This window comes from Punica granatum, chromosome 2, assembly GCF_007655135.1.
Source record: "Punica granatum isolate Tunisia-2019 chromosome 2, ASM765513v2, whole genome shotgun sequence".
Taxonomy (NCBI): Eukaryota; Viridiplantae; Streptophyta; class Magnoliopsida; order Myrtales; family Lythraceae; genus Punica; species Punica granatum.
In genome coordinates this window covers 12744575-12802066 of record NC_045128.1, presented here as the reverse complement: position 1 = coordinate 12802066, position 57492 = coordinate 12744575, and the positions used below count along the sequence as shown (strand labels likewise).

Sequence of the window (57492 nt, the reverse complement as noted above, 5' to 3'; positions counted from 1 at the left end):
AAGGCCAATGTTGTTGCGGATGTGCTGAGTAGGAAGTCATATGGTTCACTTGCTGCTATGAGGATAAGAATTCAAGCAATGAGAAAATTTATATCATCATATGGTTTGCATGCCAAGACTACAGAGAAATCAGTATATCAAAGAGTAATAGACGTTTAGAAGGAAGATCGTAAGCTGAAAATGATCATCACAAGACTTGTTGGTGGTCGCTACCTGATTGCGAGGGCCGATGCCCCTTTGACAATGCATTTCACTAACGTAATATCTTCAGCGAACTTGCTCACGAACGAATTCACTTTGAACTTCCAGAAAATCTGGTCCTCAACATCCTCAGCCGATGCATCGACTCTGTTGAACTCGCCCTTTCCTGCCTCGTCTACCGCTCCTTTAATTCCCTCTCCTGCCACTTCAAGTCGTCAAACTCTTCTACTCCTCCGGCCACTCCCCAGCCCTCTTTATGTCCACCATCACATCTTACATTTTGGGCCAATGTGGGGTCGGAGCCCACCTCAAGTTTTTCTTCATTGGGATTGAGAAGGACCTTGATCTGTTAGACATCGACCTTGAGGATGAAACATACCCGTGGGTTTCCTCAGGAGTGGCTCCCTCAAGTCTACGAGGGCCTAAGAAAGATCTTAATCTCAAATTTTTTGGTTTAGTAATGGACGAGGCGGTTTGACATATTGGGTTTTCTCTTTTCATACTGCGAGTCCCCTAGCTATCTACTCATTTCTTTAAATTTGATTAATTTCTTCGCTTGCCATCTGACATACTAATCAAAGGGTGGTGATATATGTAATGTTGAACATTTTGAGCTAAAAGGACTTATTATAAGAAACGGTGGAAAATGACTGAATGGATAATACCATTGAAAACTTGCCAATTGATTTAATGGGCTAGAATGTCTTTCACTACGATTAAGAATTTGTCAATTGCGTATGGTACCTTAAAGCTCGTGGAAAAAAAGCATGATGGGATATTGTGTTTCTAGGTTTTTGGGTTCTTATTCAATTTGATAATCAGTTTACTATTGTTGCCTGGTTTTTTACTTCTATTTGGGATAGGGAATAATATGTAAGCTAATGGCGACCATTGAACACTTCCCAACTGATTAAATCGGTTAGAATGTCTTCAGTTCAATTTTGAGACCCAATATTTACTTTTTCCAAATATGTATACATACACGTATACATACATATGCTTTTATATGTATAATACATTATATATAGAATGCTCAAAAAAAAAGATTAGAAAGGGCCCCACGTGGCCACTCTTCCCCTCACCCATTCCACTACCATTTCCTTCTTTCTTTTTCTTTTTCTTTCTTTCTTTTCTTCTTTGTTCTGTTGGTGGGCTGGGGAAGACACGAGAAGAAGCAGAGCACAAGTGAGAGAGAGAGAGAAAGGAAATGAAAACGACAGAGAAGGCTCGGTGGAGCTTATGGAGGAGAAAGAGAACCGAGCTGAGTGAACTCAGTGGAGAAGAAGAAGAGGAAGGATAGGTTGAAGGGAAGATTGATTTCACTCAAATAGGCTGCATGTGTTGGGTGTGTAGCTAATTAACTTTTTCATGTACTTGATTTTGATTGCTAGAATTCAGATTCAAATTATGGACTGAGTTACATGCCCATTACTTGTTTGATTTAGGAAGAATTTGACTGGTTTTGATGATAGGAAGTCGTATGGGAAAAAATAGCTGAGTTGCAAGATGGTTCTTGGATTGGTTTAGGGAGGTTTGGCTTAATTTAGATGACTCACTACTGCGTTTAAGTATGTGGCTAAGTTGTATGGTGATTCCTTGACCGGTTTTATGAGTTTTTGTTTGTGTACGATGATAGGAGACGTGCTTAGGATATGAAATGAGTTAAATGGTCTTTTCATACTCGATTTAGGATGCTTTAACGAGGTTTTGATGGCTTGAGGCTAAGCTTGGGATGTTAAAGTACTTTAACATGATTTTTTTTTCAATGGCTGGATAGGGTGAAGATTATTTGATCAATTCGAGTATGCTTAGCCTAGTTTAGATGATTTGGAGATGAGTTCATGTTGTGGACTAAATTTGCCTGGTGATTTTTGTTCTATTTGGGATGTTTGAACCCGATCTTGATGACTTGTATACATGCCTGAATATGTGGCTGAATTGACTGATAGAGAAAGAATGATATTTGCTTAGTCTCAGGTTGAGTTTTGGGTGCTTGTTTAGTTGATTGATCTTTTGTTTGGTTAATCTCGATTTGGAGCATAGACTAAAATAAATTGTAGATGTTTTTGGATGTTTGATTACTTATATTTGGGTCTCCGTAAGATCGATTTAAATAACTTTGCATGCTGTCCAGTCATGAGTGAGGCTCATAGAGGCTCGTTTCGGTCACCTTCATGGCATATGGTAAGTTGTCTTCATTCCCATATGCTTTGAGGTCATTTTCCCTAGTTGTTCATGTCATTTTGGGTATTCCATAGTCGAAATAAGGGGCATTTGAATTGGGATTAGAGTTGATTTGAGGATCTTGGAACTCATTTTTGTTGAGTTTAGCTTAAACTCGTTCCGTTGTTCTTATATTTATATTGCTCGATTCTTTTGTTTCTCTTTCTTTGTTTTGCATGTCTCTTGAGCAAGAGGAGAAGAAATGAGAAGAGACAAAAGTTGTATAGTTTTGATGAAGGGATTGAGTTTATATATTTAATTGTATTCTTCCTTATATGATTTGGATTAGTTGGTTGAAGTAAGTGGGGTTTTTTTTTTCGTTTAAGCACGGGTGTCTAATGAGTTTAGCGAAGCTAGAGTTTCTCTTGTTAGATAGAATTCAGTCGTGTCTTGAGTTGAAGGAATTCGATTAGAAGAATTTGATGGAGTTTATGGGGTTCTGACAAATTATTCGAATTTATGTGCATAATTTATACTTAACAATTTCTATTGATCGTGATTGTTTAGGTGAAAGTTTGATCATGGGGGTAGAGGAAGTTTTATTTTCAATGTTCTCATTAGTAGATTAATGAAGGACTTGTTCATTAAAGTATTACTCTGTTTTATGTAAAGTGGGAACAGTAGTTTGACAGAATTAACATGTATATTGTGACATTATTTTGCATATTATGTGATATTTTATGATTGTAATGAATAGGGATCGAGGAGATCTAATATTTGGATTCCGAAGGCTCGAGCCAATGAACTATTCTTTTGGGAATTGTCAGTGAGTACCTTATTCCATTGTGAAATGATATATATATTGATATATATATATATATATATATAGTACGCTATTCCATTGTACCTTATTCCATTGTGATTAATAGGATTGATTATAATAAAAGGATTTGAGAGACGTTTTCTGTTTGTGTTGGAGTTGTCTGTTTGAGGTTATGTAATTATTGTGATTATTACAAGAGTTTTAGCTGGTAATAATTATATGGAGTGTATAAATTGATTTATGCGGATATAAGATAAGTGATGGATTCTGACATCATTATATGGGACATGAATTGTATGGATGTTATTATTAAATGAAATATTATGATAATTTGGGAATAAGAATTTGATGTGGGTATATGATATGAGATGGCATGGTTGTAGTTAATTGTGCTTGTGATAGTTGTTTAACTATAGCCATGGGATCGCTGGACCCGACGGATTACAAAATGGGCCAAATCGGCCGCTGGACCCAGCGGAACATAAATGGGGGCATGATCGGCAGCTGGACCCAACAGAATAGAAAAAGGGGCCCGATTGGTCGCTAGACCCGGCAGAATATAAACTGAGGTTAACTCTTACCGCCAGAGGTTAATAAGCGGCTCCCGCTTATGAGATATGATTATGAGGATATGTGAATAATTTATTTGAGATGTGCGGGGTCACGGTACCGTCATAACTCTGTTGCGAGGAAATGCAATCCTATGACTATATTGATTGGTTGTGTTGTGTATTATTTGTCTGTGATGATTGTTGTGATTGCTATAGATGTGATGATTGTTGAGGCTGTCTGAAGTTGTTTTGTGAAAGCCGTATTGTTGCTAGAGTTTGATATGTTAAGTGATTGTGTTGTGACTTGCTATAAAACGCTAATTAATGGATATTTGATGTTTATGTGATAATGGATATTAGAGGAATGGTTGGAAGAGAGTTGTATGTATTTGTTAGTATGACTTAAATTTAGTTACTATATTCGATAAAATTTATTTTTTAAATAGGTATATATATATATATAATGTATACCACGTATGTGTGCGAGTGAGCAAATAGTTGGATTGGATGTGATTGTAGTGTTTATTTGCATAATTGGTTGTTAAAAATTAAATATTTATTTAATAATAATTCATTTTGTTTTGGAATATAGTACTCATTGAAATGCAGCTCATACTCTACATATATTTTTCGGATGAGCTAGGAACTAGACTAGCAGCACATGAGAACTCTTTTGATATTGAGGAAATATGGGAAAAATTCAACTGAAATTTTGGGTCGTCACATCAATCGAGAATTTGTCAATTGGCATGGAATATTGTGTTGCTAGGTTTGAAGGTTCTTATCACATATGATAACTAGTTTATTGTTGTTGCCTAGTTCTTGACTTCCTCTATCTGGGAAAGGGAATGACCTGCACTACTTTTTGTTTCCAAGGGAGAAATGGAACATTTTGGTGCACTTATGGAGAACTAATGAGAAGGCATGTACATTGCACGTGAAGCATATCTCATAAGAGTGCATGTATTCTAATTAAATACTAATAATTATATAGAAATTTGTTATTATGTTGTATACATTTTATATGATTAATTAGTTGTCTTATAAATTTATTAATTATATGACATTGTTTAAAAAAAGTACAATGAAAGATTAAATAATAATAACATATTGCTAAAAAAGTAAAGACAGAAAAAAAGATTATGGGATTGATAATAACTCAAGATATGACAAGGAATAACACTCTAATAGCAATCGCTTCATGTTTTCATTCTTCACTAATTTAATATAGGCTAAGGTTGCGTATGATGTCATTTGTATATATATATATATATATATATAAACTTGACGAGAAGATAATAAATAGGGTTATAAATAAATGTTTAAATAATGTAGAGTTAGCAAGGTCGATGCCTTAATAAATACAATTTGTAAGGAAAATATAAATTCTATATTTTACAATGCATTAAATGCAAAACTTTAATAGAATATTGAAAGAAAATAAATATAGGGTAAATTACAAAAAAAAATTAAGTTTTGTAAAATGTCTCAATTTTGTCCTAAATTTTGTTTTGTAACAGAAAAAACCATAAATTTTCTAAAATGTCTCAAAAATGACCTCCGTTATAACTTCCGTCAATTTTTGCTGCTGATGGTGGGTCCCTTTAACAGTCCACGTAGGTCACACGTAGGCAAAAATTGACGGAAGTTATAATGGATGTCATTTTTGAGACATTTTAGAAAACTTATAGTTTTTTTGTCACAAAACAAAATTTATGACAAAACTGAGACTTTTTACAAAATTTGGGTTTTTTTTTGTAATTTGCCCATAAATATATGAAAATCCATTTTAATATAATCGTAATTTTATTATAAAATATTGGGCAAATTACACAAAAAAACTTAAATTTTGTAAAACGTCTCAGTTTAGTAAAAATCTATTTAATTGCAATTTGATATCAATTGCACAATTGTTTGTAGACATGGATTGTCGTGTGATGTGACTTTTTGAGCAATCCAGGAAGGTTCCACGGATTTATGGCATTGCAGACTCAGTTATCCATCTCGGAATATAAGGGCCCGTTTGGTTAGCGAGTTAAAATCACCATGATTTTAACTTTAACTTTAACTCTACACTACACAACAAAATACACATTTAAAAAGTCAAACTGGTGGGGCCCATATCTTATTCAAACACACAATCTCATTATACACAATTATCTACTACATCCATTCATTTTATTTATTACCGACTTCATCTTGTTTCCGCTTGCCATATTGCATCTGCAATACGGTTACGTAGTGCATCCATTTCCCTGCTTCTCATGTTTACGTCAACCCGATCTCCAATTAGATGAGGAGGATTTCGGAATTCATCGTAATATTGCCATGCATTTCCATGCTCTGCGAATAATCTGTCGTGATAATTATTAAGCCGAATGAAATTATGCAATACGAAGCATGCAAGAGTAATTTGTCCTTGGCAAACCAGGCCGTAATTTGGCATTGACCGCAGTATGGCAAATCTGCTCTTCAGCACCCCAAAACACCGCTCGATAACATTACGAACGGATGCGTGCCGCTGATTGAATAACTCTTTCTCCGTCGTTGGTGGTGTGTCGTCATTAAAGTCACTGCGATGGTACCTCTGCCCTTTGTAAGGAGCCATATAACCGGGAATATTGGGGTATCCAGCATCAACAACATAATATTGTTCTGTAATATTATAAATATTGATCTAATATATAAGAGTTGTAAAATGTAATTATGGAAATACATACGCGATTGACAACAAAACATGCGATATGAGTAAGAACTTACCACCATATGGAGCGGGGAATGTTTGCAATGTAGCAGAATCGGACAAAATTCTCGAGTCATGAGCCGAACCCTCCCATCCAGTCACGACATGTGTGAACATCATGTCATGCGAACAAGCGGCGAGAACATTTTGCGTAATCTCGTTATTTCGATCGCGATACGCGCCTCTCACCGATGAAGGAACAGTAGCCGACACGTGTGTTCCATCGATTGCTCCAATGCAATTCTACGAGAATAATGGAAAGAATACGAATTACAAATTAATTGGAAAACTTAACTGCCAAATTAATATCTCATTCTACTGCTCATACCTTAAAGAATGGGTACCATTTTCGGCATCTCTGAATTTCAGGCTGCACGTCAACGTTCCTCCGTCTTATGTATGTTGGTGACAATGAATGAATTCCTCTAACTATTACCTTGATGAGCCGTGACACCGTCTCCTTAGAATGCTGAAAGCGTTCGGCAACCACAGACAATCGCGTACTATGTCCAACAACCATTAAGAACATGCCGACCATTTCCTCGACGGTTGTACCTTTCCTGGTATTTCTGATTCCACAGTTTGCCCTTAACGTATCGCACAAGTTATGAAATACGTGAGGGTGCATCCTGAAATTCTCGAAACACCTTGTGTCATTGGCAAGAACTTCCTCTATGTAATGTCTACCTTGTAGCGTTGAGGTTCTACAAGGAATGTTGCGTGGGACATGTTGTTCGGCCGCTGCATTCTCAAGCGCAAGATAAATCCACATAAGCTCATTGTCGTAATCTTCTTCATCACTTGGTTGAGTTTCATTTCGTCGTGAATTACCATGTCTTGGCATCGTGCCTTCCTTTTTGCTCAGCAGACTATAGTGAGAAACAAAATGGCATCAACTACGTAAGTTGGATTTTTACGGTGAAACGAATCAAGTTTCAACCACTGTATACGAATGCAAGAAATTATGCACAAACAAAATAGACAAATAGCACAGCATTCACATATAACCAAGGTAAACAATCAAAGCAACGTACTTGCACACACAACAAATATAAAAGGGAAGTGTTTATTTAATGTCATAGCATTTAAACGATACGAAATTACGATAGAGTTGAGGATGCATCATGCCCACTCAAGGGGCAACAAGGCGACGAACCCATGGAAGCCTTGTATCATCGAGCAAGCACATGAACATACGCCTTGTCTGCTCATCCTTTGCTAGACAATCACTGGCCACGAGGTACTCTTCAATGGACAGTTGTGGACGCAAAACATTCAGTACAGCCATCGACTCTTCGATAGAACCCGGAGCTGGTTTTGGAGGGCTCGTCACAGATTTACTTCTCTTCGATGTCGGAGGGGTACAAATTCTCTCCTTCTCCCTCCTGCTCATATTGCACTTCAACATGTCGAGGCACTCTTGCAATCGGGAGTCAGCGTTGGAACTCCTTCTACGCACTTGCCGACGGGACGCTGTAACAACAGGTTCGGCAACCTCATGGACCGGGTCATCACTATCGCCGGAGCCCTCTTCAAGATTGACTGGTTCTTTTCCCCGATTTGCCGCTGCTGCTAGGAATTCTTCTTCCATGCGTGCATAAGTTTCTGGGCTCTTTGGTGGTTCAGCAGACGACATTCGTAACGCACCTGTTGCTGTCTTAGATCTGAACAACTCATTTAATGAGTTGTAATGCTTGAAGCCTTTTGCTTGGAAACTCTTGTACCCACTGTTCTTCTGCATGTAAATAAAAATGAACAGTTGCACAGTAACGACTTACAGTAAAAACATACAAATTGGAAATCATCAGTAAGGCAGGTTATTATTACTATACCTTAATAAATTTGTCCCACACATGAGCACTTGCCTTCACCGTGTTGGTTGTCTCATCCCAACCGACACCAGTGTGCGAAACAAGCTCAGTGAACTGCGTGTATTGGGTCCGCAGCCTTCGAAGCTTCTGCTGCAACTTCTTGATGCCGAGAGTGGTGCCTGGAAATTGCTCTTCCAGCTCCTTATTCATTTGTTGCCAATCCTTTCCTTTCCAAGATGTAGTATGCGTCCTTGTGAACTTCTCGAGCAACACGTCAATGAAAGCACTCTCCAATGCATCTGTCCACTCAAGTATTCCATCACCCTTGGGGGCCATCTCATGCTAAATGCTGCAGCAAAAACTTACAAAGCCACGCACGTAACTACCATTATGAAACACAGGTCAGACTATACTGCTCATACAACACGCGAACTGAAATTGGAATACTCCAAAATACAAGCTAATAACTATTTATGTAGTCCTCGCGTTGTGCGGGCTTTTGTAATTTTCTATTTTTTGTAAATATTTGCTGTAAAACATATAAAATATTACTTGGAAAAAAGATTCCATATTAATGAAGAGATTAATATCGTACAGCTATATGCATAGCAATCACTGAATGAAAAAGCCCGCCTAATGCAGCCCATGCAGCAAAGATTGACCCAAGAAAAAACCTAGGATGCAAACATGAGGGGTTTGTGGATTTGGCCACATGAATGGGATGACTATGTTTTGTTGTCTATTTTACAAGTGTATATGCTGGTTATTCAAAATTTATCTAAGTATTTAATTTTTCTTTTTGCGGTGCATATCATAAGTTGTCAAAACTTTAAGAGGTACGGAATGATAGAATCAAGTGGAAGAGGATTCAATTTCAGTAATTAGCTAATTGCGTTTTTTTTTATAAGTTAATTACCTAATTGTTACTGAGATTGGCGATGATACTTAGCAAGAATACACAAGCTAGTATGGCGCAGATGACCCGGAAAAAAAAGAATAAAACAAATAAAAAAGCTAGTATGGAGCACAACCAAAATTGACAATCCAATCCATGACACTGAACAACATAAACATTGCATTATTCTTACTAAAATAATTTCGCAGTCTTGTGTTTGGACATTATTAACACTGAATTTCTGTAATGCATCAGTCAGTCAGTCACAGCAACAATCGATCAGATCAATTTCATCGAACGCTTTCTCACATACATTTCATCGAACAGCTAATGTACATATCAGAAACCCAGTTGCTGTTAAGCAACCAACGCAGCTCATAAACACAAAGTTACATTAATTTGGTCCAAAAAATTCACCAAACAAATGCAATACATATCAGAATCCAACGGAAATTAACAAAATAAACGAAGGGAGTCAACGACCACTCAGTAACAGTATTGAAATTACCGACACCGTAACCCGCAAATCAACGATACAATTGAAATTGGACATGAAATAGGTCGGAGAAATTACCTAGAATGTCGATATGGAAGTTCAAAGTGAGCTGAGGCACTTCTTAAGAAGAGAACGCACTGGTAGGGGACCGGCTTTGTTCGTAATCCTGGAATTGCTTCGCTTCCGACACGACGCTGTCTCACCGGTGTAGGGGCTACTCTTTGTCGTAGAGGAAAAGCACGGTAGATGATAGAAATCGACTCCTTAAGCTTGAGATGTCTAGCAGAGGAAGAAGGAGGATGGGGGGCCAACTAATTGGAAATTGCAGGGGAAGAACACGGATGAAAAAGGGGTTTGGGGGGGGGGCAGCATTCGTTTGCCAAACGATAATTGAAAGTCAAGGGGATTTATGAAATGGGGCCCACAACGGTCATTAACCCATTTTGTCTTCTACCTCAGTTAAAATCAAAGTTAAAGTTTTCGTGACTTTAACTCCGAATCCAAACGGCCCGTAAAGTTTCATGGTATTGGCTTGAATTTAGAAGGGAAGGGTAATAAGGAGTGTGATATATGCTTTAGAACTAATCAAACATGCTCTAAGTTTGATTAGAGTTCAAATAAAATTGATTTTCTGTTGCATTTGGTGCACTGTGACTTGTGGGGGCCATACATCGTGAAATTGAATTTTGGAGCTAGTTATTTTTTACGATTGTTGATGACTATAGTCAAGGTGTGCAGCTACACTTGTTGCATGAAGCCCGTATTATCAGTTTATGCAATCTTATCAAAAATCAATTTGACCCTACATTCTAGATAGTGTGAAGTGACAATGGGGTCCGAGTTCATGTCGAGGGAATTGCGGGAATTATTTTCTATGCAAGGAATAATTCATCAAACATCGTGTATGGACTCGCCTCAATAGAATGATCTAATCAAACGAAAACATCGGCACATCCTGAATATAGCTTGGGCTCTCTTATTTCAAGCATCACTTCTAACGAAGTTTCAGGAAGAATCCGTGTTCCCTACTGTCCATTTGATTAATATCACTCCCATACCTCTCTTAAATGGTAAAAGTCCATGCGAGGTACTTTTTAGCAAGTTACCTAATTATTCCAATTTGCGGGCTTCCGATTCATTGTGTTACGTGTAGAATCAACCCCAAATAAAAGATAAATTCCATAAACGAGCGAGGAAATGCGTGCTTATTGGATATAAGCACGGAAAGAAAGGTTGGAGGCTCTATAATCTTAAAAAGCGAGAGAGCTTCATCTCACGAGACGTGATATTTTGCGAGACTGTTTTTGCCGTCTCTACAGAGGATATCGTGGTAGATAAATCGAGAAAGGGGTCTCCACTACTTCTTGATCTTGCAGTTAATCCGGGTTAGTCGATCAGGGGGAGATGGTCGATACATAGGGGGAGCATTAGCCAGTGACAGAAATGGGCCAAGAAGATAGACAGCCACTGGGTAGAACAAATGGGCCGACATTGGACGGAGAATGAAGAGGCGAGGCAGGTCAATTGCCAAAGAGCGGGTCGTGAGTCGGATCACCGCAACATTGATCACAAGACCTGATCGGACCTAATAACCCAAGTCGGACGCTGCCCGAGACAGAGAGTGAAGGGCTGAAACATATTAAGTCATGTCTAGAATCCGGACAATCTAGCCCAGATTCGGCAGAAACAGAGCAAATCCTATCCTGGGAATTTAGTGATTCAAATCGGGGTACCGATTCATAGTCAGAGGATTCGGATGATTCTTGCTTAGTAAATAAGTATGGACAAAAGACAAAATTGCGTCGATCAAAAAGGAATATAGAGCAACCTGGGTACTTGAAGGATTTTGTTGTCCATGCAGCTCAATGTACGATGCCCTCCTTCAACCACTCCCAAACCTACTCCATTGGACTCCTCAAGTACGTGTCATTCTATCGGGCGTTTCATTAATTATTCTGATATTACTGACCGTCACAAGGCATTTTTAGCTGCAATTGATTCAAACAGAGAGTCAAGATCCCATAAGGACGCAATTCATGATCGTCGTGGAGGGAGGCAATGGCTGAAGAAATACAAGGTCTAGAGTCCAATAAAACCTTGAAAATCAAGAAAGTTCCTCCTCGTAAACGTCTGATCAGTTGCAAATGGGTGTATAAAATAAAGCGTTGTGCAGATTGAAGTATCGCATTGCAAGGCTCAAGTAGTAGCCAAACGTTTTACTTTGATAGAGGGAGTTGATTATCATGTGGCGTTCGTACCCATAGCTAAACTGGTGACTGTCTGATGCTTATTGGCAGCTGCGGTCGCTAAAGGATAGGAGATGCACCGGATGGATGTTAATAATGCATATTTGCATAGTGTATTTGCAGTTGCCTCCTGGATTGTCTTTCTCGAGGTCGAGTGTAGCTTGCCGCCTTTGCAAGTCATTGTACGGGCTTCGACGGGTGTCACACAATTGGTTCTCTAAATTCATGGATGCACTTTGACGATATGGTTTTCGGCAGTCAGGTGTTAATCATTCCCTTTTCACTCTTACATGAGATACTATGTTCCTTGGAGTATTAGTTTATGTGGATGATTTGATTATCGTTGGGAATAGCTCCAGTCTTTGCACATTGTTTAAGGGATACCTGTATCTTTGCTTCTGCATTAACGATGTGGGCCCTCTGAAGTATTTTATGGGAATAGAAGTCACCAGGACAGATTCGGACTCTTCCTCAGCCATCGCAAATATGCAATGGATATTTTGTCAGAATGCGGGATGCTCAGGTCGTGACCATCTCAGTTCCCCTATGGAAGAACACCATGGTCTAACTTCTAGTACGAGTGTTATGCTATCGGATCAGGCTAGTTATAGATGGTTGATTGGTTGAATTATATATTTGACGATCACTAGTTCGGACCTCAATTATATGTTGCAAGTTTTTATGCAAGAGCCTGGTCAGGACCTTAGGGATGCAACAACGAGAGTGTTGTGGTATATGAAGCAGTCTCCTAGTCAATGGATCTTTTTGCGAACCAACTCTTTAGATCTTGAAGCGTACTGTTATTCAAATTGGGCAAGTTGCCCTTCAATGCGACGTTTCGTGAAATGTTATTTCGTTACGCTGGGCAGTTGTCCAGTCTCATGGAAGATCAAGAAGGAGGCTACGGTATCGCGTTCCTCGGCTGAAGCTTAGTATAGAGCCATGGCAGCTGCTGTTAGCAAGATCATATGGCTGAGGAGCTTGCTATCTTGTTTGGGAGCTCATTTTTCATGGCCCACTCGATTGTTTTGCGACAACCAAGCGATACTTCATATCGCAACTTATCTAGTATTTCACGATCAAGCGAAACATATTGAGATAGATTGTCACTTCGTTCGTGATTGCATCAAGCCTGGCGTGATAGCTTCTTCTCATGTGCTTACTAAGCTTAAGCTTGCCGACACTTTCACCAAGGCACTTGGACGAAACTGATTATGTTTTCTTTTCAACAAGTTGGGCATTCCGAGCCCAGCTCCAACTTGAGGGGGGAATTACAGTATATTGATATCTTGTATATTTGGATAGTTAAGGATAGATTAGGTAGATAGCATACTAGAATCCCGGAGATCCCGTGTAGATTTTGTTAATTCCTTTCATGTAAAGGCAAGTCTCCCTTCATATATACGCTCACCTATTGCAATGAAGTTTTGAGCTTCCCTGTTCCAAAATTATCAGTTTGAGAGAATTTGTAACTAATAAACACAAATCAAATCGTGAAGGTCCATTTCTTCAAGAGCTAATTAAATGATACTGTCAAGGTAAAATTAAGATTGACAATTGTGGAGGTGAAAGGAGCACACAACAGAAGCAGAACAACAGACTCAGTTTATCATCTTCTCTTTTTTTCCCTGGATAATTTATCGTCTTCTCTGGTGCGAAAGAAATATAAGTAGTAGTGTAATTAGGGGTAATATGAACCGGTTTAGATAATTCAGACTCAATTTGGTTCAAATGGAGATATAAAGTGCCATGTGACAATTTATTTTGGCTTGAGCCCCATAATCTCTTACAAGTCAGCCCAAATTAACGAAAAAGATAACAGAAGGAGCAAAAGAAAAAAAAAATCGTCAAAGCTACAGGACTAAAATAGAAAAAGGAGTCAAAGGTATTGAGTAAAAATAGAAAAAAATAAGTAAAGTAGATAAAAATAGAAAAATTGCTAAAAGTAGTGGACTAAAAGTATTTTTTTCCCCTAACAATGAATATGCAAAACCAAGTTAAATTTATCCAAATGCACTAAAAGGGTAAAATAGACATTTTAAATATGTCTATGTACATTGAAGGGCAAAATTGAATTTTCAAAAATCAAGAAACACTTCTTTGAAGTTCACACTTTTATTAATTATTATTGTCATCGTTATCGTTACTGTTATCGTTATCATTATTGTTATAATTATTGTTGTTGTTGTTGTTTTTGTTGTTGTTATTATTATTATTATTATTAGTATTATTACTACTATTATTATTATTACTATTATTGTAGAATAAATTTTTCGTTATCAAATAACAATTAAAAGAAAGTAGAATTGTAAAAAGGAAAATAGTTGAGAGTCTTAAATAGATTAGGTATTTTGGTACTAAATTAAAATTTATGCAGTACGATAGACAGATTTTGAACGTTATATAAATTTATAGCTACAAAAATCCATATTAAGATAATCTTTCCTAGCCTGATGAAATCATATATCATGTATTATTATTATATATAATAAAATAGAGTACTCCCATAATAAATGTTTCCATATTGTAAAAAAACTAAAATTTTTAAATTAAATATTACAATAAATGTTTCCAATATTATAAAAAATGAAATTTAGTAAATTAAATATTACATTAAAAAATGTTATACTAAATAATAGTAAAACAAACTATCATGTAATAAGTGCCCGTAATAAATGTTTCCAATATGGTAAAAAAAAGTCTAAATTTCATAAACTAAATTTTATAGTAAATAAAATGTCCTTCTACATAAACTAAATATAATAATAATATAATAATTTTTAAGATAAAGCAAACAAATCTTATACAAAACGAAGAAAATATATTTGTGTTAATATATATGATAATAATTTTTAAGATACAATGAACAAGTCAAACTAATTACAGTATCCATTAAATAAGGGTATATTAAATAGGATTATAATAATTGATTTGCGGCTGAATAAGAAAATATAAATAATTGGCAAAAAAGAATATACAAAGAAAGTAATGCAATTAACCATTAGCCCGTATGAACGTTCTTTCTCTGACGGTTTGAGCATCAACATAATTAGGTCAGTCCTCAAGTGCGAGTGCGAGATGTAGGACTTTTCTGGTTGAACCGAATAGGATTCGCCCTTGTGGGACCCGACCCGACTTGATTAACCACATGAGATATTATCTCATGACTGTGATTACCTGGAGATATCTAGATATATTTGTGGGATTCGATATCGGATCTATAACCACCGAATATAAGTAGATAATTCCAATGAATATAGGTGAAAGAGACCGACAAGAGAGTTCCCGAAAAGTGAGAGAGTGCAAGAGAGGGTTTTTTTTTGTGCCGTGGAATAAGTGGTCTTTGCTCCACCTAGTAGCAAGACCCACTATCGGAGTTTATTTGTCTTGTAGGACGTGATCATTGCTCGACCATGGAGGCTCTAATCGTGAGACTTGACCAAGTAAGCCTGAAACTTTATTGGTTCGGGTCAATTCTGTAAATTCCAACAGTTAGAATGCGGGATGCTCTGGTCGTGACCATCTCAGTTCCCCTATGGAAGAACATTATGGTCTAACTTCTAGTACAAGTGTTGTGCTTTCGGATCCGACTTGATTAATTTGTTTTCCCATGTTTTGACCAATTATGTGCACAAACCTACGTTAGGATTATGGCAGGACAAGAACCGGTAATCATGCCCTTGAATCGATAAATATGTGCGTGCATGAAAATCAAGATTACGTTGTACGCATCTCGGTGCTTTTGAAATTGTGAATTTTGAAAAGGGCATGACTAACAGTTCTTGAACTGTTGACGCGATTACAAATTATTAATCAATTCGTGCAATCCAATTAAAGAAATCAAGTGATTTAATTTAGCCAAATTTAACGTCCCGATTATCTCGTATGTAGAATTTTAGGTTAATTAAAAACTTGCCGAATGCTTTAGTCTATGGATTTCGAGCCGTCGAGATAACCATTAGTTGACCGCCCGATAAACTCTAATTTCCGACATGGTTACATTATATATAATTACAAAAATGAAATATTTAAATGGGGCACATACATTGTCGGTGGGTGATCCAAGTAGAAAAGGGTCGGATATTTTTAGAAAATGTCTAGGGGACTGAATTGGACGATTTTAAAAAAGCAGGGACTGATTTAAAAATTCTGAGAAAATTGGGGACTGATTTGAAAATTCTAAAAATTGGGGACTGATCTGAAAATTCTAAAAAAATGGGGACTGTGTAAAAAAATACTGAAAATGTCCTGGGACTTATTTGAAATGAATTTGAAAATCGGGACTGATCTGAAAACAAAAAAAATTGCCCCAGGACTAAACTGAAACAACTTGAAAAGTTCCTAGGGACTCTTGAAAAATTCTAGGAATTCCAGGGCTGATTGGAAAATAGTAAAATGACTGGGACTTTATTGAAAAGAATTTTTGAAATTCGGGGCAGATCTGAAAATGGTGAAAAATGGTCCCGGGACTAAACTGAAACAATCTGAAAAGTTCTTTGGGATTCTTGGAAAAATTCTGAAAAATCCAAGGACTGATTGGAAAATAGTAAAAATGACCGGGGCTTGATTGAAAATGATTTTGAAATTCGGGGCAGATCTTAAAAAAATAAAATATGTCATCTGGACTGAAATGTGACAAAACAGAAAGTTCGTAAAATCGAGTTCGGGACAAATCCGATCACCCACGCGACCCAAGAACACTCATTTCACATTATATCCATCAAGCAAGCAATAATATTCAGGAAAGGAACCCTAATCATGCCACTAAGTCGAGAATTTACCTAATCCGAAAAGTTGAAGGGCTTCTCTGTAAATAAAAAACAATCGCCGGACAATTGGGTCGGATCGGATCGGATCGGATTGTCCGCCCGAAGGAGAAACCCCCCCGGAAGAGAAGCTGGGCCGGATTGGAGCGCGTTGGGCCTGAATGGGCCAAGCCTGCAAAGAAAGGGAAATGGGCCGAGGCCCGTTAGCCGAAGGGCGGCCGGGATCAGGGGGAGCGGCGGCGACGAGGCTGGGGGCGGCGGTTCTCACCCCTGGAAGCCGCGACGACGGCCGGAATGGACGCGGGAGATAGCTCTGAGCGCCGCCGATACTCCGCCGTGGTCGATCGGAACCTCACCGGCGCTTAATCAGTCGGAATCGGGGGAGTTTTTGCGGTTTTCCGGCGACGGTTCCCCGAGTTCTCCGATCTCAAAATTCCCCAAAACGAGAGCCAATTTTTTGATTTCGTTTGCTGGGTCGTGTTCCTCCCCCGCCGAATTGCCGTTCTGTTCAATTAATTTCGATTCCTTCCCCTTTTCGTTAGGATTTCGGCCGATCTTCGGGGAAAATCGCGGATACCCGCGATTTGGGCGTTCTGGGCCGGCGGGGATCGCGGGAAGCCGGCGAGCGCTGCCCAGCCCTGCCCGAATCTTTTTTTTTTTAAAAAGGGCCGGCAGGTCACGGGCAGCCGGTCAACACTGCCCAGCCCTGCCCGGTCCTGTCCGAAGTTTTTTTCCTCTTTTTTTTTGATTTATTTATTTATTTATTTTTTTTTTTTTAGAAAAGATAATAAATTGAAAAAAAATGACGATTTTGCCCCCTCCCAGAGCTGATGGACCGAAATTGGGTGCTGACAAGGTCAGTCCTCAAGTGCGAGTGAGAGAAGTAGGACTTTTCTGGTTGAACCGAATAGGATTCGCCCTTGTGGGACCCGACCCGACTTGATTAACCACATGAGATATTATCTCATGATTGTGATTACCTGGAGATATCTAGATATATTTGTGGGATTCGATATCGAATCTATAACCATCGAATATAAGTAGATAATTCCAATGAACATAGGTGAAAGAGACCGACAAGAGAGTTCCCGAAAAGTGAGAGAGTGCAAGAGAGGGTTTTTTTTTGTGCCGTGGAATAAGTGGTCTTTGCTCCACCGAGTAGCAAGACCCACTATCGGAGTTTATTTGTCTTGTAGGACGTGATCATTGCTCGACCATGGAGGCTCTAATCGCGAGACTTGACTAAGTAAGCCTGAAACTTTATTGGTTCGGGTCAATTCTGTAAATTCCAATAGTCAGAATGTGGGATGCTCTGGTTGTGACCATCTCAGTTCCCCTATGGAAGAACATTATGGTCTAACTTCTAGTACAAGTGTTGTGCTTTCGGATCCGACTAGTTATAGATGGTTGATTGGTCGAATTATATATTTGACGATCACTAGTTCGGAGCTCAGTTATCCGTTGCATTTTTTGGCACAATTTATGCAAGAGCCTGGTCAAGACCACAGGGATGCAACAACAAGAGTGTTGTGGTATCTGAAGCAGTCTCCTAGTCAGTGGATCTTTTTGCGAACCAACTCTTTGGATCTTGAAGCGTACTGTTATTAAAGTTGGGCAAGTTGCCCTTCAATGCGGCATTTCGTGAAATGCTATTTCATTACATTGGGCAGCTGTTTAGTCTCATGGAAGACCAAGAACCAGGCTACGGTATCGCGTTCCTCGGTTGAAGCTTAGTATAGAGCCATGGAAACTACTGTTAGCGAGATCATATGGCTGAAGAGCTTGCTATCTTGTTTGGGAGTTCATTTTTTATAGCCCACTCGATTGTTTTGCAACAACCAGGTGATACTTCATGCCGCAGCTTATCCAGTGTTTCACGATCAAGCGAAGCATATTAAGATAGATTGTCACTTTGTTGGTGACTGCATCAAGCTTGGCGTGAGAGCTTCTTCTCAAGTGCTTTACTAGGCTTCAGCTTGCCGACACTTTCACCAAAGCACTTGGACGAGACTGATTCTGTTTTCTTTTCAGCAAGTTAGTCATTATGAACCCATATGTTCCAACTTGAGGGGAGTACTACAACATATTGATATCTTGTATATTTGGATAGTTAAGGATAGATTAGGTAGATATCATACTAGAATCCCGGAGATCCCGTGTAGATTTTGTTAATTTCTTTCATGCAAAGGCAAGTCTCCCTTCACATATACGCTCACCTATTGCAATGAAGTTTTGAGCTTCCATGTTCCAAAATTATCAATTTGAAAGAATTTGTAACTAATAAACATAAATCAAATCGTATTGTCCATCTCTTCACGAGCTAATTAAATGATACTGTCAAGGTAAAATTAAGAATGACAACTGGGGCGATGAAAGGAGCACACAACATAAGCAGAATAACGGACTCAGTTTATCATCTTCTCTCTTTTTTTTTTCCTAGATTCTCTAGTGCCAAAGAAATATAAGGAGTAGTGTAATTAAGGGTAGTATGAACCTATTTAGATAATTTCCATTCAATTTGGTTCAAATGGAGATATAAAGTGCCATGCGAAAATTTATTTTGGCTTGGACCCCATAATCTTTTACAAGTCAACCCGAATTAATAGAAGGAGCGCAAGAAAAAAATCATCAAAGCTATAGGACTAAAATAGAAAAAGGAGTCAAAGATACTGGGTAAAAATAGAAAAAAAATAAAGAAAGTAGATGAAAATAGAAAAATTACTAAAAGTAATGGACCAAAAGTATAATTGTTCCTAGCAATGAATATGCAAAACCAAGTAAAATTTATCCAAATGCACCGAAGCGGTAAAATAGATATTTTAACTATGTCTATGTAAATTGAATGGCAGAATTAAAATTTCAAAAATCGAGAAACACTTCTTTGAGGTTCACACTTTTATTAATTATTATCGTTATCGTTATCGTTATCGTTACCGTTACCGTTGCCGTTATCGTTAGTGTTGTTATCATCATCATCATCTCATCATCATCATTATCGTTACCGTTACCATTATTGTTAGTGTTATCATCATCATCATCATTACAATTATTATTACTATTATTATAGAATAAATTTTTCATTACCAATGACAATTAAAAGAAAGTAGAATTGTAAAAGGGAAAATAGTTGAGAGTCTTAAATAGATTAGGTATTTTGGGACTACATTAAAATTTATGTAGTATGATAGACGGATTTTGAATGTTATATAAATTTATAGCTACAAAAATCCATAATAAGATAATCTTTCCTAGCCTGATGAAAATCAGATATCATGTATTATTATTATATATAATAAAATAGAGTACTCCCATAATAAATGTTTTCATATTGTAAAAAAACTAAATTTTTTAATTTAAATATTACAATAAATGTTTCCAATATTATAAAAAATGAAATTTCATAAATTAAATATTACATTAAAAAATGTTATACTAAAAAATAGTAAAACAAACTATCATGTAATAAATGGCCGTAATAAATGTTTTCAACATGGTAAAAAAAAAGTCTAAATTTCATAAACTAAATTTTATAGTAAATAAAATGTCCTTCTACATAAACTAAATATAATAATAATATAATAATTTTTAAGATAAAGCAAACAAATCATATGCAAAATGAAGAAAGTATATTTGTGTTAAGGTATATGATAATAATTTTTAAGATACAACGAACAAGTCAAACTAATTACAGTATCCATTAAATAATGGTATATTAAATAGGATTATAATAATCGATTTGCGGCTGAATAAGAAAATATAAATAATTGGAAAAAAAGAATATATAAAGAAAGTAATGCAATTAATCATTTGACAAATAATAAAAATAAAAATTTTGTTTAAGAACTACAAATGCAAAATTATTGTTGTACTATTTAACTTGCTCTAATTTTTAATAAAAAATATAATTTTTTTTTGAAACTTGAAATTAATAATAATTATGAAATATTTATGGTCTTATAGAGAAATTGGTCCTGCAAAGTAAAAATATATATATATATATATATATATATTAAAACAAACACGTGCAATGTCTTGAATGAACGAAAATAATTAAACCGAAAAGAAAAACGTAATTAATGTTGGACCTTGATGAACGAGGGGAAAATAAGGAGTGGGGGCCGCAAAAAGAAAAAATAATAATAAAAATAAAAAGCACCTGACCGCCTTTACACCTTATATATATATATATATATATATATATAATATAACGCGGATCTTTCTCGGCACTCGTAAAAGCCACGCTAAAACACTCAAACGCTCAGATCTCTGTTTTCTCTTCGCCCGTTTTGATTTTCTCTCCTCTCCCGATTCTGAGTACCGCCATGGATGCAGTAAATTCCCGTAGAGAGAACTTCGATCGATTCATCCCGAATCGATCGGCTTCCCTGCTGACCCTGCCCATGGGGTGGACGGCGGACCCTCCTCCGGTGACTGTGCGTCAACTGGAGTACCGGATGCAACTTGCCGAGGCCCTTGGCTTGAACCGCGCCCGGCTATTCGCATACAGGGACAATCCCTCCCCGGACCCCGTCCTGTCGTTCGCCAGTTACTATTGGCTGTCCAAACCCCGCCGCCGTTGCGTCCCTAAGGCTCCTGAGATGTCGCTGTATGCTCCGGGGATGGTAGACGACTACTGCCTTAGCAACCTATTGGATTGGGGAAGCAGCAATGTGCTCTCCATCGCCCTTGGGAACACCGTATGCTTGTGGGATGCCTCTAGTGGCTCCACCTTAGAGCTTGTCACCGTTGATGACAAGATCGGCGGCCCTGTTACCAGCGTTTGTTGGGCTCCCGACGGCCGCCGCATAGCTATTGGGTTGAACAACTCTGAGGTGCAGCTGTGGGATGCTACTGCCGCTACGCTGGTAAGAACTTTGACTGGAGTTCATAGTGGTCGTCGAATCGGGTCCTTGTGCTGGAACGACGACAACACCCTAACGTCCGGAGGGAAGGACGGCCGCGTAGTTAACAGCGATGTGAGGGAAACATCCCACATCGTTGAGACCCTCAGAGGGCACAGGCGGGAGGTATGCGCGCTTAAATGGTCTGCTTCAGGCCGACTACTGGCCAGTGGAGGGGACGATAACCTCCTCAACATATGGGACCGCTCCATGGCCAGCTCCTCGAGGTCGAATAATCCATCGACCCGATGGCTCCACAGGCTTAGGAAGCACGCTGCCGCCATCAAAGCCCTCGCTTGGTGCCCTTTCCGGGGGAACCTGCTGGCCTCTGGTGGAGGTGTTGGAGACCACTCCATCAAGCTCTGGGACACGTGCACCGGGGCTTGCTTGGACTCAGTCGATACAGGGTCTGAGGTGTGTGCCCTGCTGTGGAACAAGAACGAGGACGAGCGCTTCGAACTGCTTAGCTCTCAGTCTGACGGATTTACCAGGATGATCCTTTGGGAGTACCCGTCGATGCTGAAGATGGCAGAACTGACTGATCACCAGTGCAGGGTTCTTGCCATGGCTCAAAGCCCGGACGGTTGCTCCGTAGCATCAGCAGCACCAGCACCAGACGAATCTATTAACATCTGGAATGTTTTCGGGGACCCTAAAGAAGCTGCTGCTGCTGCTGCTGCTGCTGCTCGGAAAGCTAACCAAGAGCCTTTTCCTCACTTTAGTCGCATCCGCTGAAGAAGTTCCTTGAACTCGAAGAGAGCTGCCAGAACTCCACCGCCCACTGCCTCTACTTCTCTTTTCATATCTGATCATTTTCATAAGATATCTCTGTTGACTATCCAGATATTTATTTCCTGATGTGTCTGCTTTCAATTTTGCTTGCAGGACCACTAAGTAAGAGCTCCAAAATGGTTGGAAATGTCCGGGTTGGTGAATCTTTCCGGTTTTGGAGGCGAGCTCATCTCATTCCTTCTGTTTCCTTTTCCCCTGCGGTACGCTCTATCTGTTTGATTGCTCACGGATATTTTCATTTATTCTAACTCTCTTCTTTTGCTCTGTGTTCTCCTTTATCTAGATACTGATCCTTGTACATGATACAAGCCAATTATTGTGTCAACCATGTTTGCTGGAAACTTTATTGGTGCTGTAATTTTGTATGTGCTCAGTGACTACGTTACCAGTTTTACTAGTGGTAATTAATCTCGCTTTCTGCTATACCTTTACCAGTTAAACAGAATCTGTGGAAAGTTTGTAGTAATGGAAGTCTTTTGATTGTATATAGGGCGTCGGCTGATAATGATTATGCTCTTTTGGTATAAACTCATACTTTCAATTATATGGCAACTTTTCGCAGAATGTAGAAAGCCGATGTTAATGATTCTGCACATGTGAATACGTTTATTTCCAACTCATATCTGCTGCAAATTAATATAATTACATTCTTCAACTGCATTTAACTGTATGTGATATCCAGTGTTATATATGTAGACTGATCATCATCCGTCTCATGAAGAAAAAGTCAAGAGATAATATATGTCACTGATGTTGGTCCGACCAAATACTTCGAAATGGTGTTTAAGGTAACTAATAAGATCCACATGTGGTTTTCTACTCTACTGATCTACGGTTTGTCTCTTTCGCTTCTTTGTTTGTAGCTTGCATCACTGATAAAATGCGTGAATTTGCTGTTTATGCACTGTAATGTCCTCGTTCCGAGTTAATAGCCATCTCTGAAATGTTCCTTTGTTCACCTTCTCCAGGCGGCTAAACAAGCCAGTTGGCTTCCTGCTGAAAGTAATACATATCCCAGGGCAACCCATGTTGGATTTGGTCTACTCCTTGGCGAAGATGGCAAAAGATTTCGAACCTGAAGCACTGAAGTGGTCAGATGTGCTTGATGAAGCCTAGACTCGCAATAAAGCTGCTCTTGTTGAACGTGGTAAAGTAGTGATTTCTGATCTTTATTCTGTGCATGTTATAAGCACTTCTTGGTCTGGATTTGATTTGAAAATCTGAAGATCTTTCATATTATGATGATGTATTCTTGTCGATTATGATCAGATACGGATAAGAAGTGGACGGAGGATGAGCTTGCACAAACTGCTGAGGCTGTTGGTTATGGTTCTGTTAGGTAAGTTTCACTTTGATAAGAGGTTTCTAGTTTGATATAATTGCTATTGTCATTCCTCTTGATAACCTTATGAACAATATATGATTAGCAAGTTCTCACTATGTCAAACCACTCCCCCCCCCCCCTGATATTAACTTCATAGATCTTAAAGATTCTAGCTTTTATGGGTATATCCTTGGAAAAGCTTGCCTTTATCTTGCTCCTGCACAGCCATTTTCAGCAGCCTCAAAGGTTAGTTCACTGCGAAATTGGTGTTCTTAAGCATTATTTCCTTGTGGGTTGTGATGGTTTCTGGTCAAAATCAGAACTTTTCAATGTTCAGTTTCAAAAGTAAAAGATCTTTCAACTGGGATTCATAATTCTAGGTGATATGTATGTATATTTAGGCCTATAACATATGGTTAAACAAGGCCCATGAGGGCCTGTGGGTCCACCAATAAGTCCCTATTGATTTTCACATGCTCTATCATCGCCATTTCCATTTTAGGGATATATGACCCAAGAGCCCTTTCTTGCAGGTCACTGAGTGGCGGTCAGACTCAGAGGACCTGAGGATCCTTAGTGATAGGGAGAGGACCCCGATCCGAACTTTTCTATCCCATCACTAGGTACTGTTTGTTACAAGGAAAGAATAAACCCTTTGAAGTTTCATGATCATGATTTGACTGTAATAGCAAGAATATATGCTTGACGCTGAAGGGATAATCATCATGTTGTTGATATTTGGTCAAAATGGAAACTTTTCATTCACCTGATTGAAAACTCAGTCTTTTCAACGGTAGTAATCGTCTGGAGACTTGATCTGCACAGCAAGTCAGGGCATGATTATGCAATGATTATATTGTTTTTTTGTTTAATTTTCTCACTGCAATATTATTTATTCTATTAATTTTTCTAGGGAAACTAGACTATTCCAAGCCTGTTGAGCATCTATCTGAGATTCGGAAGTGGAACTATGATGGGTTGAGACAAGCTCTGCGAGACTTAGACTATATCCGGGAGACAGGGCATTTGTATTACTGACTGTGCTTCAGCCACTTGCAACCAGCAAACAAATATTAAGAACTCCGAGATGGCCGTATCCTTTTAGTTTGTTATATTCTCAATCACATGCTCTCAACATCTCTCCACAGCCAATTGAACTTTGCTGAATGCCAGTTATTGCTATTTGCCCAATCGCAAGACTCATGTAGTTGCATACTCAGATTTGACATATGAGGCATCAAACTTAAATCACCTTGTGATATAGAAGTTGCTTATATGTAGATCCTACTACGATGGATGGATGGTCTTAAAAACCTACGAGATGAAGAGTCACGATTAGGTGGGCCTCCATCCTATAATGAAAGGTAAGCATTATACCTGATTGATGAGATGTATGCTTGAATTTGTTTCTGCTATTGATTTTGATTATTGATTGCTGCTATATTCTGCTTAAGCATATTCATGTATTGGGATCCACATTACATTTTCGTTAAGGGGGCATATAGCTGTGGTGCCTTTCAATTACTCTTTATATATTCTTGCAATAATAGTATTCTGTGGCAATACTGGTTGTTATGGCAGAGTTCGCAGTGAAAATATAGGATGCTCTTGTATTTCATAAATTTCTCACATAACTCCCATAACTCTTATTGAGGGCAGTAACTTAACTAAGAATTTGCAGACATTAGCTCGTGGCAAGATATAGGCTAGGACAGTGATCAGCGAATGCTTGGGCAGAGCCTGAAAGGACAAGAGGGCATGGCTTTGGGAGGAGGCAGTTACCGGCTTAATGGATGAGAGAAGTCTTCAGAACTTGGCATCATCTGCTTGTGTAGTACTCAATGTTTTAGCATTAATTGTAATTTTAGTCCGTAAAATTGTATTGATGCTGAGTATGGCGTTAAATAAATTACTTCATCCCTTGAATCATTGAATCATATTGATAGGATATCATCGAATAGTGATTGCGCAACATTTTAATGTGTAATTGATTGTTCTTTTATATATGGAATTCTTGAATTGTGTAAGATTATATGAGTGAATGTTGTTAAAAGAAGAAAACAGAAAAAATAAAAAAGGGAGGAGGTGAAGTGGATGATAGACAGAAGAAGAAAGAGGAGGATGAGAATTTATCGAACAAAAAAAAAGTGAGGTGGGAGGAATATAGAAAGATAAATAATGCAGTTAATTTTGATAACTTAACCAAAATAATAATAATTTCGATCTAATGCTTACAATTTTCTGAAGACATTCGAGGGAGGATAATATTTGAAGAAAAAGATAGATAAATTAACATTCTTTTTTTAAAAAATAATAATAAATAACGGATATTAATATAGTATATGGAACATTTATTTCTCTTATTATAAGAGGAATACATATAAAAAAAATGTATGATTTCTATAATTAAAAATAAGTCGAAGGTTCTTTCGTCTCATTTTTGTTTCCCAATACGCCCAAGCTAAATATATTTGAATTTACTAGAACCATCAAAATTAGATCATAATAATAAATTTCTTAACAATAACTGCCCACTAATTCCTTTACTACTCTCACGTTGCTATTTTTTCTCTCTGCCCCATCCTTCCCGACTTCTCCAACCGCTTCGTGTTTTATTTATTTTTTAATTTTAAAGCGTTAATTAAAGGTAATTTCATTAAAAAAATACGGAATGCTCTAATACCGATTTCAATGTTTAGTATTTTTTCTTCATGTACAATTCCCGCGCTAGCTTAGGTAAGTCATCTCTGGTTCTTTTTAATATGCGATTTCCATGACAAGGAATGGTCTAATACATATATATACATGCATCACATAGAATTATTTATTTATATATTTTGATATAAGGTTTGTTGACCCCGCACTAGAGAGAAATAATGGCATGCGATAGTTTTTCACGTGTGCACGTGAAATTTCTTTATTATTTTACTGTACTTGAAGTAGAGGTGTAAACGAGTTGAGTCAAGCCGAAATATACAAGATTCAAGCATGGGCTCGGCTCGTCAAACTTTTCCTAAACTCAAGCTTGGGCTTGAGCTTGATCGAGCTTGAGAGTTCGAGCTCGAGCTTGCCTTGTTAGACAAATCAAAGACTTGAGCTCGGCCAGAGGCCCAAGTTCAATAGAAAAGTGGGGCTCGAGCTCGGGCTTGGTTCGGGCTCAGGGTTGAGTTTAGGCTCGTTAGGCTGGAGAAAATAAAAAGATTATAAACTAAATTATAAAACGACAATGTCATGCAAAATATAACTCAAAAATACCAATTACAACTTGATAGTACTCAAATTCAAATCACAAGGAGTTCAATTAAAATACTATGTTTGACAATATGAAAAAACTATTAGAGTTTTGATAATAAAAGGATTAAAATCAATATCTTAAATCAATAATAATAATAACAATGATAATATAATAGAAGCTCGTTTAGATTCGCGAGTTTCGTGAGCCGAATACTATTAAGCTCTCGGCTCGTTTAAATTAGCGAGCTCGAGCCTGAGGCGAGCTCGAACTGAATAAGAGCGAGTCGAACTCAAGTTTTCGTTGAGCCGAGCCCGAACAATTCGCGGATAGTCTTGTATCATTTACATTCCTAACTTGAACTTGAAAATATTGAATTAATCTTAATAGACAGGGATAAAGATTAAACCTAATCTCTATATGACCTTTAGATTTTATGTAAAGAATTGTATCATATTGAAAATTTTTCCTTCAAATATAAGTATCTGATAGAAGATCCAAGTAATCATAATATTTTTTATAAAAGATATTTATCATGATGGTACGGCAACGGTAAGAAGCCAAAAAGTGAAATTTATGAAGTAAGATGCATGAAAGATATCATCAAAAACTATCGGAGCAATTATTCAAATTTGTTAAATGAATAGTCTATTAATTGCTATTCAACATGAGAAATGAATAAGTTAGGATTGGACCTAATCATATCATTTGAAGTTAATCAAGTTATAATTACTTCATAACTCTGGGATTTCCAGTAAAAAACAGTTTGTAGGGAAAATCGTTGTCCGATATAATTTCTGTCAACCCAATTTATTCATTCATTCGCAAGGAGGTTTTAAAATTGCCAATCTATTCGAAAGGCCGACGCTTTAACCAGTCTATTGTAATTTATGACGATGTTTACTTTAAATAAATAATTATTTTTAATTTTGTTTTTAAGTATAATTTTAGATCAAATTTCTATACAAAAATATTTTAAACAATATCATTTCTTAATGTTTTCAATGGAACTTGGCTTTTCTTTTCTTTTCTTTTCTTTTCTTTTCTTTTTTGTACGTTTAAAGATTCCAAAGGTTATGTTCGAAAGAGTTCCGAAAGGAATTTCTGTCGAAATTTTTTTGATGCATTCTCCTAAAAAGCTTTTATACATATCGAGGATGGAACTTAGGTCGGTAGTTTATTCAAAACTTTTGATAAGTTTTTTTTTTCAAAAATTCTGTTGAAAATATCAAGATTTTTTGTGGTGTAAATTTTTTATAAATAGATGTTACGTCGTTGCGACGTTTTCAAGAAAATTTTGAATGATCTGTTACGATAAAAACGTATCAAGGCAAGTACACGCTATTAATAAACTAAGAGTAAGAGAACTAAAATTATTTCAGTCTACTATTATCCAAACAATCAAATTTCAAATGGTTTTTCTAAACTAATTAAACTATTTAAAAGCAGGCAAATTAACTGAGATTTAAAATCAATGATAATGGACCGAGGGTATATAATTTCTCTAAACAATTAATCTCAAGTCGATTCCTCTCTCCTAGCAATATTGGAGGAACAAGTTGTTAATCTAGGATTCTAATGTCTTCCTATCCCTCTCCCAAGTATTATAGGGACGTATTCTCTTGTGAATAATTGCTCACCTATTCCTAGACAAGACAATTAGCTAGAACCCTTTACGAATCAATCCTAATTTGACTACCTAAGGCAATCAGGTATTTCCTATCCTTTTCGCTAATAATCCCATCTTCCGACCAAGACTAGCTTAGGCTATTCCTATCACGGATAAACCTAGAATTCCCCTCCCAAGTTCATCTAGAGTACCAAATCATCTCAATCGGTGACCAATCAATTGAAACGCATAAAGCGTGAATAAGAACAAAAAACTAAAACTTCATTTGATAAAAAAACAAGAGAAAGTTCATAACTCTCAATCAATTGTCAAGATCCATCGTAACCCTAGGAAAAATAATTTAGTTTATGCTAGAAATATCAAAAGACATCGTTCTAGATCGAGAAGATAACATGAACAAGTCAACAAGAGTTGAGAAAAAGATTCAAGCTCCGCTGTAAGTCGATGCTCCGTCTTCGTCCTCGATCTCTTTTTCTCTCCTCGTGTGTATTATTCTGTCTCTAGGCATCTCATTTTTATAGCTCGATTCTCCTCCCATTTTTATTTAATTTGTTATGCACCCATTTTATATACCAAGTGAATTTGAGTAATATATAGATTATGAAGTGCCCTAAAAATTATAGTTTTAAAGAGTATCAATCGAAGAGGCAAGAGAAACCACTTGAAGAGGTAGTTAGGTTGTCACAATGAGATACCACTCGAAGAGGCATCTCGGTTATAACTAAAAAAAAGTACATTTTAACTCACTACTTTTATCTACTTTTCTAATTTCGTCGACTCACTTTATTTTTTTCTATCTTCAACTAATACCTTTGGTTTATTTTCTATTTCTATCTTTTCATAACTTTTACCGTTAAATCAAGCTAAATTAGTTGTCCACGTCAGATTAATAAGTATACTAGCGACAAGTGGCACAAACATCCTCATAAAAAAAATGAACCGATTTAAACCATTCCGGTTCACAACCTAATTGCATAGGCATATGATGCCATCGTCCCTTGGGAAAGTTCCTCCGCCATGCACTCATCCTCGTCTCTTTTGACACCCTCGCTGCTTTATCCCTCTCATGGGCTGGGTTTCAGGCAGCTTCAAGCCTCAATGATTTTTTTTGTCCCTTTTTGGGTTCAAAGGAAAATAGAAAATGAATCACCTCGAATTAACGGAAAAGATAACAGAAGCAAAAGAAAAGAAAAAAATTAAAGCTACAGGACTAAAATAGAAAAAGGAGTCAAAGGTAGAAAAAAAGAAGAGGAAAAAAGTGGATGAAAATAGAAAAAAATGCTAAAAGTGGTGGGCTAAAAGTATATTTTTCCCTAATAATCAAGATACAAAATCAAGTAAAATTTATCCAGATACACTAAAATTACAAAATACACATTTTAAATATGTCCATGTATACTGAAGGGGAAAAATTAACATTTTAAAAAATCAAAAAACATTTCTTTGATGTTCACACTTTTATATATTTATTGTTATTATTATTATTATTATTGGTAATGGTCAAATTTGGTCCTCAACGTTTAGCTTTTTTTCTATCTTAGTCCTAAACATTTTTTTGGTTAGATTTCATCCTCAACCTTTATCGCGTGGTATGAGTTTAGTTTTTTCGTCCAAAATTTCCGTCCACTTTCCCTTACATGTATATTCGTCAAATGAGAGTACGCCACGTGCGCGACAGATCACTCCTATTCTAAACAGGTTGTTATAGAGCAAATCTGATTCTTTTTTTAATCAAATCCGTAAATCGGACTAAGATATTTTCGGTTCTTTAGGATTCCAACCGTCGCTTCTCTTTGATCGTATCACGCACCAACAGATGGCTAGACTCCTAAAATAACCGAAAATATCTTAGTCTGGTTTACGGATTTGATTAACAAAAGAATCAGATTTGCTCTATAACATCCGGTTTAAAATAGCAGTGATCTATCGCGCACGTGGCGTACTCTCATTTGACGAATGCACATATCAAGGAAAATGGACGGAATTTTGGACGGAATGACTAAATTCATACCACGCAGAAAAGATTGAGGACAAAATCCTGCCCAAAAAAAGATTTATGACTAAGATAGAAAAAGAGCTAAAGGTTGATGACCAAATTTGACATTTTCCCTATTATTATTGTTGTTGTTGTTATAGATCTTGTGGGGGGTGTAAGTTATGTGGGACGCTATAATTGTTAAGTTTGAGAAATGATTTCGAGAGTACCCGATTTTCGAACCAAATATAACATCGGAGCTTCTCTTTGAAGAAGATCCACACCTTTACTTTCCTAGCTAAAGGACCTTCAAATATTCATATCGACCTAATTGGATGCAAAGTTAACGTACGCAATGCCAGTGTGTGTGTGCATTCTATATATCAACATCTCACATGTAAAGCTTGTGACTAGTTAGATAGGGAAAAAAAAATCTATAATAGATAGGAACATATCTAAACATATTGCGTGTATAAACTATCCCCGGTTAGTCTATAGTCCGAAAAATTCTTATAATCATTCACAACGCAAATATCAATTGTCCAGTATCAGCTTACTTATCAGTCATTGCTGGAAGTGATCTTAAGTTACTAAGCTCATAGATCTCCCCTGGTCACGGTCTGTGCACGAATAGAGACCGGACATTCATCGGATGCATCTAGGCGAAGGTAAAAACTTGGGGTGCCAGATCGTTGCAAGATAAAACTTTAGGGGGGTGCTAAATGATATTATTTCCCTAATTTTTGCTCGAAGGAGGGCAAGGAAACGTGGGAGTTGAAGATCAACATCCATGGCGGTCACCATTGATCACTGCAACGGAAGAGAATATTTCCCCTCCAACATCTATGTAACCTCTCGAGTTTGAGCTGAAGATTCGGTTTGCCTAGTGGACGAACTCTTCCTCTCACCGTTTGAAGACAATCCCCGAGGCAAGTTTCTCACTTTTTACTTGTTCTTCCCTTGTCAATATTTTGCGAAGCTGCAGAACTACCAAACCCGACGATCTTTCCGATGTTTTTGGGTTTGTCGGGTTCTTTGCTCTGATGGGGTCAACTGGTAGTGTTCGATCGTTGATTCATGCATTATCCTGCGAGAACATTTCAGACATCAAAGGTGAAATTTCGACAAATTAGAAATCAAGAAACAGTACGGATCGTTGATGTTTGTGGACTAATTAGCAATCAAGACACAGTACCATGATGGGGTCTTGACATGTGCGTTCGTGGGCATTGGCTGTATCTCGAAGCCGGGGGCGATTTACTTTGCTGCTTAGTTTATGTTGAGGGTATTCCGAGAGCTATGGTACTGACTTTAAGCTGTTTCTTGTGAGGTTTCACCAATAGATTGGTTCGGTATGGAGCGCGACTCGAAGAAATCCGATTCGAGTCTCTCTAAAGGTTTATTACAGAGCGAAGAGTTGTATCAGGTACTGCCTGATTCTTCTGTTTTCTCTCCTTTGTTCGCTGTTTGGATACTTCTGCTTTCGGTTTCATTTCATCTAAACCTGATGTGCAGTATATCCTCGACACGAGTGTCTACCCATGGGAACCGGAGGTTCTCAAGGAGCTGAGAAAGGTTACTGCTACCCACCCGAGGTAATCTATTTCCTGCTGATCCCTTCACACGAAAGCATTATAGAGTCTGTGTTGCTTTGGGGTCGCACTGTAGTTGCTTGGCCATGAAGAACGATATGAATGCTTGCCATCCATCGTTCAGGGCACAAATGGCAACTGCACCAGATGCAGGTCAGATGATTGCGCTGCTGTTGAACCTTATTGGTGCTAAAAGAACCATTGAGATCGGAGTCTTTACTGGATACTCTCTTCTCGTCACAGCTCTTTCAATCCCTCATGATGGAAAGGTTAGTTTTTTTTTTTTTTTCGTCCCACCTTCAAGCGCTCAGTTTTCTTGTTCCGTACTGTCAAAAAGAAGAAAAGAAAATGGAAGATTGAATCATTGTATAGAATGATTTACTTTCAAATACAGGACGTTATGTTTCTTCATACAAAACACCGACACAGGACTGTTCTCATCAATTGCAGATAACAGCAGTAGATATGAACCGCGAGGCTTATGATATCGGGTTGCCTGTCATCAAGAAAGCTGGTGTGGAACACAAAATTGACTTCATGGAATCAGAGGCGCTCCCAGTTCTTGACAAGCTACTCGAAAATGTAAACAAACTAGTCATGTACCTTGATATGCTCTCTAAAGTTAGGCTGGCCTTTTCCAACAGCAATGTGGTAATGGCTCCTTTCATCCTGTGGTTTTATTGCAGAAAACAAATGAGGGGAGTTTTGATTTTGCCTTTGTCGATGCCGATAAGGTCAATTATTGGAACTACCATGAGAGGCTGATGAGACTGTTGAGGGTAGGCGGAGTGATCTGCTATGATAATACACTATGGGGAGCAACAGTAGTGATGCCTGAAGAATCAGTCCCTGAATGGATGAAAGTGGGAAAGCACTGGACACTCGAGTTCAATGAAAAGCTCGCATTTGACTCGAGAGTGCAGATCTGTCACGTCCCACTTGGTGATGGGGTCACAATATGCAGGCGCGTCAGCTAAACATTTTGAGTGTTGTGGTGCCTTCAAAACACTGTGGACTCTGCTGCAGAGCAAGCGACCGCAGATCTCTCAGCCACCGATGAATGACAAATAAGCTGGGACTCTTCTGTTGGTCATATAAGGCAAAAAACATCATTGATCAAGCCCATTACGATGGGTTTTTTTTTTTTCATGTTTTCAGTATCTTTTGAATTGGAAAAGGAATTGAAATATGCAAATTCTCCTGAAAGTCAATCTGTCCAACTTCGTGATCACATTTTCACTGCGTCCATGGTTCGGCTGTGGATTTGATCAGTTGGCTGCCAAGATCGATATTTTAGATGGCAATTCGAGCTCAATAGTGACAACACTAGCAAATGACAAACGCTCAAAAGGTAAAAGGGTCTAAAACCATACGTAAAAGATATTGATATTGCTCATTGCATATGGTGTCAATTGTCTCCACCACATTGTTCCATTATCTCCGGAACAAAGGCTACATTAATGATATCTCTTCGGGTTAAACCCAACGCTGCTTCCAAAAGAGAGTTGCATCCTCCTCCGGGAATACAGCCTACTGAATATTATGCTAAACAACATCCACTAATAATTTAGTGAACACGCTCAATAATTAGCAAAAACCAATAAATAGCCACAGAGCCAATGATCTTTAGTCAGGAGGAATTTGAGCTAGGCCTTGGTCTCAGGGAGCTCTTCGTCTCCTTGAAGCAAAGGTTTCTGCCACAAGTAATGGGAAAGCTATCGTAGCGTCACAGTGCACCTGATCGAACAACAAAATCAGAACCATTATCCAATGAAAACATCTGCTCTGCCACAAGTACGGGGAAAACTTTTCCATTTACTGCATGACAAACGTATCTTAAGGGTTGCTATACAATACAATGGGTTGAAAAGTAGAATTACTAAAGTAATTTACTAGATTTCAAGTAATTTATTCACAATTCACATAATTTATTTGATTTATAGGTATATTACTCGGAATTTTTTCAAACAATACGCATGTTCACCCATTTATTGGTTGATAGAGGTATCATTCTCTCATTCAAATCAAATGTCTCAAACTACTTGGAACAAAAATATGGAACCAAACAGACAGAATCTAATAGAACAAGTTACCATCTCTTCACAAAAGGAAAAATGGAGTTTCAAATAATGTATGATAACAGAGAGATGTGGAACAATGATTTACCTTGACAGTTTTGGCTGAACCACGAATTTTCCCCCAGGAGACGGCCTCATCGGGCCGAGCCCCAGAGTCACTTCCATCGAACTCTTGAGCAGTGTTTATAAAAACAGCAAAGTCTGCACCATTCCGCATCATATTCGCATTGCAGATATGGTGCTTTGGCATTCCACCTCCAAGGATTATCATCCCCGTCTTCCTGGGACTTGCATGTACAGATTCACCATTCATGGCCCTAATATCTATCAAATCAAAGTAACAGATTTAGACACCAGAAGTCAGCTCTTAGGCATGAGATGGTGTTCAAATAGAGGTGCTACCTTGGACTATGTCCACGATCAGACCTGGGCTACGGAAGGAATGGAAGTATAACATGTCTCCTAAGGAGCCATCTGTTAAGCCAGGACAAAATACTCGTATATTGTTCTGCAAGAAGTATTTGTTCAAGTTTAGCTCTTACAAGATTGGCTGCGAAAAAGAATTAAATGTTTAAGCTCTTATGGGTGGAAGGAAGAAAAAGGCTAAAAGGTGAACATAGGATGAAAATATTAATCCTCAAATTCTCATACAAAAATTAGAACAAATAGCATGAACATGTCAAGTTCTAAGAAAGCAAAACTACTCAAGGAAAAGGACCATGTACCAGTATATTTCATACCTTGTACGCCCAATAAAGATAGGAAGTTTCATCATTAATCTCCTTCCCAAGGCGAGCAATTAACTTGGAAGGTGTCCATAATACATTCTGCATAAGCAGGAAAGGGGGGAAAAAGATTGATTTCTATCTTACAAAGAATACAACTTTAATGAAATAGGGACTTCAAAAAATATTTGAAAATTATTTTCCAAAGGGGCATTTTACTAATCGAATTGAAGATTCCTTCTGATGTCAATTCAATGGAAATAAAGCCACAAACTTTAAAACCAAAGGATTCAAGGAATCACCTCTTCCATTTGTTCCTTCAACATCTGGTCGAAAATTGGAATTATCCAATCCTCAAATTTACAGTAGTTATCGTTTGGAACCAATAAGTTACCGATACGGTTTAATCCCTTTGAGCGCAAAACGGCCCCTGGAAGAGAGAAATCTCCTTTATAGGTTGGAGCAAGACATTTAATGAGATCTTCTTCTATACCACCGGCTGTTGTTACAACCACATCAACCTGCAGTCATTGCAAAAGGGAAAAAGATAATTTGCGGAAATAGAAGACTAAAAATTTGGCAAGTAGAACCATCCTTCTTGTCTCCCAATCTATGTAACTTCATCAAGCATAACAAAAGCAGCAAATAGATTTAACAAGATATTTAACACGATACTCACCATATGATGCTGAACAAGGTACCGAACGGTGTCTCTGACCCCAGATGAAATAAGGTTTGAAGTAAATCCCAGAAACACTTTGCACTTAACAGACTCTCTATATGCAGGGTCTCTCTCCTCCTGGCTGCAATCTTCTGCTATGGCTTCATCAGCAAGCCTCCAGTCTAGCTTCAAACAAATAAACAACTTTCTCAACTAATAATTCACTAAAAAATGGCAATTAATCAGGATTACTGATCGAAATAGATTTTCTTTCTGCTGAAGCTGACAATGCCACTAGCAACTCTAGTGATAACTGCTCCTCCAAAGCTAGAGGCCTTAGAACGAGATAACCAAAATATTCTCAAATCACATTTCAATGACAGTAGACAGGCGATCAGTTTTCAGTTGCAGAGCTCAATCCAACTAATTAAAAAAGTCCCAAATGAAAATTCAACGTCAAATAGCAATTTAATTAAAATTAAACTGATAATAAAAGAGAAAACTTTTTCACTGAAAACTTCGAGGGCTCCTCCAAAGTTCAAGACTTGAACCTCAAGTAACAACAATTTTTTCTGAAATGACTATACAAAAGGAAATTGAAAGAACTATTTTACGTCAAGAAATTCTTCCTCCAAATATTGAAGCTTCAACTCAGTTCACCACAATAACCATTCTTTCAGATAAAAATTCGAGCTTTGCACTCAATTGGTGTCATCAACGTTCAGTAAGATCAAACTCAGAAGGAACAGAGGGCAGGTAGCAAACGAACCATTTGGTTGACAACTTCAATGGCTTCACCGAGGTTGGAGGCCTGGAACCCAGTGGAGACCATGGACCTGAGGAGCTGAGAGTAGTCTACACCCTTATTGAAATCATACCCCTCGATCTTCAAGCACTTCCCTTCTAGGCTTTCCGATTCTTTGAACACTGTGGAGTGCACCGTCCCGAGGAGGTTATCTTTGATGGCTTCCCCCATCCTGCTCAGCTCTTGAAGTCAAACCCCACAATTGAATTGCGACCCAATAAAAGAATTTATATAGCACAGGAGAGAGAGAGAGAGAGAGAGAGGGCTTGGAAGGGGCTGAGTTATGGCTGTGTTCGGCAAGTTTCCGTTTTGGGGGTAATGGCAGCGCTCTCACCTATCGGGGAAGAAGACGAATATAGGTTTTTGCGAAAAAGAAGAAGATTCCTCCAAAAACCACACGTGCAGAACACAAATGGCCTTCCTTCAATACTGTTTGGTAGAATCAAAACCTGCGTCGATCTCAGTTCACAAACAGAGATGACTCATCGATAATTAATTACCAGCTAGGAACTGACAAGAGAACTCGAACAGATTACGACCAGCAAGAGATCACTCATACCCACATCAGCTGCTCAACGAAAACGACTACTCAACAGCCCACAAGGACCCCTTCAAGGATTTTAATTCAGACCCAAATCGTGAAAGCTCGTCTCGCGGGACATCTAATTGCTCGAAACCCAGAAGAAGGGTTCACTCATTTTCTTGCTTGGCGGGAATCATAGAAGGAAGAAGGAAGAGGAGTCATCTGACTGAAATGTGCAGGAGTTGGAGAGGGGCAGAGTTGATCTTGACCAGGAGGCGGCAGAGGACGGAGACGGGGCAAGAGGCGGCAAAGGGCGGAGCCGGCGACAGGAGGATGTGATGAGAGGCTGAGGTGAGAAATAGGAAGAGGGAGAAGTACAGACCAGGCTTGTAGGGTAAGGGCATTTTTTGTTAAAAAATGAAAAGTATGATTACCACTTTGCTGTCAATTTACAGTAGTCACTCTCCCTGGGTGAACTACGTCGGGCATTCATGCTGCCAATAATCCGCTTCAGTCGAACATGATAATCTGATGAGATCTAAAACCAGATTCTAATTAATCCAGAGTCGATCTTTGTATGAAAAAAGGATAATATATTTGATTCATGTTCAACCGAAAGTTACATGATACATTTACGTATAATCTATCGCTGAATATATCCGATTAAAGAATTGTAAATCGACAAGAGATCATAACTCATGTTTAATCGCATAAAAAGAATTAGCATTTTATTTTTTAGGGAACTTCTAACATGACTTGATAGCTTGGAAGCGACTGAGTTATGGTTGCGGTTGGGATTTTTGTGTTGGGTTGATGCAGCGCTCTCACCTATCCGGGGAGAAGATGAATGAGGTTTATGCAAAAAGGAGGAGGCTCCTCTGTCGGATTTAATGTGAACTCGGGTCCAGTTTATTCAGGTTAGCCCCACGATCCATGTTTCTACTTGGGCAGCTTTGGGCCCTTTCCCACGTGGCCCAACTCAGCTCTTAACGGTACCCGCAACCCGTTCTCTTTTAGCCTAGTCCAGAACTTGGCCCAATTCATTCGTTATTTGCTAGACTTGGAATCGGTCCGGTCATACTGCTCCGTTTTACTAGTTCAATCAGTTCTCTGCAGCCTAGGCTCATCTGACCAACGGATCCTCTCAGGGACTCCATGATCTTGACTAGTACATGAATTCAGGTGCTACACACCACGTTACCTCAGACCTGTCTAACCTTAGTTTTTGTGACGATACCCCTAATTTATATCATGTTTTGGTGAGTGATGGTAAATCTCCTCCAGTCCTGCTTCTGGTTTCTCTACTATTAAACTCTCTGAGCGTCCTTTACACTTGAATCACATTCTTTATGCACCACATATTTCCCAAACCTCATATCTATATCCAAATTTGCCAAAGATCGTTCTTGTCTCTTTGAGCTTCATCCCAATTGTTTCAATGTGAAGGATACTCATACACGGCGGGAGCTTATGAATAAGTTAAAGATGGACTCTAATGTTTCCATCCGAGAGACAGGTGCACTAATAGTCCTCAGGTTCATCTTTCCTCTTCTGGTTCCGGAATCTTTCGGCATCAACGCCTTGGTCACTCGTCTTTTCCTATTTTTCGTTGTGCATTCAGTCCCTCTAGTCCCTTTTAATAATGATCATGTATCGTGTGATCATGTATGTTCTGCATGTCAATAAGGGAAAATAATAAATGCCTCTTTTCTTCATACCCTTAATTAAAACACCTCTTTGTTTGAGCTTCCTGCACCGATCAACTCTTATACTAATTAGCATTACTATATTCATTTTCTTGATGATTATAGTAAATTCTCTTGATTTTATGGCCTAAAATCTGGATATGATGTACTTCACGTTTTTCGTGCATTTCATAAAGAATCTTTATGGACATCGAATCAAATATTTTTCCATTAGATGGTGCTAAGGAATTTATCTCTACATATTTTCAATTTGAATTGCAGAACAATGACAATTTCCATCGAATCTCCTATCCTCACGTTCCTTAACAGAACGGTTTAGCTGAACGCAAACACCTCCATATCGTCGACATGGGTCTGACACTACTTTCCCACTCTTTTGTTCTTATGAAATTTTGGATTATACCTTTGAAACAACTGTGTATCTTATCAACAGGATACCTACAAAATCCCTTAATTTCTAGAGTCCCTATGAGGTTCTTTATGGTCGTAGACCTGATTACACTAACTTACGTGTATTTGGGTGTCTCAGTTATCTGTACTTACATCCTTACACTCGTCATAAGTTAGAATCTCGGTACTAACCATGTGTCTTCCTTGGGTATCCTTACCATTATCAAGGATGTCAGTGTTTTACCCCCGCTACTTGTCATCTCTTCATATCCACTCAGGTTGTTTTCAATGAGTATTACTTTCCATTCAGGTCAACTATGCCTATCTCAGTGGAAGATGGCAGGTTCACTTCAAGCTCCGCATGTGCTCCTGGTATGTCCTTTCATCTCTCTTCTAGTACCTCTATTGGTCTTCCTGTTCATATTCCAGTTCCACCATCTGTTTCACAACCCTATGAGTCCATTATACACCTCCTACTCTTACAGCTCTTGCTCCTGAGATTCATGACCATTCTACAGGTTCTACAGTCTTGCTTGAGGATACTTCGGGTGTTGATGTTATGCTTGTGCTCAAAAAACCCACAGGATGGTGACCCGATCCAAGGACAGAACTCTACCTCCTCATCGATTTAGTATTTCTCGTCACCCTATGGCTTTCTTTGTATTTGCTGCTTTGTCGAAACCACAACGTTTGCTCAGGCTCGCAAGCACCACCATTGGCGAGCAGCGATGTAGGAGGAATATCTGGCCTTACTTCATAGTAATAATACTTGGGATCTTGTTTTGCCATCTCCAGCCCAAAATGTAGTTGACTGCAAGTAGGTCTACCGTATTAAGCAGAAAGCCGATGGTAGCATTGATCGATACAAGACTCGCTTAGTGGCAAAGGGCTTTAATCAGCGGGAAGGGGTAGATTATTCAAAGACATACAGTCAAGTCATCAAGTCGGTCATCATTCAGACAGTTATGTCTATTGTTGTCTCCTCTCAATGGCTTATTCGACAGCTGAATGTGAAGAATGTCTTCCTGCATGGACACCCCACTGAAGATGTTTATATGACATAGCCTCATGGTTTCCTGATCCCTCTCGCATTGATAATGTATGCAAACTACATCGTTCTTTATACGGGCTCAAGCAAGCCCCTAGGACATGGTTTCAGCGACTCAGTACCTATCTTCAGTGCCTTGGGAAAATAAAACTTCCATCGATGAGAAGCAAATGAAAGGCTTTCATAAAAATTCTCGTAAAATCGAGAATCGGGTTTTCATTCTTTACATGCCAGATGATGAATTAGTAACCGCATCCAATCTCCAAAAAAATTCCAATTGTTTCGAACTTTCTATTTTTGGAATGGAATATTTACAGAATCCCCATGAATAGGATCAAACCTTATTCCATGGTATTTACATGAGATTCCTCTTTCTTAAGCAAGCCCCCGAGATGGCTTTGTTGATCTATGATTTATAATTCATCTTTTTTTTTTGGAGAAATATTATCGATCAATTCTAATTCTTTCTTTTTCTATTGATTCTTTTCCGATCGAGATATATGGATCCACGGATCTATGTGTCTATATAGATCATTTGTTCATGGATTAACGAAACTGCGCAAAAGCTCTATTTGCCTCTGCCATTCTATGAGTCTCTTCCTTTGGCAGCATCCACTAATTCAGAACTTAATTTGAAAGCCATATTTCGACCGGGACGTTTTCGGGATGCCTCTAATAACCAACGAATGGCAAGTGCTTTTCCTTGTGTGGATCCTATTTCAATGGGAACTTGATGAGTCGATCCGCCTACACGTCTTGCTTTTACTGCTATATCGGGAGTAACTTATAACAAGACTAGGACTGGGGCAGGAGTCGTCTTGCCCTGTTCCAACCAACTGAATTTAGAGTTTACCCTGTGATTCCAATTTTTTGCAACGAAGAACGTTGTCGAATATGAGGCTTTAATCATAAGATTGAGATTAGCAAGTCATATGGGGGCAAAAAAGTTAGACGTGTATATTGACTCCATGCTCATGGTCAATTAGGTGAATGGAGTATCTGCTACCTGAGACAACGTGCTACCAAAATATCTATTTTGCATAAATCGAATGAAAGAAAGCAAGTGTCGCGAGTCGACAATGTACACGCTGACGCCATGGAAAGGCGAGCAAGCACATGATTAGCCTCAACAAATCACAAAACTATGGTAGAAACACTGTCCCAGTCAATAATAATGAAGTAGCATCCCAATTCATAGAAGAAGATTGGACAACCCCAATCATCAAGTGTTGCGAGATGGAACACTCCTCTCTCTTAATACTAAGGCACGCAAGGTTAAAGATAGAGCAGCGAGATACACAATCATCAACAGTACACTTTTGGGAAGCCCCACTTGGTCCCATACCTAATTTGCTTAACAACCCTAGAAGGTTTTTACGTCTTTCATGAAATTCATTTAAGGGCATGCATCAATCACTTTGGAGGAGGAGCATTGGCACATAAGGTCACAGGGCAAGGCTATTATCAATCCACTTTGTTAAAGGATATAGAGGATCTGGTGAGGAAGTATGATCAATGTAAAAAATATACATGCATTAAGAAAACGCCACCCAATCTATACACCAGTTGGGCTACGCATAGTCGTTCTCTTGCTGGGGCGCGGATATGATATGATCATTCCCCCTCACACAAGGCCAAAGGAAGTAATACTAGCAATCGACTGCTTCACAAAGTGGGTGAAAGCAAAGGTACTAGCATAAATCACAGAAATCCAACCAGGGGCTTGCAAGCGCTCTCTCTCTAGAAATCAAAGGCCCTCGAGCCCTGGTTTGATGAACTTGGGGCCAAGCAGCCCCTTGGTTAGGTCTTTGACCCCACTGCGCTGATAGGGGCCAGTGAGTGCCGAGGCTGGGTTTGCGACCCCATCGCTAACCTAGCTATGGTTTCAGGCTCCCTAGGTGTAGCTCATGCTCAGGCGAGGATTCGAACTCTTCGTGATCCCCTAAGTCAGATTTGGCTCAGTGAGGTTGATTTAACTTCACTAAGGCCAGTTCTGGTCTCCTCGGCTCGAAAGCAGTCTATAGGGTGTCGTCTTTTAGTCGGAAAGTGGAAGTTCGGCGGCATTGGTGGTCCTGTGGAGGAGGTGGTGGAAGGGTGGCAGGTTTGGAAAATTTGATGGTGTTTCGGTAACTTCTATTCTTATTACGTATGAATAATTCCAATTACACGTTGGGAGAGTGAAGCACGGCTATTCAGCCTCCATTACATATCCGAAGCCCCATCCATAGTTGCTATTACGGAAACAAACGACGAAATGGGAATTACATATGTAATGGATCGGTAATCAAATTCCCATTATATGCAACCAAACAAAACCTTAGAAATTTGCCGGATACCTTCGACCTTCAAAGATAAATACTTTGCCTCATTCGGTCACTTTTCCAACCAAATCAGTAAAGTGTGTCACATACAACGGTTCATTTAAAATAAAAAGGGGACCTATACGTAACAAATTTGAGAAAATAAAAAGGAAAAAAGATATCCCCATGGTCACCACTGTTGGGATGAAGTTGTCGATGCCTACTAAGGTGACCAGAGGCCTCATCCTAGGAGGTGATAGTATCTGCGACAAAACACTACATTCTTGGATTAGATCGCCTGTTCACTAAGAATGTGATTGGAAAGTCATAGCAACGGTTGTGGCCGCCACCCGCCAATGATGACCCACTCCTATCAAGTGTCGGGGATGTGGGGCTTCTTTCTTCAACATCCTAAATTTGTTAGGCTTAGGTTCTTTTTAATTATAATTACTCTTTTTATCTTCCTGTATGCACGTAACTCATTTTAGTTGGAAAAGTGATAGAAGGGGCAAAATAAGGTTGGGGACCGCTTTTCAAGCAAGCTGTATTCCCCCCCCCCCCCCCCCCCCCCCCCCCCCAAATAAGGGCCGAAGCCAAGAAGTCAAACTGTAGTTGACTCTCGTAAAATTAACCAAAAAAAATTCCTATTGGCAATTTGTGTCCATTACTAATCATTTCGGACTTGCTTCTTTTTTTCTTTTTTGTTTCTTTTTGTTTTAAGCTAACTGAATAACCCGTCAAACCACAAAATGCCCCAAATTCACTCTCCAGTGGTCTCTGGTGTTTCGATGAAATGGAGGATTTTCCCAACCACCTCGTGCTCGACATCTCGAGCAGACTAACCATCATGGCTGACCTCGCCCTCTCTCACCTTGTCTGTCGTTCCTTCAACTCCCTCTCCCGCCACGTCAAGTCCATCAACCTTGCCAGCTGATTGATACGTTGCTCACTGTCTGTTACATAGATCAAAGCATGTTGTAATATATACCTTGTAATGTTTCTAGCTAAAAGAATGATTCGAATCAGAAATTGAATAAATGGGAAGTTGAAGCAGGACATTCACGGTGGCTTTTTACCATTTTGAACGCTTGCCAGTTAATTTGTTCATCGCTTACCATCTGATACATAGCTCAAATAATGGTGTATATTTAATGTTGAAGATTTCAAGCTAATAGAATGATTAGAATCGTAAAAATGAATGAATGGAAGGTGAAGCAGGAAGGTCACGGTGACTAGGTACCATTTTGAACACTTAATAGCTTATTTTTAAGGGGTAAAGTGTGTTCAGTTCATGGAGAAGTTGTCCACTGATATGACATCGTAATGCTTGCAGAGAAAAGAATCATTGAATATTGTGCTAACAGGTATCTCGGTTTATCGCATTTGATAGCTGGTTTGCTGTTATTCTGTGTTTCCCGATTCCCTCTATTTGGATGAGGGAATGACGTCTAGTACCTTTTGGTTCCGAGAGGAAACGGAACTTTTTGATGCACTTACGGGTAATGTTCCAAAATTTTGATGCGATCTGACTTATTCTGTTGTAAATGAGGCTATATGAAGGCTTCTGACGGGTTTATGGGGTCTGATGAGAAGTCACCACGTAAAACGTTTTGCTGGAATTTCAATTTAAGTGGTTTCTGTGAGAAAATTAGAGACTTACAACGTTTCTGTTCAACAATTCATCACTGGGCATTCTATTTTTCCGTTTCAGATGTCTCTGTTTTTATTAACCATCATCTTGATCCTGGAATTTTCTTAATTCTTTTCAAGTGTGCTGCAGGCTGCAACCTTCTGAAACTCGAGCTGAAGAATGCCTGGCTCTCAGTAGACGGCCTCACTCCACTGCCAAAGCTCACGAGTGTCTTGAGTTCATAAGACTCGACGATGAAGACTTGAACAAGATCAACACTTGCTTTCCTTCTCTGCAAGTTCTGAATTTATTAGGTGTTGGAGGGCTCAAGGATCCGAGGATCCAGCTCTTGCATTTTAACTCCTGTCAATGGACCGTCTCGAATGTTCTCCTCACTCTCTCCATCTTTGCTCCAAACCTTGAAAAACTCAAATTGAGGTGCATAAAGCCAAGTCCTCTCGTCCTTGAAGCCCCTGATTTCAACCTCTCCATTGTCCAAGCAAAATTCATATGAAGTGGGCTGTCTTAGTAATCTCAGAAGTCTACAGCTAAGCTCTCCGAATCTATGCAGCCTTATGGAGGCCTTTTCATGTGCTGAAGCAGTCGAGAATCTGACCGTGAACTCACAGTGGACCAGAGACTCAAATACTGGGGGAATTATGACTGCAAAAACTGACCCTCATATGCTGTTTGAGAGTTTCCCTAGCATGACTACCCTGACAGTGGGCCCCCGGGCTTGGTTAGATCTCGAGCTCTGGTTCTGAGCTATATAGGACAGGAAGATCGGTATTGAAACAAGACCAGCAGGCTTGAAGAGCTTGTTGGGCAATATCTGAGATTAACATCACAGAGTCGTTCATTTCATCCTTATTGAGCAAAAGCAGCAATTTGAGGGAGCTCACGATCCCCGTGCATGAGGATGATGATCCGAAGTTGGTTAAAAACGCTATACTGAGGTTGAGCAGTCATTATTCACTGGTGAGGTGGAAATTGGGGAGTTGGGAGGAAGTTGACGAGGCGGCATTCAATCCTTCTGGGTGGGAGATAGTCGTTCAATCTCAGGTACTCAAGTGAAGGTGAAGTGCTATATGTATATGTGAAGCCTTTTCTCACCATATTGTTGTGAGAAAGAACTTATTTATGTGAAGTAAAGTAATATATATATGTGTGGGAAGCCTCTCCTCACCTTATGGTTCGAGGAAGAACTTATGGGATTGCAGTTGCGAGATTGAAGCCGGCAAGACTGCAACACAATTGGTGGTTAAGCCGGGTTTTGTGAAAGTTTGGTTTGTTTTTCACCATCATGTCGTCAGGAGGATGGACTGACTGGTCAGAATACATTATTGCAGCACGGATTTTGTCAAGATAAAGATTGTATAGTGGGTGAATCTGTAGATTCACTTGTGAGAGTGCAGTTCTCTTTGTGATATAGCAGACTTCATTATTTGCATGTTCAATCCAAATAGTTCAATAAGTCTTGTCCTATAAAATCTCTACTTCAGTGTAAGCAACCGGGGCCGATTCTTCTTGATGTTTAAGGAAAACAAGAAGATTTTAACACAATCTCGATTTTTTTTTTTTTTGGGTAAAAAGAAGATTTCACAATGTATCAAAATCTTCGGCATTGTTTCGATTTGAGTGGGACAACAGACAAGAACAAAAAGATAACTAACTAATCTTCCGAGAATCGAACTCGGGGGACAACAGACAAGAACAAAAAGATAACTATCAACAAATGGGGCGTTCCGAGAATCGAACTCGGGACCTCTCGCACCCAAAGCGAGAATCATACCACTAGACCAAACGCCCTCTGATTGGTGTCGGAGCCAAAATTTATAGATTTGCCTGCCCATAGCAGAGTAATTAGCCACCAATTATTCATATAAATAATCGCTATAAATATGATGCATCTTATATCTTGAGAAATTGTTTTACAAAGATAAAACATTGACCAAATCATGAGAATACACCAATGCAAGACCTTTTGCTCTTCTTGAGTCTCCTTTGACCTTCTTTCCGCGATTTTACTCACTTTCACACCTGGGTTCCTCCAAGTAGAACATCATTTCCGGTGACACGGCAAGCCTATAAAAGACACAGCATGAAGCTAAACTATCCTACATTGATTTTCATTTGTCCTTCCTAACTCATCAGTAAATCCCACTAAATCTTGTGAGTGCTGTAGCCTGCATCTTCTGAAGTCAGGTTCTCCTTCCACGTCTCAAACTCAGATCCACCAAACACCAGCTGCTTTATTCCAACATAACTGTAGTACGAAAGCGAAAAAAAATTTAGTATTGAACCAGTTTTTCTTGCGTGATTTCAGTTTACTATTTGAAACTGGGAACCCAAAGAAAATAAAGATATAATTGAAACACAAAGCACATTGAGAGCTTACTCTGAGCTCATTTGGATCAACGCATTTATCAAAACATCAAGTAGCAACGGTTCACTGGTCCCAATATCAACCCTGCACAAAGATGGAGAAAGTCTAATATCTCAGGAGGATCTACAACTGCGATTGTGATGTACAATAAATTTAACATAATCCTTGACATGCTATATTAGATAAATTAAGCCTGAAACTTTTATACCATATGCGTGCAAGGTTGTCTTGAATCTCAAGGTCCCCAATGTTGTAAAATGTGGTCGGTGTTACATTTGCCCCCTGAATGGCATCATAATTTGGTCTTTTGTCCAGAGAAGACTGCGACAGCTGCGGAATTCAAGTGGAAAGAAAATAAATGACTTCCTACTTTCAGAGGAACCATAAAGCAAATAGCCCAACAGAATTCGAAAAATGAAGACATTTGAGTAATGCAAAGAAGTTTGATAGAAGAAAGATTAATTACTTGCATATTCATGGAATTGCAGCCACCAAGACGGCCGACAATGTGCCAAGATCGGATTGTCTGGAATGAAAAATCAGATTAACAAGTCAGTACAAGAAAAGAAACGGATTCCATAAAGAAAAATAATGGGAAGACTTACATCACAAATTAAGGAAATATCCTTTTCCATCAGAGCATTGTAGAATTCGAACCAAATGTACGAGTTTGAGAAATCAAATCTGTAATTCCCAAGTTAATGGATACATCAGGAAAGGCATTGTAACAGATGATCCCCACTTCACAAAGTCTTATCAAGAGAAAGATGTGAACTTTGCAATTCTTATATGATCTAAAAGTTACAATTACTCGATCAAGCACGTGACATATAGCTCATACTTATATAAGGCCATAAAAGGAGTCCTTAAAGATGCCATTCGTTTTGTATTTTCTCCTGTAGAGAAAACATCATTACAACCTAACAGCTCAAGGTTCAAGACATGCTAACATAAGATTCAAAACTACAATATACTTGTACAGCAATAGATTTCCGTAACCAGGTGTGGACTTCACAGAAGCCAAAAAGTGGAGCTTGGATGTAGAGTAATTAAAGCTTGTTTGAGAAGTGTGATTGTTAAGGTCATGATATGTTGCCTCTTGACTTACTTGTTGAACTTCACTTTCATGGGTAATGCCGAACCAGTCTTAGCATGCAATATCTTGTTCCTCTTCTTTCTCAATCTATCCTCCATCTGCAAGATCTCTGAACTTATTAAACAAGCAGGAACAACTCATCCTTCAAGCACAACAGTAACCATCAATGTAGGATCCATTTCAGGATTACACGGACATCCCGAATGAAATAATACTACTTGTGTAATGAACCGCCAGTTAATGGTACATTTCATGTGAATGAACAGAGATAGCATTCACTTCTGTATCCACATTTTAAAAAGGGCTCTGTTTCTTCGTTACCATTGCCGCCTAAGCATTTCATAGTATCAATCGACGAGCAAGCAACAACCATAACCGGTCCAAGTAACTTCTCATCGATGAAATATCACTCAATTTTACCAAGAAAACCAAACAAAGAAGCTTAGACCAATTCGACAAAGAACAGTAAAAATGGAGACTTGGAACTTTACTTTGGTCAGAGCTTTCTGTGGGTCGTCGAGACAGCTCCCAAGGATGTCCGCAAACTCAGGATCTTTGTCGTAATTCCGCTCATCCTCTCTCCCTTTAAATCCACTCCTCGACGAGAATTCATCCTCTTCCCCTTCTTCGTCTTCATCTTCACCGAAATCGTAAATTCCTCCGCTCTCCTCTCTCTTCAAGTTCTGGGTACTGCTGGAACCTTGCCCCCCACTTGCTCTGGCGGTGTAAATGGACGATGAGCTTCCGCTGGTTCCTGAATGAGTAGTTGAGAGATTGAAGGTGGAAACCGGAGGTGATGAGGGGAAGGCTTCGGTGAAGGGAAGGCGGGCTCGTTGAGGAAGAAGCCATGCGAAGGGGTGGAGGAGGCGGAGCATGGCGGAGTTTGTTATGGCTCAGCGGAGTGAAGCCGAGGTCGAGTACGGTTGCTCTGCTCTTCCTGCTAATCCCGAACCAGAAGAAGGAAGAAGGGGGAGCTGCTGGCCATCAGAGCTTATGCTTATTAGCATGGCTCGGCTATTGCGTGTCTGTAAGTGTGACTGTGAACTAATCTTTTGGCCCAAAAGTAGAGTCTCGTTTCAATCATTCCCCTCAACTTTTTCTGGATTTCAAGATGATCCTCGTTGCTTTTTGTCTCTCTTTTTTTAAGGAAAAAAAATATAACGAGAGGTGTCCGTGTTTCACATAGGCCGTGCAGATATCCTTATAAAACTTGATCTTCTTTTTCACTTATAAAATACATTTTATAAGTAATTGAAAATAGTAATTTATGATCACCGAAAAATTAATAATTTACAATCAATTACAATAAATTATTAAATATATACGATTAGTGGTAATTTAATACACAAATAAGATAAGAAAAAATTATGTAAGAAAAGAGAAATTGATATAAGTTATGAAAAATTAGACATTGTTCTCACGTATGAAAAATTAAAAACATGAATCCATCCACGGCTATATATATATATATATATATATTTATATATTTCTTTTCAACATACTCAAGATCCATATGGTATTACATAGCGTAAATATGTTAATCGCATAAAAAAATTAAAGAATAAAAAAATTCTACGAAAGTTTATGTGCGAGAAAAGTAAAATTTGGAAAACACCTTCAAAAGTCCAATTGTAGATGTACACATACTAAAATAAACTCACATGTGTGCAAAAAAAATTGAAGAACTCTTGTGCCGTAGTAATACTTTTCAGAGCCTGACTTTCTCTGCGGTACATCCGCTGTTAACAAAATATTATACTGAATATACTCCATTTATAATATAAAAAAGTATATAAATAAATATCATCAGGTTTATCTTATCTAAAGTATATATATAACATATTATATCTATAAGAATATGATTTTGTTTATTTTTTGAGAAGTAAATATATAACATATTACATATATGAAAATATGATTGTATTTATTTTTTGAGAAGTAAATATAATCTTCGTCATCTGTTTTATCCGAATATTTCATAAGGTACTCCAGATTTAGAAAATTCAACAAATGAGAAAATAATGTCTTGGTTTCATAATCTATATATATATTCTAAAAAATTAAAATATTCGTTTTCTTAACCAAAGCCCAAAAATTCGAGGAAATAACGAACAGTCCCACAAGTCTATATTTATATATTTTAAAATTAAAATTAAAATGAAAAAAATTCATTTTTTTCTAAAAGTGCTCAAAAACTAAGAAAATAATAAATTATCCTACAAATTTATATGTTTTGAATTTTTAATAAAAAATTTAAAAATTCTTTTTAAACGAAATCTAAGAAAAGCTAGAAAATAATTTTTTTTTTCGTGAAAATAGCACAGTACAGTACGGTTTTTTAACTTTTTTCATGATGCATCACAAATTCAGATGATTTCCTTATACAACATGAAAAGGAATTTCATCGTTCAGTATGCCATCCATATTACATCAAGAAATGGACAAAACACTGACATGACAACTTTTTTGGGGGGAGTTTTGCAACAAACAACAACTTAGGAGTATAAGCAAATAAAATATAAGTTAAATTTTTTTTAAAAAAATCCTATTTGGGATCGTAAGAGGCAGTTGAGGCGGCCTCGCCGATCACCCACCCTTTGATTAGGGTCGTCGGTCGGCTCAAACCACGTCGGCGATCCCAATAAAGGGGTGGGTGGCTGACAGGGCTGCCCCTAACCACCCAATTTGAGGGATCCCAGCAGCTGGGGTCCCTTAAATTTGGGGGTTTATAGGCGCCTTTATCGCCTACCTACCCCTCGATCGAGGTCATTAGCGTGGTCTAAACTGATAGGCGACCCCCATAGAAGGTTGGGTGGCCAACGAGTGCGGCCCTAACTCCCCCAAATTGAAGGATCCCAGCGGGGATGTCGGGGGCATCCCCATCGACCACCCACCCCTCAATTGGGGTCACTGGTTGGCTCAGCCACACCAGCGACCCTGATCGAGGGGGGAGGGGGTGGGAAGGGGTGGGCGGCCCTATCAGCCACCCAACCCTTGATCGGGGCTGCCGGCATGGTTTGAGCCAACCGGTAATCTCGATCGAGGGGTGTGTGTCTGACGGGGTTGCCCCACCTCTTCCTCTAATCCCAGCATATTTTTAATTTTTAAATTATATTTTATTTGTTTTTGCCTTTAAGTTGTTATTTGTTTCAAAAATCCCCAAATCAAGCCGACGTGTCAGCATTCCCGCCATTTTCTTGATAGAATATGGACGGCATGCCGTGCGATGAAAACTTTTTTCGTGTTGTACAAGGAAATGTTTTGAATTTGTACTGCAGTATGAAAACAGTGATATACGACATTGTTTTTCCCGATATTTTAAAAAATTTAAAAACTTGCCTTTTGATGAAATTTAAAAAATCAAGAAAATTCTATTGAACAACCGAGTGTTGAGAGGCCATCTGTCTTGACCCATTACAACTCCAATTTATATATATATATATATATATATATATATCTATATATATATCGATTGGACACATCTTTTTTATGTCCTCACAATGTTGATTTCATTCGCACCGAATTTTTTGGGTCGAACATATGATGCTCAAGCTGGCTGGCCAAAACATGTCTTGTAAGAAGGCTAAGTTAAACAAAAGAGGCCGGTCCCAACCATTAGCCAGTGCAATAAAATAGTCTAAATTATCTAAATATCATTATAATTCATCCGGAGACTATAGAACGTTCAACCCTAAAATTGAATAGTTATTCCAGTGAGCATCTACGCTTCATCACTTGATCCATCTTGTTTGTCTGTAACCTCCTATAGTTCCTTTGTAATTGCTTTCGGTGACTATTTCGATCCTCGCATCTTTCAGTTGATTCGGCCAACAATTGACATCACCGGAGCCATTATGCCAGTTTGGTTGAGCTTCTCTTTCCGCAACTTTCTCGCAGAAGAACTGGTGTTCACAATCAAACCACAAGAAGCATATATGTATCTAAGATGGTTTCATGATTTCAAGATTTCATGTTCAATCTTAAGAATGGGGAATTAAGGAAATGAGTGTACGTAACGTACCTCTAAGAAATGTCCCTCTGGCAAACCTGCAACAGCAGTGATGGTAGTAGGGTGACGACTCAAAAGTAAGCCATTTACATTACTCGGGTCGATTTCTTTGGGCACCTTAATGAGTGATCCACCAAAATAAAGAGGATATATTTATTGCTTCAAATGCCCTACATGAGTGATCCACAAAAATAAGAACATATTAACTACCTCCGATTGCATGCCAATGAAGCCAAACATTGATAATTGTTATTGATCTTCCCTGTATGAAGTTAAAAACAGAAATCCTGAAGACAAGAGGAAGATATCAGACAAGAAACTAATTAAAGAATAAAATGCAGCAAACAAATGGAACCCCAGAGAAGAATTTTACGTCTATCTGCATACCGGGGTGTGTACTTCCAAACAGATATACTTAAAAAATGTCGTAGGACCTCACAAGGAACTCCCTTAGCTTGTCACAAGACCAACTGGGTTCAACCTGATCGGAGGAGCAAATTAATAGATAGGCCCTGGACTTTCTACACGGGGAATTCTCCATCCATATGGAAGGCAGCAGCAAACCGCCGGCTATGTTGAGGGCGAAGTGCATGCGTTAGCTCTGGAGTCTCAAGATTGATATCGATCAATTCTGGGCAGTGGATGATATCTATTCTCTTAATCGAGGGGTTTAAAATCCTGATCCTCCTCAATGAGTGGCAGTAGTCCATAGTCAAGTCTTCCAGCACCGAGAACCTGGAGAGGAATTCCCCAAACCATTCATTGGTCATTAAAAGATCCGCCAACAGTAAGCTCTTCAGATTTGGACTTTGATTCACAGCAACCATATGGGATTTTGTACATAGAAAGCAGTTGTTTGAAAGCTTTCTAGAATCGAGGCTTCTATTTCGACTAGTCTAGGACAATGAAATGTCAGAAGACGCACTATCTTGGTATTACGAAGACCAGAAACCCGGATTTCACTTAGACCTCTGCAGTTTCTAAGAGAAAGAAACTCCAGCGAGTGGCATGCACTCACGAGCCTCTTGAAGAAATGGTCATCCATGGGGAAATCTTCAAGGGTGTGCGACCGCAGTGAGTTGAGGTTCAATGATGCATCCAGAAAGGAGGAAAGAGCCAAACTCATGCCCACTAATTTCAAGGAGTGAACAGACAGGGCGGAGAGAATCCTTTCCAAAATATTGAAGCGCGTCGAAGGGCTAAAATATTGACCAAGAACGACAACGCTTATCTCTTGGACATTGTTATCGAGGGCAATACCGATCCACTTGTTAACCAGTTGGACAAAACCATTGGAGGCCTCCTGAAGGCAATATGCGTAATAATGGAAATTGAACTTGTCTATCTTTAACCGCTGCTCTTGATATCTCATCATGGTTCTGTCGATGAACCCTCTCATTCTTTCAAGCCTTGTCATGATCACCGGGGTTGGTGACTTGTGTTCGAGCTTCCCAGTGGTTGTCCTTGCCAACAAACTCGTCGAAGTGGAAATTGAGGGTCGGGAAAGAAGAGCATGCCCGAGCCCATGACTTACACACCACAACCACCTTGATGACTTCTCGGAGGGGCAATAAGGAGAGTATGCGGTGGAAATGGAATAGGGGCTCTGGTAAGAAGCATAGTGAGAATCCATCACCCATGCCATCGTCTTCTTTGTACGCAGACAATAATAATTTCATCTGCTTTGAGCGACATTGCTCGTCCGTTATATTTATTGAAGGATAACTGTAAATATCAATCAATCCAGCAAGCAAGTAATCAAAATAGCTTATTAATTATGTCGGTAGATCTGTCTCGGAATCCGCAGCCTGTATGTATGTCGGTAGATCTATTGATTGTACGGGCTGATCAGCTTCTTAGTATTGTGTAGTGTAGTATCGTGTTATGTGTTCTGGTGGGTTTTTTTTTTAACATATATATTGTTCTATCTATGTTCATCTCCCTTTTTTTTTTTTTGGTGATAGTGGAGGGCGAAAGCCCTTACAAAAAGAAACTACGCTACACAAAAACGGGGTAAGGAAGCCCCTGCAAGATCGCCCTCAAGGAGAGCGTGAAGACCAATTGGGGGAGCAACTAAGAAATGTGAACCCAATGAGAAGGAAACCACCCATCGAGCCATCCAATCAGCGCATGTGTTCCCTCGCGGTACGTATGACTAACTTCTACATGCCAGTCACGGTGGAGAATATCGCTAATGCTGCTCACTAGCGGTTCGAGACATTGATTGTGGGTAGAACCATCCGATAGCAGTCGCTGAATCACTTGGGAGTCGAGTTCCAAGACTACGTGCCGGTAGCCACGGTCCCAAGCCAACTGTAGTCCCACCAGAGCACCCTAGAGTTCAGCTGTCGTCGAGGTTGCAAAGCCGACATTGTGCAAAAATCCACAAATCCAGTGCCCATCATCATTCCGTAGTAGACCTCCAGCCCCTGCAATTCCCGGATTACCTCGCGATGCACCGTCTGTATTGACCTTAACCCACCCTGGGGGAGGCCGCCTCCATTGAATCCACCTCCACTCCCTCCTCGGCTGAGAGGTGTTGGACCGCAGATCCCTTGCGTGTTCGAAGTTGTGCGCTGTTGCACGAATAGCTCGAACTTCATCCCTCGGTCGAACGAAGTCCTGTTCGAAGAGGCCATTTACGCCATCCCCATAACAACCAGCATGCCACACCAAACAGAGTTGACCACTTCTCGTCACAACTCCCCAGATTCAACGTCAACCAAGGCTTAAGGGGTTCTGAGAAAAATCGATCACGAATATTCCTCGGGACTAGTCTGTACCATGCTGAGCGTGTACCTGGACAGTCCCTTAGCACATGTAGGATTATTTCTGCAGTAGAGGAGCAGAAGTCGCACAGCCCTGAGACTGCTAGATGTCGTGATACTCGCAGGCTATTTGTCAGTAGTTTCTCATGAGCCACAAGCCACAAAAATATTCGAATCCTTTGGGGGCCTCGCCATTGCCATACCAGTCGCCAAATAGGCTCTTCCATACTCCAAAATGGTTCTGCAAGCAAGGAATAAGCTGTTTTCACCGAGAATATGCCCGAGGGTTCAAGTGCCCAAGAGATATAGTCGTCTCCCAGCTCAGGAACCGGCGGTTGTTGCGCCGCCACCCTCAGGAGCGTCGAATGATCGATCATGTGCTCAAACTTGCTCCAATCCCATCCACCTGTATTCGTAGCTACGTACTCACGGACTCGCGAGCCCACAGCAGCAGTATCGATGGTGGTGGTTGCTGCATGCAGTAGAGGCTCAGCCCCTCGAATCCAACGATCCTCCCAAAACCGCACTCCTTCACCGTTCCTTACGCTCCATACCGCCCCTCCTGCTACCAGGTTCCATGCCTTAGCAATGCCCCTCCACTGCCAGGAGTCCGTCGGTTTATAGGATAGTGTCAATGAAGAATTCGACCTATCACCATACTTGCCCTGGAGGACTTGCACCCACAGAGCCGACCTTCTGGTCAGGAATCCCCAACCCCTTTTAGCGAGAATTGCCGTGTTAAAGAGGGGCATGTCCCGCAGCCCCAGTCCACCGCACTTGGTCGGCTGGACAATAGTTACCCACTTCACCAAATGGAGTTTCCGTTGGTTCGTTGAATGTCCCCAGACAAAGTCACGACATAGCCGTTGAATCTCTTTGCTTACCAAAACTGGGAGCTGCATCGTGTGCATAGCGTACGATGGCATTGCTTGGATAACGGACTTGGCAAGTGTAATCCTCCCGGCCATCGAGAGTGACTTCGAGGCCCACCCATTCAACCGTGCTTGCACTTGGTGGATAATCTGGCTAAAGTGCTCTTTGGACACTCTCCCATGTACTAGCTGAACCCCAAGGTAGCTTCCTAGTGTATTTGTGGCAGCAAAGGAACTAACTCGACAAATGGCCTCTCGGTCTTCCATTACAACATTCCTAGAGAAAAAAATGGAGGTCTTGGTTGCACTAACTTTCTCTCCAGATGCCTGACAAAAACGTTCTAGCACATCGCATACCAACCGCATCTGATCAACCGACACAATAGCGAATAGAAGGAGATCGTCAGCAAACATTAGGTGAGAGATGGATAGCCGGTTTGCTATTACCTTCGTCACCAATTTGTACGAGACATTACATAGGACGAAAATGGTGAATAGACTCTGGATTCTTGAGCTTGGGAATTAGAACAAGCAGTGTCTCATTTACCAATGCAACATCTTCACCTTATCTAAGATCTTTCTGATAAACTCAAAAACGGAAGGCCAAACCGTCTCCCAATTAGACTGGTAAAATATAGCATGAAATCCATCCAGTCCCGGGGCTTTGTACGACCCCATAGAGAATAAGGCCGCACACACTTCTGCAACTGAGGTTGGTCGGGACAATGACTGTATGTCTGCTACTAAGTCCGGCCTAAACCGAGTGGGGAGGTGTGGGCAGGCTACGTCTCGGTCGTCGGTGAACAGCGTACGGAGGTGCCTCGTGGCAAGGGCTGCAAGGTCTGTGGTGTCTGTGATCCATCTCCCATCCGAGTCTAAAAGCGTCTCAATTCGAATTTTTCGGCGCTTCGCTACAGCTTTAGTGTGGAAGTATTTGGTGTTTCGGTCCCCCGAATTAACCCACTCTGTTCGTGATTTTTGGAACCAAAGTATCTCCTTCTGTGCCAAGATATCTTCGAGGTCTTTTGAGAGGGATTCCTCTAGCTCCCTCAAATGTCTGTGTGGCCGGGTGTGGATTGCTCGTTGGACCCCTTGAAGCCGTGCGAGAAGCCGTCTTTTCCGCCCAAGAATGTGTCCAAACACCTCTTTGTTCCATAGTTGTACATGATCCCGGAAGGTCTGAAGATTACTTGGCAGCTCTAGAGTGTTGTCCCATGTCGAGGATAGTAAACGATTAAAATCCGGATGCTCATTCCATGCTGCAAGATAACGGAATGGCCGACTCCCCTGGATCACTCTCGGCTGGCCATCGGTTAGCAATCGGATAGGATGATGATCCGACTTGATCCTGGGCAATACTCGTAGTCCAGCTTCAGGATAAAGGAGCCGCCAGTCAGCATTACACACAACGCGATCGAGTCTCTTGAAGACTCTCTCATAGGTGCCGTGTATACCTCTTCTCCAAGTATAGCGGGGCCCAGTGCTTCCCAAGTCCATAAGGCCCGCTCAGTCAAGAGCCTCCCGAAACTTGGCCGCCGGATTTGGATCGAATGGAGCTCCCCCTTGTTTCTCCGAAGCATCCACAATTTCGTTAAAATCACCAATCACCGCCCACGGCCCGTGAACCGCAGTGGCAGTGTCCGCAAGAAATTGCCACAGATCACACCTAGGTGCCACCCTCGGACAAGCATAGATCACTGTTAGGTACCACTCATGCCGTCCTTGGGTGACCTTGAGGTGAAAAGCTTGGGGATGTCGGTCGATGACAGTGATGTTCACATTCAGCGAGTTCCACCACACCCATATACCTCTCGAGAATCCCTGAGCCTCTATTCTCTTACATGAGAACTCCGCAAATTTGCGACAAACACGATCAGCTTTGGTTCCGCTGATACGCGGCTCGGCCAACATCATTACATCGGGTCGTTCCTCACGAATGTATTCCTTGGCCGTTCTAATAAAACCACCACTACCGGCACCTTGACAATTCCAAAATATTAAACGCATTAATAACGATAAGGAAAAGAGAGGGGGTGGGATACACCTCAATGTCCTCAAAGGCATCGCTGGACGCCTAGCTGCTCGTCTTGGACCATCGGGTTCGTTTCCGGGACAATTTCCTCAAGAGAGGTGTCGGACGATTGGTCATGCGTGCCTTCCAGGCTCGTTTCCTCAGTGAGGGCCTCCATATTGTGGATGAATGAAATGAACTTTTCATATAAAAAAAAGAAAGAGTAATCAAAATAGCAGAAAGGAACATCTCGGCTCGCTCACGATTGTCTTCGGGGCCTGCCCTAAGCATTTTTCCACTTTCTCCTCTTCTTCTTCACAGTTGCTGTTTACCATTGGTTTCG

General features: G+C 39.5%; 7 protein-coding genes, 1 long non-coding RNA gene and 1 other non-coding gene across 22 annotated transcripts; 4 read left to right on the top strand and 5 right to left on the bottom strand.

Annotated features, from left to right (window-relative positions):
- Positions 1-376: 376 nt before the first annotated feature.
- On the bottom strand, positions 377-7325 carry LOC116193677 (protein ALP1-like). Its single transcript, XM_031522419.1, has 4 exons — positions 6810-7325; positions 6499-6724; positions 6167-6393; positions 377-547 (listed from the first exon to the last, which is right to left on the bottom strand). Exons 1-4 carry the CDS (start codon positions 7323-7325, stop codon positions 377-379), a joined length of 1140 nt encoding a protein of 379 aa, XP_031378279.1.
- A 118-nt stretch (positions 7326-7443) lies between these two features.
- LOC116195071 lies at positions 7444-10000 on the bottom strand. Of its 2 annotated transcripts, none has more exons than XM_031524039.1 (3): positions 9762-10000; positions 8314-8653; positions 7444-8216 (listed from the first exon to the last, which is right to left on the bottom strand). In XM_031524039.1, the coding sequence occupies exons 2-3, from the start codon at positions 8626-8628 to the stop codon at positions 7614-7616; spliced, it is 918 nt and encodes a 305-aa protein (XP_031379899.1). In that variant the 5' UTR covers positions 8629-8653; positions 9762-10000; the 3' UTR covers positions 7444-7613. The 2 variants fall into 2 exon arrangements, with proteins under 2 accessions (XP_031379899.1, XP_031379898.1); XM_031524038.1 differs by having other exon boundaries at positions 8314-8641.
- A 10908-nt stretch (positions 10001-20908) lies between these two features.
- LOC116195973 (cell division cycle 20.2, cofactor of APC complex-like) lies at positions 20909-25739 on the top strand. 12 transcript variants are annotated; one of them, XM_031525447.1, is made up of 9 exons: positions 20909-22588; positions 23071-23176; positions 23357-23535; positions 23658-23727; positions 23870-23958; positions 24246-24335; positions 24626-24805; positions 24977-25076; positions 25394-25739. In XM_031525447.1, the coding sequence occupies exon 1, from the start codon at positions 21018-21020 to the stop codon at positions 22329-22331; it is 1314 nt and encodes a 437-aa protein (XP_031381307.1). In that variant the 5' UTR covers positions 20909-21017; the 3' UTR covers positions 22332-22588; positions 23071-23176; positions 23357-23535; positions 23658-23727; positions 23870-23958; positions 24246-24335; positions 24626-24805; positions 24977-25076; positions 25394-25739. The 12 variants fall into 12 exon arrangements, with proteins under 12 accessions (XP_031381307.1, XP_031381303.1, XP_031381302.1 ...); XM_031525443.1 differs by adding an exon at positions 22672-22788 and having other exon boundaries at positions 23085-23176; positions 24626-25076; XM_031525442.1 differs by adding an exon at positions 22672-22788 and having other exon boundaries at positions 24626-25076.
- Positions 25740-31065: 5326 nt separating this feature from the next.
- Positions 31066-33347, top strand: LOC116195983 (probable caffeoyl-CoA O-methyltransferase At4g26220). Its single transcript, XM_031525462.1, has 7 exons — positions 31066-31217; positions 31303-31478; positions 31893-31975; positions 32065-32144; positions 32266-32410; positions 32592-32723; positions 32828-33347. Exons 3-7 carry the CDS (start codon positions 31904-31906, stop codon positions 33116-33118), a joined length of 720 nt encoding a protein of 239 aa, XP_031381322.1. The 5' UTR covers positions 31066-31217; positions 31303-31478; positions 31893-31903; the 3' UTR covers positions 33119-33347.
- Positions 33348-33511: 164 nt separating this feature from the next.
- Positions 33512-37297, bottom strand: LOC116195982 (deoxyhypusine synthase). Of its 2 annotated transcripts, none has more exons than XM_031525460.1 (7): positions 36375-37297; positions 35624-35791; positions 35247-35465; positions 34960-35046; positions 34622-34727; positions 34308-34543; positions 33512-33878 (listed from the first exon to the last, which is right to left on the bottom strand). In XM_031525460.1, the coding sequence occupies exons 1-7, from the start codon at positions 36579-36581 to the stop codon at positions 33801-33803; spliced, it is 1101 nt and encodes a 366-aa protein (XP_031381320.1). In that variant the 5' UTR covers positions 36582-37297; the 3' UTR covers positions 33512-33800. The 2 variants fall into 2 exon arrangements, with proteins under 2 accessions (XP_031381320.1, XP_031381321.1); XM_031525461.1 differs by having other exon boundaries at positions 33543-33878; positions 35624-35787; positions 36375-36513.
- Positions 37155-40203, top strand: LOC116195984. Its single transcript, XR_004154745.1, has 4 exons — positions 37155-37327; positions 37753-37850; positions 39340-39401; positions 39548-40203. It is a non-coding gene; the product is annotated as an uncharacterized LOC116195984 (long non-coding RNA).
- Positions 40204-43818: 3615 nt separating this feature from the next.
- Positions 43819-45434, top strand: LOC116193676 (F-box/LRR-repeat protein At4g29420). The gene is given in 6 exon segments (XM_031522418.1): positions 43819-43876; positions 44158-44232; positions 44235-44518; positions 44520-44764; positions 44892-45069; positions 45321-45434. Coding segments are annotated over 6 exon segments (954 nt in total).
- Positions 45435-45744: 310 nt separating this feature from the next.
- On the bottom strand, positions 45745-45816 carry TRNAP-UGG. The gene has a single exon. It is a non-coding gene; the product is annotated as a tRNA-Pro (tRNA).
- A 53-nt stretch (positions 45817-45869) lies between these two features.
- LOC116193499 lies at positions 45870-48491 on the bottom strand. The gene is made up of 7 exons (XM_031522221.1): positions 47981-48491; positions 47502-47587; positions 46999-47077; positions 46860-46919; positions 46602-46723; positions 46406-46477; positions 45870-46273 (listed from the first exon to the last, which is right to left on the bottom strand). The coding sequence occupies exons 1-7, from the start codon at positions 48362-48364 to the stop codon at positions 46171-46173; spliced, it is 906 nt and encodes a 301-aa protein (XP_031378081.1). The 5' UTR covers positions 48365-48491; the 3' UTR covers positions 45870-46170.
- Positions 48492-57492: the final 9001 nt, after the last annotated feature.

Excerpts from the sequence above, each read along its gene's own strand:
- LOC116193677 (XM_031522419.1), bottom strand. The coding sequence starts at position 7,325 with ATGCCAAGACATGGTAATTCACGACGAAATGAAACTCAACCAAGTGAT. Across the intron at positions 6,725-6,809 it reads AATGGTACCCATTCTTTAAG|AATTGCATTGGAGCAATCGA; the intron begins GTATGAGCAGTA and ends TTATTCTCGTAG. Across the intron at positions 6,394-6,498 it reads ATTCCCCGCTCCATATGGTG|AACAATATTATGTTGTTGAT; the intron begins GTAAGTTCTTAC and ends ATAATATTACAG.
- LOC116193499 (XM_031522221.1), bottom strand. The coding sequence starts at position 48,364 with ATGCTCCGCCTCCTCCACCCCTTCGCATGGCTTCTTCCTCAACGAGCC. Across the intron at positions 46,920-46,998 it reads ATATTTCCTTAATTTGTGAT|ACAATCCGATCTTGGCACAT; the intron begins GTAAGTCTTCCC and ends TTTTCATTCCAG. Across the intron at positions 46,724-46,859 it reads GCAATTCCATGAATATGCAA|CTGTCGCAGTCTTCTCTGGA; the intron begins GTAATTAATCTT and ends TGAATTCCGCAG.
- LOC116195983 (XM_031525462.1), top strand. The coding sequence starts at position 31,904 with ATGGAGCGCGACTCGAAGAAATCCGATTCGAGTCTCTCTAAAGGTTTA. Across the intron at positions 31,976-32,064 it reads AGAGCGAAGAGTTGTATCAG|TATATCCTCGACACGAGTGT; the intron begins GTACTGCCTGAT and ends CCTGATGTGCAG. Across the intron at positions 32,145-32,265 it reads GTTACTGCTACCCACCCGAG|GGCACAAATGGCAACTGCAC; the intron begins GTAATCTATTTC and ends TCCATCGTTCAG.
- LOC116195982 (XM_031525460.1), bottom strand. The coding sequence starts at position 36,581 with ATGGGGGAAGCCATCAAAGATAACCTCCTCGGGACGGTGCACTCCACA. Across the intron at positions 35,466-35,623 it reads ACCTTGTTCAGCATCATATG|GTTGATGTGGTTGTAACAAC; the intron begins GTGAGTATCGTG and ends CAATGACTGCAG. Across the intron at positions 33,879-34,307 it reads GTTCAGCCAAAACTGTCAAG|GTGCACTGTGACGCTACGAT; the intron begins GTAAATCATTGT and ends TTGTTCGATCAG.
- LOC116195071 (XM_031524039.1), bottom strand. The coding sequence starts at position 8,628 with ATGGCCCCCAAGGGTGATGGAATACTTGAGTGGACAGATGCATTGGAG. Across the intron at positions 8,217-8,313 it reads TGTGGGACAAATTTATTAAG|AAGAACAGTGGGTACAAGAG; the intron begins GTATAGTAATAA and ends ATTTACATGCAG.
- LOC116195973 (XM_031525452.1), top strand. The coding sequence starts at position 21,018 with ATGGATGCAGTAAATTCCCGTAGAGAGAACTTCGATCGATTCATCCCG.